The 58,846-nt window shown below is 58.6% G+C and overlaps 2 protein-coding genes and 1 long non-coding RNA gene across 4 annotated transcripts; all 3 read left to right on the top strand.

Annotated features, from left to right (window-relative positions):
• Positions 1-25,430: 25,430 nt before the first annotated feature.
• LOC104150696 (AN1-type zinc finger protein 5) lies at positions 25,431-37,528 on the top strand. The gene is made up of 7 exons (XM_068919852.1): positions 25,431-25,521; positions 25,941-26,168; positions 28,313-28,486; positions 29,959-30,052; positions 30,792-30,907; positions 32,629-32,739; positions 34,647-37,528. Exons 3-7 carry the CDS (start codon positions 28,336-28,338, stop codon positions 34,793-34,795), a joined length of 621 nt encoding a protein of 206 aa, XP_068775953.1. The 5' UTR covers positions 25,431-25,521; positions 25,941-26,168; positions 28,313-28,335; the 3' UTR covers positions 34,796-37,528.
• Positions 37,529-38,742: 1,214 nt separating this feature from the next.
• ABHD17A (abhydrolase domain containing 17A, depalmitoylase) lies at positions 38,743-49,536 on the top strand. Of its 2 annotated transcripts, none has more exons than XM_068919941.1 (5): positions 38,743-38,887; positions 41,436-41,949; positions 45,689-45,883; positions 47,270-47,449; positions 48,440-49,536. In XM_068919941.1, the coding sequence occupies exons 2-5, from the start codon at positions 41,636-41,638 to the stop codon at positions 48,663-48,665; spliced, it is 915 nt and encodes a 304-aa protein (XP_068776042.1). In that variant the 5' UTR covers positions 38,743-38,887; positions 41,436-41,635; the 3' UTR covers positions 48,666-49,536. The 2 variants fall into 2 exon arrangements, with proteins under 2 accessions (XP_068776042.1, XP_068776043.1); XM_068919942.1 differs by lacking the exon at positions 38,743-38,887 and adding an exon at positions 40,605-40,925.
• A 2,665-nt stretch (positions 49,537-52,201) lies between these two features.
• Positions 52,202-53,547, top strand: LOC138062381 (uncharacterized). Its single transcript, XR_011136434.1, has 2 exons — positions 52,202-52,332; positions 53,217-53,547. It is a non-coding gene; the product is annotated as an uncharacterized lncRNA (long non-coding RNA).
• Positions 53,548-58,846: the final 5,299 nt, after the last annotated feature.

Below are 58,846 nucleotides of genomic sequence, written 5' to 3'. Positions count from 1 at the left end.
ACTTTAAGCCCCACCTCCTCCCCTTCCTCCCCTTCCTCCCCCCCATCCTCCTCCTCCTCCTCCTCCTCCTCCTCCTCCTCCTCCTCCTCCTTTCCCTCCTTCCCTGCCGCCGCCCCGGTGCCCGGCTGGGCACGGCCCCTGCTTCGTGCGGCCGCCGGGCTCGAACCCGCGCGCGGGGTGCTCGGCGTTGCACAGGGTGCGTTAGGCACTACATGCTGGGTGCTCGGCGCTGCACAGGGGGGCCCCGGCGCTGCATGCTGGGTGCTCGGCGCTGCGCAAGGAGGGACCAGGCAATACCCGCAGGGTGCTCAGTGCTTCATGCTGGGTGCTGCGCGCTGGGTACTCAGCCCCGCCTGCAGCGCATCCGGTGCTGCGCAAGGGGTGCTCAGCGCTGCACACTCGGCGCTGCACACAGCATGCTCGCTGCTACATCCTGGGTGCTGCGTGCTAGGTGGTCAGTGCTGCACACTGGGTGTTGTGCATTGGGTGCTCAGTGCTGCGTGTGGTGGCTCGGTGCTGCACATGGGCAGCAAGGCGCTGCGCGTTCAGTGCCACACGTGCAGTGTGTGTGGCACTGCATGCTCTGCACTGCACAGTGGGTGCTCAGCACTGCACGCTCAGTGCCGCACGCGGGGCATGAGATGCTGCACATTAGGTGCTCGGTGCTGCACGCAGGGCGCCAGAAGCTGCCCGCTCAGCACTGCGTGCAGGCCGCGAGGCGCTGCTCGCTTGCCTGGTGCCACACACCCATGGGAGGGCCGTGCCACCCGCTCCCGTCCCAACACGCCTCGCCCAGGCACGGGGAGGGCTGCGTGTCCCAGCTGAATCATGGGGCCTGGTTGCTTCATGCCGTTCCCTGTACGGCTCCACCATCTCTGCTCCCCTCCCTGCAGCGCCCGCCTCGAGGTGCCCCATCTGGCACACGGGACGGGTGCCCGCAGGCAGGACGGTCCCTTGGGGCTTGAGTCCCCAAAGAAGCTGCAAACATGGCATTGCCAAAACCCCCCTTTTCTATAACACCGTGGGGGTTATCCAGGTCCAGACCCAAAGGTGACAGAAGGAGCCTGTTGCATCGCCTGGGGACCAAGCGTGTATGTCAAGTTTGGGGGCTAAAAACAGCTGAGCAGCCACTCAACCTGTTGTTTTAGCAGCCCCACCGCATCCCAGCGCCACCTGCATTCAGGTGCTGGGAAATTTCTGCCGATGCTCTAGCACTTTGCACCAGCCCCACGTTGTGCCTTTCTAAGAAATCAGTACAGCTGTGGCCCTGGGGACGGCCCTGGGGTCCCCAGGCCACATTACAGGTGCCATGGTCCAAGGGGCACCGACTCTGAAATCTGCAATTTGGAAAGTGCTCAGTGGAAGAAGCGGAAAGCGTTTGAGATGGCGGTGACCCATGATGGCCTCGGCCACCTGCATCCTTCTCGTGTCCTTCATGCTGTGATGCGCATGGAGGGCTCTGAGTCCTGGCTTGTGTCCTGGATAACGGGACGCTCCAAGGCGCTGCACCCCAGGATGCTTGGATCCCGGGAACGGTGGGACTGGCCTGGGGACCCGTCGTGTGCAGAGAGGTGGGCTCAAGGGAGTCACGGGTGGGATCTGCATCCTGCTCTGGCAGTCCCTTGCCAGGGGGTCCACAGCCTGTCTTGGTGCTCCTCTCTGCTCCCAGCTCTTCGAAGGGATAAGCAAATTATTCCCCAGGAGCCGGCAGGAGCGGGAGGAGCCGAGAGCCGAATTCGCTGGAGCCAAGCGAAACCTCATCGGTAGCTTTGGAGCTGGCGTTGCAGTGGAGCAAAATCCCAGTAGAAGAGGGGAAAAGAGTGACAGATCCCATGGGGACATGCTGGAAGGTTTGTGACTTAAATAGATCTGCCGAGCCAGTGGAGAAGGAGCAGCCCTGGGAGGGGAGAGCATCCACCACAGGCATGGATACAGGATTAGCCATGGGCACGGATACAGCACCCAGTGCGGGCACAGATGTGGCATCGCTGCATGGTCTTGGGACATCCCTTCTGCTTTGCTGGCTGAGCTCTGCAGGGGCGGTAACGTCTTCCCCAGCGCCTGCCAGCAGCAGCACCCCACGGGCGCTGAGATAAGGTTAAGCATGTGCTTCAAGATAACTGAAGAGGATTTAGCCACTGCTTCCATCCCAAAACGCGAGGCTCAGCTGGGGCTGCCCGGACACAGGGACCGTCGGCGCAGGGATGCTGCTGGTGCAGGGGAGGTGGGAGACGGGCTTCGAGCGCTGCCGAAGCCAGGAGGGCTAGAGGCACCACTGGGCTAAGCCGTCGAGGCAGGCCGTGTGTTTGTAATGAATTATCGCCCCACTTCTCTCTGGCGCGCGAGAGGCTGGAGGCTGGGGAGGGAGATGGAAGTGCCCGTGCCGCGGGTGGAGGAAACGCGGCTCGGCCGCTCGGTGCGGGGGGAGGAGAGCTGTCCGCCGCGCTCAGATGCTGCTGCCTGACATGATTTCGCTGAGGGCAAACGGGAACGGATTCGCCGCTCGCGCTGGCCCGACTCCCTCGTTCCTCCCTGCCTTCGCCCCTCCTCCTCCTGCCTCGCTCCGCATGGATAGACACATGGATGGGGATGCGGGGTGACACACCGCCTTGGTATTTATAGGCTGTGCTTCCACTGGGGCCCTGCGAAAACGTCCCCCGCCCTGGCCAGGGCTCCAGAAAGGCCTTGAACATCCCGCTCTGGGAAATGGGGTTATCTCCGAGGAGGTCCCGGATACCAGGGGCTTGGGACATGCCCCTCGGGGGGGCACCCCCTCGGATGCTGCCAGCGTGCTCACACCAAGGCTGGTGCCCGTCCGTTGAGGTCACGGGTGCTGCCCGAAGGAGGTCAGCATCATTAGCCCCATTTCGCAGACGGGGAAACTGAGACTCAGCTCAACGAAGTGACTGTTCAGGGCCCGCGGGAGGCTCGTCCTGGCCAACTCGCCCCCTCCTGAAAGCCAGTCGCTGGCTGGCTCACCGAGGCCGTGATTACCGCTGTTGTGACAGTCGTGGCTGGATCTCGCCCGAGTGAGAGCGAAAAAATCCCTCCCAGGTGCCAAGGCACCAGCCAAAAGTATGGGGGTTACATAACTGTGCTCACCACACCTTCCCGGATGAGCAATGCCTTTACCCACGCACCCCGCGTCCTCGGCAGCCTTGGATCCTCCGCCTGCACCTCTCCCAACACGTTTCGTTAACCCTTCGCCGCTCGGCGCCGGGACGCGCACTCCTGACCTCTCTCGTGCTGATCCGTATCGATGCGGGTGAATAGGATGCCCTGAACTGCCGCCTGCGAAACAAGTCCGGCTTTTGCCAACTGGCTGAACGCTGGGCTTGTTTCCTCGGTGTGGAAATGCGGAGGTTTCTGGGGTGGAGCGTGGCCGCTTGCAGGTGTCGAGGGGAAAAGTCTCGGCGTCGATGGAGATCTCCCTCCAGCCCGGGTGGCGAGATGCTGCGATATGGGCACCCGGCTTGCACGACCGAGCTGGGGCAGCTCGACTGAGTGGGATCAAGTTTGGGATCCCATTTTTAGCCTCCCCGGGGGCGTTGGTAGCCAGGAGATCATACAGGCTCCCTGCCGGCTAGGCCAGGCTTTAAATCATCGCCTGAGCCCTGCTCCTGGCGAGGCTGGAGCCGCTGCACCGGGAGCCACAGCCAAGCCCCGGACCCTGGCCAGAGTCGTTCCCGAAAGAGGCGCAGCCTCCTCCTCCTCTTATTCCCTCCCAGACCCTGGAGGTCGCCGAATCTCCCCTACGAAAGCTTTGCCCCTCCATCCACTCAGGACTGGTTTAACAGTGCAGCGCCCTGCTCCCCGGATGGCTCAGCCATGGCTGCAGTCCCTGCCCGTGGCCGGCCGGCATTTCCGAGGGCTCAAATGCTCGGCTGGCCGGCCGGGTCGTTCAGCCAATGCATCCCGTGGTGGTAATCACGGCATCGATCTGAGCCGTCCCAAGCAATGGGGAAATAACGGCAGGAGGAGGGGACGGAGCCGCCGCGTGCAGGGAGTGTTTCTGCTGTCCCCAGGAGAGGCGAGCGCTCTGGTTGGCGGAGCGGTTCCCCGGGAGCCGATAAGAAAGTCAAAACATTACGATAGTTGCAGAAGGACCAAGCTGCCCTTTCCGTGCTCTCCTGGCTGACAGCCAGCTCGGCTGATTACATCCCACTGACCTAAATTCCCCCCGCGCTCCCAGAGGGCCTCGCACCTTCCTCTTTGCCCTCGGCGGGGGGTTTGGTCAGCTGCCGCCTTCCTCCCCAGCCGCGTTTCAAATAACCACATCCGCCGTGGGTTTCATTTGTGACACCCTGGCTGCGATGCACCGGGTGAATCCCTTGGGCTACGGCTCCTCAGGGGAGATAAGGGAGCTCCTTCCTTAAATGAGCCTCTGGTGTGAGCTGGCTGCAAGTTTGTCGGGGGCGAAGGGGAAGAAGCCAGCGTGCAAGGTGGGTTCGCAAAGTGGGGTGTGCACCATGCTGCCCTGTCTCTTCCATCTCCCAACGTGTCCTCCCCTCCGTCTCCCCCTGGACCCGGCCGTGCCACGGGGCATCACTGGCCAAGGACCATCCGGAGGCGGTGGGCAGCCCTGAGAGATGCCGTGGTGGAGCAGCGAGTGACCGTGCAGCCCCGCCGCCGGCATCTGCTCAAGGAAAGCTTTGGCCGATGCAAAGACGAGCAGGAATTTGGGATTGCACCATCTTTCGACCTGTTGCCTCCTTAATCACTGTTTGCTCTTGCTTGCGCCGCACCCCAGCCTCTCCGCCTGCTGGCACCCACCTGCAGGAGCATCACCCCCACCTGGCCGGCACCCTCTGTCCCTTCTCGCCGGCCTCGGGGGACCTGGAGCCCATCAGGGCTGCCTGCAGCTCACCGAGTTGCCGGCAGTGCTGGCTGGTGGCCACGCGACCCCCGGCTCCTTCGCAGCCCTCCTGCCCTGGGCCCTGGCGAGTCGCTACGTCTGGCCATGACTCAGTTTCCTGTTGGCGCGGCGGGTGACGGCGCTGACCTGTCTCGCCGGGGAGTGGGTCACGGGGTGAGCCCACTGCCAGCGCCAAAACGCTCCTGCTGCTCCATGCGGGCCGGCTCGGTGCCTCCCGAGGTTTGGGTTTTCCAAGGTTTTTTGATGCCTAAAGACAAGGAGGGACTTGCAGAAGCTCCGGAGTCTGACTTGCCTGGAGGGGATCGGCCCAGACCCTGCTACCGCGGGAGCCCAGGGGGGTCTGCATGGAGGCAGCTCAGTGCCAGCCTCAGCGTGGGCACCCTGGACCCCAAGGGGAGCCCAGAGGCCGGCAGGGAAAGGCCCTTCGCAGGGCAGAAACCCTCTGCGAGGATGGCTCAGCCTTGGCCGCCGGAGCAGGGACGCAGCCTGGGGCTGACGGAGGCGCCCTGCAGCCCCCAAGGGGACCCCAGGGTCGGGGACGGGTGCTGGCGCCCACCCTGGGCAAGGCCACCCTTCCTGCAAAAACACTCTCGCGGGGTTGGACGAGGGGATTAAAAAAACCAACTCGCCCGTGCCTTCCCAGGAAGCGGCAGCAAAGCCGCGGGCTGCACCGGCCACAGCTGAGGCAAGGCCTGGGGGAAACCGAGGCAGAAAGGGGGCCGGCGAGAGTGTTGTGGCTGACGTGAGCCGGCTCCAGGGCTGCTCCGGAGGCTGCAGCACTGCGCGGACCCTTTCTTGTGGAGATGTGAGAGCCGGGGCCGGGATGCCCGCAGAGCGGGGTACCACAGCCGGAGGGGGGCTCTGCATCCCACAGCCACCTGCGGAGAGGGCAAGGGGGTCAGCTCGAAACTGGAGCATCCTCTGCTTGCCTGACCTGCTCATGTAACGCCTGTCGCTTATGTAATAGCCACGCCAGAGCCACTAGAAGGGACATCTAACGCTGGAGCAATTACCCGGCCCTTAATCAGCAGTGACACAGGATAGCGAGGCTGGGCTAATTGGAGCCACCTAACGCCGAGCCGGCGGCAGGCAGGGGACGGTGCGTGCCACCCCTCCGCCGTGCGCCCCTGCCCCGGTGCCGAGGAGGGGGGGCCTCGAGCGATTAGTGGCCACTGAGCCTTCGTTAGGGACTCAGGGGAGAGGAAAGAGGCCCGAGGCAAGCACAGCGTTGCAGATCCCGCTCTCCATCCTGGGTTTTGCTAGCAGGCGGTTCAGCGGAGCGCCTCTCTCCGTTGCCCCCTCGGTTACCTGTGTCAGGCAGTTGTCACCGATGCTCTCTGGGAACCTCCTGGGTTGCTTGTGCCTTGCGGTGTGGTTCCTCCAGCAGAGAGCAGGGGGGGTCGAGCCCCCCAGGAGACCCAGGGCCCATGATCGTGAGGCTGCTTCCTGCATCAGAGCGGGGAAGGTTGTGCTGGTTTCTCTCTGCTCCCCTCCCTGCAAGCTGCAAACCACTTTTGCAGTTTGTGGGTCTGGGTGCTATTTGGGCTGCCCATCCTTGGTGTGGGAACAGTGCGGCTGGGACAACCGCAGACCCCACTCTTCTCCAGTAGCATCAGGCTGTTCTTTCTGATTTGAATCGTCCAGTTTATCCCCGTCTTGTCCCATCGTGGGACGTTCAGACGAAGCCCACTGGCCGTGCTGAGCCTGCACGCAACTCACTGCATGAATGAGGCCCAGCTTAACGCTCCTGCTTTGGCAGGATGAGGCCCATAGGCACCCACAGGGCTGAAGATCGCACCGAGCGCTCCTCATTTAGAGCATCTTTGACCTGGGGGAGCCAGCAGCAGGTCCAAACCCGACTGCGTTTCTGTCCTCGCATGGGTATGGGGCAGCCCCGCTCCTCCCTGCACCGCTCAGCTGGAGCTTTCTGGACGTCACCGGCCGCCTCTGGAAATGGCTTTGTTAGCGGAGCGCCGGCACTTACCGGCTGTGCCTGTCCCCGCTACAAACGTTGCTCCGTTTCTCCCGATTGATCGCCCAGGGGCTGGAGACTTCACAGCCCCGCGCTGCCCCGTGCCGCCACGGCCCGTTCCCTGAGCCTGGCGGGTTTTGCCCCCTCCCTCCCCTCCTCACTTGGGACAGCTCTGCCCTGGGGGGCTTTACTTGCAAAGATGCCCCTAGGCGAATAACGGGGGGCTTTTGCCCCCCCGTCTCAGGACAGCGCTACCTCTGCTAGGCAGCGCCGGGGCGGCTGGGCCCGTGCGCCGCACAGCTCCGCCGAATCTCCAGCGTAATAATTAAGAGATAAACAGGAAAGAGAAAAGGGGGCAGATTTCATATTCAGCCCCGATCCTCCTGAGAGAGATAAAAGAAGAGAAGGGGGGGGGATGCGAGGGGGCTTTTTTTCCCCACTTGTTTCTGCTGAATCAAACGTTTTTCCTCTTGCTTAGAAGATTTCCCTGCCTCCCCCAGCCCCCTCCTGCTCTCTGAGTTAATGAGGTTTTGCTGTAAAAGTCTCTGTGCCTCCGTCTTGGCCTTGAGTTAATCTCCAGATACCTTCAAAGGAGTCTTGTTCTTGGGTTGCTTCCTTCTCCCCCCCGCCTCCTTCTTTTTGAACTTCCAAGCAACAGTCACAAAATTTCCAAGTTTTCACGTGATGCTGCTTCTCGGCGGCGCTGCATCACCCTGGTGCCCGCTGCAGCATCCCGGCCCCAGCGCGGGAACCTGCCCTCCTCCAGCTGTCGAGGGTCGCGAGAACCCCGAAACCCCCACGGCTGGCCCCGACAGGAGGACAGACTCAGGTACCATCGCCAGCCCTCGTGCGGAAAGGCAGTTGTGGGGCTGGCCAGGGAGCCAGGGGACACGGGTGTCCCCCCCGCCACAGCCCATGACAGAACCCTACCTGGAGAAGCCATCTGCATCTGGGAAGAACTCACAAAATAGTCCCAAAGGATGAAAACTAGAATCTGTGATTTTTTTTTCTTACTTTTGCAAAAACAGAGTATTGCACAAATATTGCGTTTGCTGGAAAAGGCTCCCGGGGGCCTGGCGATGCTGCGGTCGGCTGTGCAGTGGGCGCAGCGTGGCCCGGGGCCGAGCGCACCCGGGCACCTCGGATGAGCCAGCAGCTCGTCCCCTGCAGCACCGACCCCAAGCGTGGCCACGCGCCTAACCCACCGGTTGCCTCGTGTGCCTGCGTCTGGTCGAGAGGAAGCTCTTAATTAATTTCCATCAGAGCCATAAAAGCATAATCAGGCCAGGCGGATGGCACAATAGCGGGGAAGAGATGTGGCCTGTTAAGAGCAGAAACAGCTCAGATGTTAGTGAACGGTTTTTGCTGCCTGGGTGTTAGCCCGTGAGTCAGCCCGTTGCTGCAGGCAGCGATGTGCTACCCCAGGACAGCCTCTCCGCGGTCCTGCTTTGCCACGAGAGCCCGGGCTAGGAAACGGTGCAGCTCGCGGCCACTGTTTCTCCCCTCTTTTCCCTTGCAGAGGCCCGCGGTCACGGCCGCACCTGGGGTCCCGAGACAGCCCCAGCGCAGGGAGGAGGAGGCTGGAGGCTGGGTCCGTTCCCAGTGCCTGAGTGTAGGCTGAGCACTGGCCAGGTCGTGACACCTCAGTCACTGCAGGGCTCAGGCTCGCTGAGGCTGGTGGGGATCGGAGGTCTCCTGGCAAACGCTGCCCGGGTCTCCGAATTGCTGCTCGCAAGGTGCATGCCAGGCGCAAGCCGCATAGGGCCGGGAGCATGACCATCGCCCCGGGGTGGATCTTCTCATGCAGGCAGTGGTCCTCGCCGCCTTCGTCTCCTGGTGGGGATGGCGAAAATAAAATATATTTTTTATCCAGAAAGGGGCTGTTGGGTTTCTTGGGATGCATAAGGGGAGGTGGAGGGCTCCCCGTCTCCCAGGGACAAACCAGGGATTCGGCATCAGAGCTCGCCTGCATCCCCGTGGGCTCATGGCTGAGCAGCAGGCCCAGCACGCTTGCAACCTGCCACGTCTTTAACCTGGCTGGGCTGTGCAGCCTGGCGCGCGGTTCGGCTGCTGGATGCTTTTTGCAGCCGTGGCTGATGGCAGGAGGAGAGAGCCACGCGGGGGGCTTGTGGCAGCTCCTGGCCGCTGGCTCCCTGTCTGCTGATTTTTTTGGGTGAGGGCCTCTCTCCCCACATCCCGGCTGTCTGACTCAGGATTTTCTGGTGACAGCCAGCGGGTTTCGGAGGAAGAGAATTCAGAGTCACCGCAGGTCGGTTTGCAGCCGAAACAGGACCTCTGGGCCACATTTAACCTCCACAGGGCTCAGGCCAAAGGAAGCTAGTCCTTGCGCCCTCTCCTTGCTCCCATGCAAGATCCTGTCTTCCTCTCCTTCCTCTCCCTCCTCTCTTTCTCTCGCTTTCTCTCCCCATGCAAACCTTTGCTAAAGCAGTTTGGAAGATGCTCTCAGCAGCTATTTGGCTCCTGGAGATGATTGCGGGAGCCCAATTGCTTGTGGATGCCCTCCTCCTTTTGCCGCATCTTTTACCTTCTAGTTACAACTAATTAAATGCTGCATTGGGAAGCAGTAGGAAGTATGCGCCGGCATCTAGCTGGCACCAACCCAAGCAAAACCCCCCCGAAATGAGCCAATCTGGGCAGGCAGTGTGTGTCCAGCACCCTGCATGGGTTGGCTCAGCACTGGGGCCAGGGGGACGGGGGCAGCGGGGTGACCCTGGGGGCAGCCACCTAGTGTGCTCCTGGCTGGCTCTGGGCTCTTGCATGGCTGCACCCATCCCTGCTCCCGGGAGAAGAGAAAGGGAGGAATGTGCTGAGAGCGTCTGAGCCCTTCAAGAACAGGGTGCTGCTGGCAGCAGCGATGCTACTTTGACGAGCTGAGCAGAGCCAGCACCTAGTCCCGTAGATGCCTCGAGCCGTCACTCGGCTTTCGGCTTTCTCCGCTCCGGAGAGAGCTCCCGGCCCTCCCCGGTCCCCTGGGGTCACGTTGCTGTAATGTGCTCAGAGCTCCCTGCTATGTTCGTACCTGCATGTCCTGCTCGAGAGCTGATCTGCAGGCTTTAATGCAAGTTAATCCCAGCAATCTCTTAATTCCAGGGACCAAAATAGTAAAGATCACTAGGTCAGTAGGAAAAGCTCCTGGCCAAAGTTAACACGTTAATGCAGAGAGAGGGAGAGAGCAAGAGATGGGCAGGGAGGAGGGAAAAGCTCCCTGGGGATCTAGTCTGGCTTATCCTATTTTGAGGCTCCCCCTCACCAGAGTCAGCTCCCTGGGGGCTGGCAGGGGGCTGGGGAGCCGAGGACACCGGGGTCCCGAGGGCCGAGTCATGGGCTTTGGCCCCCTGCTTTGCTTCCCGCAACAGATGCCCCCCTCGGGGATGAGATGCTCCCTGGGGTCCGAGCTACACGCACAGTGAGGGGCACCGCCTTGCCCAAGGGTTTGCCTTGGGTTGGATCCCAAAATCTCGGTCCTGCAGCAGTGACACTGAATCCTGCAGGGATGGCAGCCCCGCTCCCGGGATGAGGGCCTCTGCATCCATGGGAGACCCTGGACCAAGCCCATCTCTGCACAGGGGGAGTCAAGGAGCTCCCCATTACCCACCCCACAGCTCCTGGGTCTGCCCCTCTGCAACGGACATCCCAGGACATCCATCCTGGCCACTCTGCTCCCAGCACCCTACACTCCTGTTGGAGCAATTCCTGGAGCAATTTCTTGGGGATTCACCCTGGGGCACTAGGTATGGATGAGCCGGGGAGTCTCGGCAGCTCCTAGGTTGCAGCGGGTCTCCCTACGGCCGCAGCCGGCAGCTCTGGGAGGGGAGAGATGTTTTTACCCTCTTGCACGAACAACATGAGCACTTGCTTCCCTGAGATGATTTTGCTGAAGTTTAAATCCAGGCCTCCAGAGGCGAGGGGTTGCGTATTAGCACACTGCACTGCTGAGCGTCTCTAATTAGGGCTTGGCAGCCTCCAGCCTCATCCCCGTAAGCACCTTTTTGGCTACTGCTCTGGAAAAAGCCTTGCTTGAGGACTTAGCTTTTTATACAGCCAAACCCCAGGTTAGCCACCCACTGCTCCAAGCATCAGCCACTGGAGAGGCAAACAAGTTTCTCTCACAGCCCCAATGTTGGCTGTGCAGCCCCGGTTGCCTGGGTCCTATTTCCAGACCTTGGATGAGACCCTCTGCCCCTGCTCCTGAAGCTGCAGGATGAAAGTGGTGATGCCCGGTGACTATCCCTCCCTATCAGAGACTGATCCGGGGCCTTTCCTGCTCTCTGCCAGGCTGTCCCAGATGCTTTCCACCCAGCTGGGTGCGTTTCAGGCAATAATATTGCTATGGGAGCAGTTTCCTTAAATCCATCTCTGTTACTGCAAGCAGCTTATCATGAGAAATTCTTTTCCTTTCTGTTCTTTTAATACGATCCTGGCTTAGCCAAGCCCAGGGCTTAGCTGGTGCCCCTAAAGTGCAAGTGAGGAGAGGGGCATTAAATAATATGAAAGCACAAAACAAAGAGCTGGGCTTTATTTAAACAGCTCATCTCCCAGGAAGAGATGGTGGGAATCAGGATGGCCTGGGCCTGCCAGGGTGCCCTGTCCCAGCTGGGGGTTACCTGTAAGGGGGGGGAGTGCTTGTTGGGACGATGTCAGGTGCTGTGCCTGGATCAGCCCCTCCGGGATAGCTCAGCTATATGGGTCAGTGGGTCAGAGAAGCTCCGATGTTTTCAGCCACTTCTTCTTTCCTTTGGGAGTGGAGGGAGCTCAGCCCGGAGATGCACTCACCCTGAAGATGCCCCCAACAAGCAACCATGGGTGCAACCATGCCAGGGATTCACAGAGGTTGGGGTGAGCAGGGAAATGAGCAAAATATCCCCCTGCAAGGAGAGCCGGGAAAGGAACAGCTTGGCCCCCCCACTGCCAGCACTTTTGGAGCTGGCTGGAGATGCTGTTTTGGGTACCTGCTCCGTGGCTATGCTGGCCCGGGGCCAGAGGGACAGGCAGGCTGTGCCACGCGGCCCCGTGATGCTGGGAGCCCAAGCTGGGGGAAGGGCTGGCACAGATCGCCTGGGTCCTCCTCCAGATTAGAGCCGCCTTAGCCTGCTCAGGGGGGCTCGGAAGGCCTTTCATCTTGCATTGATTAAAACCTCCCATTCCACCCCAAATGAGGCAGCTCATTGAGGGCTTACCAATTGTCAAGAGTCACGTTTCCTCTTTTTTGGAGTGGGCAAAAATATCCCCACTTTTCAGCATTTTCCCATCTCACTGCCTTTTCCTTCTGCCTGAATTGGTGCGTGGCTTCGGGAAGCCTCATTGCCCTTTGCAGAGGCAGTGTTGCCCCAGAAATGTGCCTTTCCCACGTTTCATACCCCCATGGCCGAGGTGGCGTTTCCCGGTGGCTGGTGCCTGGCGCAGAGGGAAGCAAATGCCGGAGCCACTGCTGAGGGGTCCTCACTGCTGAGCAGGTCCTGCTACCCGTGTTTCATGGGATGATGCTCGGGGCAGGATATTTGTCATGCGATTTTCTGAGATCCTCGGTTTGGGCCCGGCTTTCCAGGCTCACTCCCATCCCCAATGGTGCGGCTCACCTTGGACTCCGCTCTCAGCGCAGCATCGCGGCCGCCTGCGTTGCTGGGGAGACCGGCCGTTTTATTTACCATCAGGGTTGCGATAAGGAGTGCGAAAGGGGAGGCGAAGCACATGGTGTCCAATGTGCCTGACCCACTTTCCGCCGCCTGAGTGCCGCTCACCATCGGCTATTGGATTGCAACGGCGAGCAGCGCGCCGAGCAGGAAATACACTCGCAGAAATCGCACCCGTAACAACCCTGCTGCCTACAGGGAGCCGCACAGCTGGGGCTGCCTTTTTGCTAGTTTTTTTGGGCTGCCTTTCTCCTGAACCCTGTTTTCTCTAGGCTGGAAGGGAAGAGAGGAGAAGATATTCCCAGGCTGCATGTGTGCAAGCAGCATCGTGGCTCGGTGCTGCCCGTGAGCGCTCCGTGCCTGCAGTGGCTGCCATGGAAGCCGGCTCTGCTGCCTGGGAAAGGGCTGCAGGAGAGACCCATTGCTCATCTCCAACATCCTTCCAGCTGGACCGCTCGGAGAGGACTCCCTATAGCTGGGCTACAACCAGAAAAAGGAAAAAGGCCTGTTTCTGGGAGGAAACAGCAGGAACTGTTCCCGGCAGAGCTGGCCTGGAGCCACCTGGGTGCCACAGGGAAGGTGGCTGTGGGGAAGCAATGTCACCTGGACCGTTCCCCCACATGAAATAGCTTCTTCTCCAGCAGGGAAACTCCCATGGGAAAAGGTCCAACTTTTGGGAAGGTTTCCAAATTTTTCATCCAAAAATAAAAAGCCCAGCTTTGGCAAGTGGGAATCTGGCTAAAGCCAAACAAGCTGGAGCTAGCGGAGACGTTTGATGCCAAGACCTAGAGAATGTGACAAAAACTCACACAAAATCCATTGCCAGTGCAGGGTTTCCTGAGAACAGGGTTTATTCCTCCCACCCTGACAAAGAAATACAGTAAAACCAAAGCCATGTGAATACATTTGGGTGGATTTTGAGGTCTGGCTGTGTTACACCCCCTCTGATGCGGGTTTTCCCTGGATGCTGTCCCTCGACAGCTGGCCAGGAAGGGATGAGGATGCAAAGAGCGGGCGCTCCTGCAGCCAGCCCTGCCTCTTGCACGCGGCCACGGTCCCCGCTGCAGCGCGTCCCCCCGCTGATGCTGGCACAGTGGCCCAGATCTGCCATTTCGCATGGCTTCCCCAGCCTCTCCCCGGGGCTGGGGTGCCGGCAGGCAGGGCACTCGCGCGTCGCCTCTCACGGCAGCCCCACTAATCCGACATGACTCTTCCATTAGAGATGAGCTGCTGGCAAAGAGCTTTTCAGTGTAGGAATTAACTCCTTCTTCCACCCTATCCCTCCTCAAGCTGGCAGCGCAGGGTGGGAAGGCATCAGCTCTCATTGGTTTACTGCGAACCCAGCGTCTGCATGACCCGGGGTTTGCAGGGTGGCGGGGGTGAGTGTGTTTCACCCTCAGTGTCACCCAGGCCACCAGTGGTCTTCTTCCCCGTGGGACCCAGCTTAGCCCCTGCACGCAAATCCCCCGTCCTCCATCCCCTCCTCCAGCACGGTGGAGGATGAAGGGGGGATGCAGGAAGAAAGGAGAGACTGGGCATTGACTGGCACCATCCAAAGCATCAACCCTGGGTGCGGGGATGCTGGCACGGCTGGCAGAGCAGGCACAGGGCACAGCAGCGTCTGAAGGACTGGGCCTGGGGAGCAGCGACACGACCAGGCAGTGGGGCGAGGAGAAGTCTCAGCCCAGCAGTCCCCCTGCAGAAAGCTAGCAAGGCCACCGGGTGCCGGGCTGGGCGAAGAGCTCCAGAGCCACAGCACTGCCGCACCTCCCTGGCTGGCCGCTCTCCTTATCGATGTTCCCTCCTGCTGTTAATTATCAGTTCCAATTTAGCCTGATTAGAGCCAATCTCCTTGCACAGGGCTTGTCTCGTTTTTTACCACCCTCCCCACGGGGTGTTGGCACTGGCAAGTAGCTAACCCCACCCCGGGGCGAGCATGGGGAGCAAGCGGGCCAGCAGCACGTCGAGGGTCCAGGGAAGGATTTGGCACAAGCATCCCAAGAGCAGGGTGCCCTGAGCAAAGGCTGGGAGCTGTTCCCAGGTGGGGAGGCCCTGGACACTGCTCCGATCGATTGGCCGCGGCATGCTCGGCCTCAGGGGCTCAGCGGGAAGTGCAGGGACGAGCCCCGGCAGGGACCTGACACGCAGCCCCCGCCAAGGCGAGAGAGTCACAGCCTGGAGGTGTCAGTCTCTCACATCCAATGTCACACCGCCGAGGGGGGCACAGCATCGGCTCCGCGGTGGCGGCTGGCTCCAGCAGCCCACGCCGCAGACCAGTCTGGGCTGGAAATGCGGTGCAGGATTCGCTCTCCAAAACACCCTTTTCATCCTCCTGCCCCATGGCAGGTGGGGGTAGCCACCCTCCTGGCACTGGGTAAGAGCTATCCCTCGTCCCTGCTCCTCTGAGAGCTTCTCAGAGGAGGTGACAGCAGTCCCTGGTCCCAGAAGAGGCTCCAGCACCCTTTCAAAAGGGGGAAGCAAAGCAGGCACAGGGCCACCAGCTCCTGCTTGCCCTCCAGCGCTCGGGGACAGGAGGCAAAGGCAGAAGCAGGGCTGGGGTGTGCAGGGATGTCCCTGCAGAAGGGCTCCAGTCATGTCCCCTCTGCTCCACAGCCCCAGCCTTGCTCTGGCTTTGGGAGTGAGGCCAGGGAGACAGGCCTGGAGCAGAGACGTGGGGAACATGGAGGAGCCCGGCAGGAGGTGACGATTGGTTTCAAACATGCGGAAGACGCTGCAGAAAGAAAAGGCCAACCCATTTTTGGGAGCTTGGTGAGCAGACAAGGTTCATGGGCTTGGGCTGCAGTGAGAGGATGTGGGTTAGAGCTGGGCTCATGTCTCTGCAAGGTCCTGCAGTGCATGAGGGCTACACTTGGGGAGCACCATTGCAGGGGCCTCAGGGAAGAGTCTGGGTGTGACAGGGCTGAGCCTGCCCTGATGGACACTGCTGGTCTTTCGGATGTTAAACCCTGGGGGATGCTGGCAAGGAGAGGATGCTGCAGGCAATGCCTATTGCAGCTCTCTTGCCTGCCTCTGTCGGTCTGATGGACATAGAAGATGATGGGTAAATTCATCCCTTTGCTGCTCTTTCCAGAGCCGATGAGGTTGCTCCCAGCAGCTTGGAGCACAGGGCCTGTCTCTTGATGGGGACCAAGACCCCATCTGTGCTCCAGCTCCTCGTGCCAGCCGTGGTGGAGAGCAGCTGGCGGCCAGCCAAATGGGCCCTGCACTCATCCTGCAGTGCCAGGGACAGATCCTGCTGCCTGCTGGGGTCTGGCCAGCTGGGTTCCCTCCGGCACTCAGCCCTGCAGCTGGGGAGCAAACAGAGGACAGCAGAGGGCAAGCGCAGGTGCAGCCGCAGCTGGTGCCACCATCTGTGCCTTGCATGAAAGCTGAGCCAAGCAGCTGCAGGAGGATGGACCTGGCCTCCCGGAGCAGGGTTTGAATTGGGAGTAGAGTGTGGTCACAGCAAGACCTCCTTAGGAAATGTCTTAGCACAGTGGACGGTCCCACCTGGACAGCTATCACGTCCCCAGGCTAGAATGGGGAAACTGAGGCACAGAGCGAGGCAGGGACTTGCATGGTGCAAAGCAGAGCCAACATCTCAGGGATTTTCTCGTTAACAGGGGGCTGTGCAGCAGGCAGAAGTGCGGTCTCTATGGAGCACCCATCCTAGATACTTGCGACCTTCAGGCTGTGCTGCCCTCCATCCCTGGATCTCAGGACGGCTTTAGAGCTCAGAAGGCAATTTAACCTTTATGACTGTTCTTGTAGCCAGGCTGAAAGCCCAGTTGGGGTTCACTGGCCCTACAGCCAGGAAAGGGGTGATGCCCAGCACTGGAGACACTCGTGTTCCACGTTGGTCCTTGCAGCCTCTCCCATGGTCCCAGTGAATGTTCCCCAAAGACCATGTTCCTCTGTGCTGCTGGCACAGCATCGTGGAGATGTGGTGAGCTGAGTGGGGCTGGAGCGGAGGGTGGAGAGACAGCGCAGGGGCTAAACACAGCTTGCTGTTCAGGCAGCAGTGCTGAGAGCTGCGGAGTGATCCAGGCATGATCTTGCATCTAATGATTCATGAGGGGAAATCGAGCTCGCAGCTGCAGCAGTGTCACCAGTGAGAGCTCGGACAGGGGGGAACAGGGGGTGCAGCCAGCTGGGCTGAGCGTGGGGCTGTGGCTGGATATAGGCAGAGAGCTGGGCTCTCCCAGGGGCCAGGTGGAAACTGGGGCTGGAATCCTCCCGGGAGCGGACACAGAGTGGCAGGACATTGGGCCAGTGGGTGCCACCAGCCTCGTTAACAGGGCCTGGCAGGTGGGGACAGACACTATGCCAGGCCTAGCAGAGGGAAGATGTCTGTGCCCATGACGTGGTTTCACTTGTCCTCCACTGCCAGACATCATCTCAGGATGACATTTCTCCACCAGCTGGGGTTGGCTGCGCTCAGGGGGATCCTCCAGTGAAGGGGTGGTTGGATGAACACAGCCAAAAAGCCACGGTTTCCTCCAACCACCCCTCGCCAGCCTTGCTGAGATGAAGGGAGTGAGTTACCCTGAGGGAAGGTTTCCAGCCAGGGGTATTGGAGGAGTAACGTCAGGGGAGCTGAGCTGGAGGAAGGACAGAGCCCCCACTGGCTTCTCATGCTGGGGGGCCCTGCCTGTCTTCTCCTTGCTGTCCAGCAGACTGCATCCCCTCCCTATGGCCACGGGGCTGCGAAGGACATTTGTTCGCAATAGGGAGCAGTAGGCTCGCAGCCCTGGTGTCCCCCAGCTCCTCCACTGGGGAACAGCCGACTCTGGGCACGGTGTGTCCTTGCCATGATCGTCCACATCATGGGCTGGTGGCAGGAGCTCTGGACCTCATGCCAACCTGAGCTGATTCTGGATTCAGATCAGCATATCGCATAACCCAGGCACAGGCTGTGAGCATCTAGTCTTGCAGAGGTGATGCTCCGGTGGAGATGTGACCTGGATCCAAGCCACTCTGTCACCGCAGTCATCTCCCGGGTCACCGTGTTATGGCCCTGTCACCAGGAGAGGAGCTGGGCCAGCTGCGCGCTCGAGCGTTGGGACATGGGGTTGTGTGAAAACTTTCTAGCGGAGGATAACGCAGGGCTGGGCTGGGCAAAAGAACTCTCACGCTCGTGACATGTCTGCTGCTTGTTTCAGCGGGGAAAAGAGGAAGCTCTGCCAAAAGAGGTGGCCAAGCCGCAGCTCAGCGTTTCACCCGTTCGCTTTGAGACAGGCCATTTGGAAATTCCCCCCTTATTTTTCAAGCTCCCTGACCTCTTCCAGAGTGACAGAGAATATCGCACTCGGGCTCTACCTCTTTGCTTCCTTTAATAGATATCCATTTTGCAGCTCCTCCAGCCTGGGGGCCAGGGGACGGCCGGCGAGGCCATCCCCGCGCCGCACTCGGCGGGGAGGCCAGCGTCCGGCCAGGTTTAGCAGGGCCGGCTGCCGCCTGGCAGGAGCCGCCCGAGCGGACGGTGTCGGCCTGGCTGGTGGCGCCACTCGAGCTCGCGCGGGAAACCCCGTGGCCAAATCCCTCGCCGAACGCATCCATGAAATATTCAGGCCATTTAGTGCGATTTTCGTGTCGGCGTCGAAAGCGCCATGAATATTTCACGGGCGGGCATTAAAATTTCATGGCCGTGACACGCGGGAGCAGCCTATTAACACCATTTCCTCAGGAAGCCCCTTGGCCGCCGCCGCCTCGGGGCCGCCAGGTCCCCTTGCCCCCTCGGCCGGGCTCCTCCGGCCCCTCGGAGGGCGCCGAGGCCGGAGCCGGGCTCCTCACTGAGCCGCCCCAGAGCGTGAGGTGGAAAATGCCGGAAAAGCGGTTGGCGAGGAGGGGCAGCGATGGCAGTGGTGGCGCCTCCCCCTGCCGCCCGCACGAGCCCCTGTCGGGACGCGTTAGGCCGGCGGCGCGGCGGCACGGCGGCGTGGCGGCGAGGCGGGGGCGGCGACGCGGCGAGGCGGCGCTCGTCACAAGCCATCAGCTCAGCCGGGCGAGCGGCCGCTGCAGCCCGGCGGCGTGACGGATCCGCCGCGACAGCCGCCCGCCCCAGCCCTCCCCGCTGCCCGTGCGGGGCTGGAGGGGGCCGGTGAACAGGCCCTGGGTGCCGCGGGGGTGGAGGGCGCCGGGAAGAGGCTGCCGCGGGCCGGTGGCTCTGAGGAGGGCGGGGTGCCCCGGCGGCCATTTTGGGCAGCAGCCATTTTCCACAGGGAAGGCACCCGCGCGGGCGCTGGGGACGCCTGGGTGCCTTGCCAGGCGCCGGGGTGGTGGCGTCCTCCCCGCCGCTGCCGTCCTGCAGGGCCATGCAGGTTGAGGCCAGCGCCAGCGCAGAGGCCCGACCCCACGCTCCAGCCCCCTGCTCCCATGGATGGCTGGTGCGACCCAGAGACCCTCGGCTGCAGCTGTAGATCCACAGACCTCATTAGGTGTCTCCTGCCGGCTGTTCGAGCAGCTCGCGTCCATGTTTGAAGGTGCCAAGGGCTAATGGTTGCTGAGGCTTCCTTCTGAAAGGCTATTGGTGTCCTAAAAGGCTCCAGGCGGCTGGCTGCCACCCCCCGGCCCCATGGTGGTGGCTGGCAGCCAGGATGCTGCTGGGAAGGACATCAGACTGGTCGACCTTCATGCAATGCAATTGTGTGGGATTTTGTTCCTCCCAGTGAGCAAAACCACTCGAATGGCCCCAATGTGTCCCCCGTGGAAGAGAGAGGTGACTCAGAGCGGCTGAAGCCCCCAGGAGGGTGGAAGATCCTGCAGGGACAGGGCTGACACCGGTCTTGGACATCCCGAAGCTCGGTTTTGTTGCCTTCACCCTGACCATGGTGTGGATATGGAGCAAAGCTCACCCCTTGCTATTCCTCCTGGTGCGCAAAGATGCTTGCCTGCTCCCTGACCACCTTGGGATGAAACCTTCCTCCATGCTCACAAGTTTTCGAGGTCAGTCCCTACCAGAAGAGATCGTTCCCTTCTCCTCCACCCACTCTCATAACTCCGCTCTTCCCGTGTTTATATAACAGCGACATCTCCTGCAGACCGGGAAGTGAATTGGCTGGGGAGAAATAATGAGGATAATTCGAGTCATTTGGGAAGATGAGGTTTGCGAGGTGCCCAGCATCTTCCACCTTTTACATGTTGTCTCTAATCATCCGCAATCTTGGATGGCCATTGATGGAGCTCGTTGCTGTGGCGACAGATGAATAGCCCTGGGATTGTAACATGCCAAAAAAGTGCCGTCCTTCCATCAAAACAACAACAACAACAAAAATATCATTTTGTTCAGGAAATTAAGCAGTTTGCAACCAAATAGCAGTGTCTGAAAGGGCTCCCGCGTCTGCTCTTTCCTCCCAGCTCCCGCGGCTGTGTTGGGTTTGTCAAGAACATGCCCAGCGCCCCGGAGAGCCCTTTGTGTGCGCCGGGCGAGGAGAATGCAGTAATTGCGAGGGGGTTTCTAACCCACTGAGCCTATTAAAGGGATTTTTACACCCCCCACACCTTTATTTTTCCCCAGATGTGTGTCATGCAGGCAGGGAGCGCTGAGCATTGTGGCGGGGGGCTAGCACAGCACTAGGTTAATATGTTAACAGCGCGAGATTGGAGATCGAACACCTGGAGCCAGTGGCGGGGGAGCAGGAGGTGGTGAGGGCAGGGGGACAGGGCAGGGCGGCAGGTCCTGCTTCTCGCTTCAGAAAGGAGCAACGTTCAGTGGTTGGAGTAGGACGCGGGAATGAGGCTGGTTCTCACCTCCAGGAGGAGGGGGTCCAGTTGGGAGAGTGAGAGGACTCATGGCTTTGTCTGTGCCCATGATCACTTTTGTCGTGGTACGAAAGCACTTTCTCTGGTTTCATTTAATCTCCCTCCCAGCCAATATAAACTAAGCTAAAAAGCTCTCTTTTTTTTTCCCCCTGCTGCTCTGGGAGCATCCCCTGCTGTGGTGCTGGAGACACCGCTCTTGAACTGCACCTCCAGAGCAGATAACATGGCCCATGTGGCCAAGGCTCCTAGGCTGGGACACAGGGCAACCTGGGGGACTGCTTAACCTCCCCCCTGTCCCTGGCCAGCCACTGGCTCCCCCCTGTCTGATACTGGCTTGGTCACACACAGCTCTCCACCTGCAGCTATAAAACAGGGATGCATCCTGGCTTTGGGTGTGCCTTTGGGGTGGAGGTGTCTGACCCTCCTGATGCACCACCTGCAAAATCTCTGCCAGGTATCAAGGCACACACTACATGTGCTCTACACGTGTAATATGTGTTACTGCACCGGCACACACTCCGAGCCGGGGGTCTGCTCCTCCTTGCATCTTCTGTGCTTCCAAACACTACCTGCCCCAGAAGGGGATGCAATAGTGTAATTTGGAGCTGTGCTACCTCCAACGATCATCCTGCAAGAGCATAAGAAACCAAATACCAATAGGGCAAGGATGCTGATAGCCTAGGGGAGCCCTTGGACGTGAGCAGGATGGGACCCAGTCCTTGTGTCCTGGGGCAGCTGCAGAGGAGGAGGGAAAAGTGGGCATGGGAGCATGGAGAGAAAACTCTTTACAGGGTGCTCTGAGGATGAGAAATGGGCCAGGTTCCTATGGCCCTGGCTCCTCTTTGGGTGATAGTCGCCAGCAGTGTTTTAGCAGCCGGTCCCCAGATCTCCTCACTCTCTCTCTGGCTCTGAAAGAGCCAGATGGAGACACATCTTGGATGCACAGCAAAAAGGAGGCAGTGAAGGGGGCTGGGGAGATTGACTCCATAGGGAAAACAACCTCAATAGACCCTGCTGAGCTGAAGGATGCATACGTGTGTGTGTGTGTGTGTGTGTGTTTGCATGCACATGCATGTGTCATAAGCATGCACGGACAGGCATATGCAAATGTAAGCATACGCTTTCATACATCTGTGTGCGCGCACTCAAGCCAACGAACCTGCTTCTGGCCTAGAAGAGGCAGGCAGGGTACTGGAAAATTTGTACTCATCCTTTAATTGTGCTGCTTTGATAACAGTGATAATTGGCTAGAAATCGATACTGTTTTGCTCCTGCTTCTCCCACCCCGTCTCCCTCAGCCCTCCCCTCCCTGGACGCCTTACTCCCTTAAGTGGAGTGACATTTAAATGCTCTGTGATAGTCATTAGATAACCCAGGCAGAGAATTGCTTAGGAGGGGGTTGATGCAGACAAACAACGGCCAGAAATGGAAGCGGCTTCCCTCTCCCCTCCTGTCTAGCTGCCGCAGCTCGAGGGCAGAGTGAAGATGATGCTCCAGCAGCTCTCCTTGTGCTGTGGGAGTGACAGCAGTGAACATAGGGGAGAGCAGAGCAGGGACGAGAAATACCGACTGGGTTGGCCAGGAGCTCCCTCCGGCTTTGGCTCCAAAAATTGTGCCAAAGCATCACGGGAAAATATATTAATAGCTCTGCTGCTCAGCCTGACCTGCTCTCCATGCCCAACCCCAGCCCCTGCTCGGTGCCCTCTCCTCCCAGCGAGATGTCCCCCTCTCCCTCCATGCTATCCCCCTGGTCCCAGCCCCAGGAATGACCCACCTTTAGTGCTCGGCCTCCCCAGCCTGGAGCTTGTGCTCACTGTGGGGCTGCGGTGGCAGCCAAGCAGTGATAAGGATGGTGGAGAGGAGGAGGTGGAGGGGAGATGGCAAGTGCTTCTTTTTTGGGAGGATGATGATATCTAGACATGCTGGGCTTTTCTGGGGGACTGGTTCATCAGGGGCATGGGGGTTGCTTGCTGCTTGCAAGGCTGAGGAGGGTGGCCCGTTCGCCCAATGACAGGCAGGATGGAGACGCAGGGATCTCACAGCCTGCTAAGTCACAGAGCTGCTGGTCTCCTTGTAACCATCCGTAGACTGGCCACGTTTGCAGAGCAGCCTGTGTGCTTCAGCTGCCCAGCCACTGCTCTCAGCTCCTGCACCTTTGAAAGCTGGACTGACTCCCCTCCTGCCCCGCTGGAGTTTATAAAGCAAAAGAGACTCAGGGCAGAAATGCAGTGGTGGCAGAGGCACAGAGATTCCCCAGGACCTGGGGGTCAGAGGCACTCTCATCTGGGTCTGCACAGCAAATGCTGGTGGCCGACAGGCCCCAGGACCTGTTTGGTCCTGGCCCAAGGGATCCTCACAAGCCAGATGATCCTCATTAGCCAAGCGAGGCAGAGCAGTGCAGGAGCTCATGGGGATCCCGTGCCAGAGAGGGACCTACTCTGCTCTACAGGGTTGACAGCAAGCGATGGATGCCCGGGTGGATGCACAGACGCTTGGGTGCCCATCTTTCTGTGGGGGCCTGGTGCCACCTGGTGGCGATCAGGCCGTGGCCATGGCCTCTGTCAGAGCCACCTTCCCTGTGGTGGCCCAGGAGCTGCTGAAGGATGGGTGCGGAGCAGTTGGGTGGGCTCGGGCCGCTCCATTGGGTGCTTTCTTGCCAGCCAGCCTCACGGCACAGCGTGCCTGGAGGAGGGTGCTGACAGAGCTGGGTGCTGCCCAAACTGGGCTTAAGAGCTGCAAGAAGCGCTGCGGGGACCTGGCCTGTGGCCATCCATGCTCATGCTGTTGGCAGAAGTGCTTTTGTTGCTGTTGCAGGCTCACCTCAACCCCCAAGGCTCTGTGGTGGCTCGCTGGGACACAGCAGGGCGCTAGCGGGGACCTTGTGCATGCTGTGCTCTATGCAGAAACAGGGAAACGTGCACCCAAGAGACACTGGTGAGAATGTGTGGACAGGCAGGTGAAAAGGTGGGGAAAACGATTTGCTCACACTCTCTGCTTGAGTTATTTCCCACGCCAACAGCTGCAAATAAATCCAACTGTGCCCACGGATGCCTCTGCAGGCCTGGAAAGAGCCCTGCAAAATATCGCCCCCCACCAAGAGTTCAGAGCCCCATGCACATCTCAGTAGAAAAGCTTTGGTTTGGTGAACCAAAAAACAGCAGAAATCCAATCCATGCTTTCTACAGCTATGCCTCCCTGAGGGTTAGGGCTAACTCATAAACTTTTTATTAGCCCCTGGGCCCATGGAGAAGGTGGAGAGACAACCAGCCTGTGGGGCAGCAACAGTAGAGCTTAACGGTGACTTCTCACGGTTTTTGCTCCCAGTTACTTGCCCCAAAACCATCAGTGCTGACTGCACGGCTCATCCGAGCTCTGCCCCTGGCAACCTTTTCCTCTCTTGCTCCCTAGCAATGCTGCCCCGTTACAGAGGTGTTTTTGCTTGCAGCTGCCTCAGGACGCAGCAAGATCTGCCCCGGGGAACCTGCAAAAGCAACCCTTGAAGTTGCCGATACAAAAGTAACCCCACGGAGGAGGCTTGGGCCTAGGAAGCAGGTACACACAGGCTCACAGATAAATCAGGCTCGTAATGAATTGTGTCATCCCCTGACAACATCTGAGGAAGGTTTTGAAAAAAAAAATATTGGCGAGGGTTCAGAGAAGAGCCACAGGAATGATTTGCAGTCTGGAAAACCTGCCTTCCAGCCTGAGACTTAAAGAGCTCGGATCTATTTAGCTCATCAAAGGGAAACTTAAGGAGTGGCTGGGCTGCAGTCTCCAAGCGACTCCAGCGGGAGAAGCTCTCCCACACGGCGGCCCTTTAATCATGCCAGCAAAGGCAGAACAAGACCTGGCGGCTGGAAGTCGAAGCCTGGCAAACTCGGGGGGGGGGGGGGGGGGGGACGTGAGACGCGGCCAATAGCAGCCTGCTGCCGGGGAGAGCGCGGGGGGCCTCGGCCCCGCTCCTTGGCTCCGGGGCTGCTTTTGGTCCAGGTGCGCAGACCTCGTTCGAGGGGGTTTCTGCTCCTTATACTTCCACGTGCAATGGAAATTTGTGTCTGTGCAGCGGCGTGCTGGTAGACCCGCACACGTCTTGCTCCATCTCCTCCCGGCACCCCTGTGTGACCTGCAGGCCTCACACAGCGCTGCCCTTGGATGTCCCCAGTCAACCCAGACAGCGATGGCCACGGGGCTCTGCGGTCCTGGCCCCCTCCCTTATAGCTATTTGGGCATTGGGGAGGTCTCAGCCCCTAGAGCCAAAGGAGAGCCAGTTCCCAATGCCCTCCCCTATAGCTGGGAGAAGGTGCAGGTTTCCAGTCCCTCCCTTATAGCTGGGGTGAGGGTGTGTTGCCACCCCTATAGCCATTGGAGATATGCATTCCTGACTCCCTCCCTACAACTGGGGCACAGCCATGCTTCAGCTCCTATACGGAAGGGGGTTCCCAGTGCACTCTGCTGTAGCCACGGTCCAACTGTGTCCCAACCCCTATAAATGCAGGGGGCACCCCGCTATAGCTGGGGTCTAGCTGCGTCCCAGCCCCCTCCCCTATAGCCGGAGCCCAGTCGTGCCTCAGCTCCTATAACCGGGGGGGGGGGGGTAGACCCTTCCCCTATAGCCATGGTATAACTATGTCTCAGGCCCCTATGGAGGGGTTCTCCAGCCCCCTCCCCTATAGCCAGAGCCCAGTCGTGCCCCAGCTCCTATAACCCGGGGGAGGTCCCAGTCCCCTCCCCTACAGCCATGGTACAACTATGTCTCAGGCCCCTATTGCAGCGGTGGGGGGGGATCTCCAGCCCCCTCCCCTATAACTGGAGTGCAGCTGTGCCCCAGCCCCTACAGCCAGGGGGTCCCAGCCCCCTCCCTTATAGCCAGGGAATCTCTCTGCCACAGCCCCTATAGCTGAGGCTGGATCCCAGCCTCTCCCCTATAGCTGTGTGTGTGTGTGGGGGGGGGTCTCAGTCCCTACAGCCAGGGGGTCCCGGTCCCTCCCCTAAAGCCGGGGGGAGGGGGCTCCCAGCCCCCTCGCCTCTAGCTGGAGCCCGGCCGTGCCCCAGCCCCTGTAGCCCCTGTGCCCAGTCCCTCCCCCGCGGCCGGCCCCGGGCGCTGGGCGCGGGCCCCCCCGGCCGGGCCGGCCGCCTCCCCGGGGGAGGGCGCTCGGCGGGCCGCGCTCCCGCCGCCAGCCAGCGCCATGTTGCGCGGCCGCGCGCCCTGCCCGCCGCCCGCCTGAGCTGCCCGGCCCGGCGCGGCCCGCCGCCCCCGGCCGGTGAGTGCAGGCGGCGGCCCCGGGCCCGGCCCGCCGCCCTCCCGACCCCCCCCGCGTAGGCCGCGAAGCCGCGGCCTCGATTTTCCCCGCGGGCGGCGAGCGGGGGCGCCGGGGGGGGCGGGGCGACGGCGGGGGGGCGCCGCGGCGGTGGGGGAAACTGAGGCACCGGCAGGTTCCCCCCCTTCCCCCCCGCCGCAGCAGCCCTGCCCCGCTACCTCCCGGGGCTCCGGGAGCGCCAGGCATCCCCGGGCGCCATCCTCCGCCCGCACAGCCGCCCTGGGCCTCGGAGCCCAGCGCAGCCTGCGGGGAGCAGCTCTGCGCCCCTCGGAGCGGGTCCCCTCCGCGCCCCGGGAAGGGCCTGGCGGAGCCATGTCTGTGCGCCCTGTGGGTGACTTTGGCTTTGCTTCTTTCTCTTTCAGATCGGCTTTTGGCCACCGCTCCGGCAGGAGGCCGCTCGGTGTTGGCGTTGGTGTTGGTGTTGGCGTTGGGCAGGAAGCAGCTGGAGCTGCTCAGCTGCAAGGTGACTTCCTCAGGCGCCGGGATCCGGGCAGGCTCCGCTCCTCCGGCTGGGAGGTGTGGCTGGATAGGCCGGGAAGCGGCGGCGGAGAGGAGCACGGAGCAGCGGACGCAAGGGTGGGCTCCTGCTGGTGAGTGCGCTGTGCCTTTCTGAGAAGTCATGTCACCCAGCGTGCCCCCTCAGTGCCAGCCGCGCCTCGGCGTCTCCTCCAGGCTGTCGCTCTCTGCGCAGAAGTGCTGACTGAGGGATGGGGGCAGCGAGAAGAGGAACAGGTTACGTCTCCCTCGAGGTTCTTTATTTCAGCTGCTTTTGCAGCAAGGCTGTGCGCTGCTTGGCTCCTGCAGCCAAGTGTGCTCGTTTCCCGCAGGCTGCTTGCTAAGGGAGCTTTATAAGTGAAAGCTAAAATCTTCAAAAGTAGTGGCAATCATCTCTTTCTGTCTCTCAGGGCACTCAAAACTAAAAACAACTTTGGAGAAGGTAGCTGCGAACCACAGCGGTTACCAACCCTGTTGTAGTCACAGGGGTTCAGCCTTCCAGATGGGCTCAGTGTTACCACAGCCGTTGTGTAAGCTCTTGCAGAGAGTCTAGTGCACTCTCTTGGCTGGTTGGGCTGAAGGAGGAGTTGTTTGCTTTGGACGGAAGGACGGTCGTACTGGGAACAGGAACGCTGGTCTGGGTTCTGCGAGGAAACCCCATGTTCCGGGTGTTAGTACTGAGAGCATGTACTGTGAGTACTGGTTATCACCCAGCTGAGCGCAAGGAGGAATAAGCCAGAGCCGATTCCCTTCCTTCCCGCAGGAGAACTCAGGGGAGGGCAATTATTCCACTTTCCCGTCGTCTTACTCCCTTTGTGGAGCACGTTTTATAGGAGCGTGAAAGAAAGCAGTAGAGTTAGCTCTCACGTTGTGGATGCTTCGTGCATCTGCCGTGCTCAGAGGAGGAACGCTACCGGGGACTTCCTGTAGCAAAGCCCTGTGTGTGCTAGGACCACTTCTGAGCTGGAGCCACCTGCTCTGCTGTCCTGCAGACACCCACTTCCCTTATCCTCTTCCAGAGCTAAACAGGCTGCAGCACAAGTTGTTCACACAAAGGGGACCAGGATGGGGGGGGGGGGTCTGGCTCTGCTTCTCTTCCTGAGGAAACATCAGTGAAAGCAGGGTGGAAATCCGTGTCGCAAAGCTTCGATTGCACAGCTGAAAAGGCTTTTTCCATAGTGTCTGTCACTCAGGGCTGGGTACTGCTCTCCTTTTTGTCTGGCATAAAGCTGTAGTAATGGTGCTGTGGTCAGTGCTACCCTTGAAGTTGGATTTCTCCCTCAGAATAGTGTGTAATTCCTGCTATGAGTTATATTACATGCTTTTTTATCTCTTTGCCCCATCTGAATTGGTGTTTTTTATTGCTGGGAGCTATTGCTTATGGTTTTCATTTAAAGGGGTTCAATGCAGTTTGGCTGGGTAAATACCACAGCAACACGTATGGCTGGAAGGGACAACTTCCTGGTTTTGTAGGCAACTTCATATAATCCAGGGAGAAATTACTGAGATTCATTTTAAAACTAGGTTCACCATACCCACCGTTCCCCTTGGGAAGCTGTTCCAGAATCGCACCTTACTGCTGGGAAGAAACCTTATTCTTGTTTCTAGCCTAAATATATTAGTGTCTAATTCCCCTCATCTGCCAGCGTATTTCAGGAAATATTTGCATTTGGTAGTCAGTAAATTCTTTTTGCCTCACTTACAGAATTTTCCTGAGAACCAAATAAGCAGAACTGGCTTGAAATGGAAACAAATGCTGTTAAGCGTGAAATGTAACTAATTAACCTGGACGCTGGACGTTTGACCTGCATTCTTTGTTTTAGTGTTTGCAGGAGTCATTAGTCACTCATACGATGGCACTTCTTATAAACATTTGAGAGCTGATCATTCAGGTCTTACATGCATACCTTTTACAGTGAATTTAGTAAGCGTTGTTGTGTAAGGAGGGAGTACCCAAGAGCCAGTTACTGTTGACTTTTTAGATTGTCTCTGGGCAACTTAGAGGCAGCTGAACTCTGGATTGTTAAGGGTGTTAGGACCCAGGTCCTGTTGCTGCGTAAGAGCCCTGTATCTTTTGCTCAAGGGAGTCGATCACATTGTTGTGTGTGTACAGGAACTGGACTCTCTTGGGATCTTTTGTGCTTCTTCCTGATCAGCTGCAGTATACAATGCACTATTTCTCTTACTCTGACTGTAACAGCTGTCTTTTTTTTTTTTTTTTTTTCATTCCTGTTTGTAGCTTGGCTTCTTGGAGGAGAAAGGATGGCTCAGGAGACAAATCAAACCCAGGTGCCTCTGTTGTGTACCACAGGCTGTGGATTTTATGGCAGCCCTCGGACCAATGGGATGTGCTCTGTTTGCTATAAGGAATTTCTACAGAGGCAACAAAGCAGTGACCGGATAAGCCCCCCAGGTAGAGGATTTTGGCCAACAAATCTCTTTTAAATGGATGCCTGGATACAAACTATGTTAAGAAGCTAGGACAGAGCTTATGGAACCTGGTACTGTCTGCCAATAGGTTTACTCCCTTCTGGAAAACTCAGGTCTTTGCCTTTTCATGTAGGCCCAAGCCTCTATATCAAATACCCAAGCCTTGGAGCTCTTCTGTTCCCTGTAAGGGGGTCAGTTGTATTCTTCGCAATCCCAGCTGTTTGTGAAGCACCGTCTCAGGCAGCACCTTCCAGTGAACTGTAAAACTTCATTTGCTCTCACAGCAGCCCAGATCTTTAGCTATTACCTGCTCCCTGAGCTGTGTGTTGCTGGAGACCGTGAGAAAGCTTTCCAAATTAGTGAAATTTTGCTTGAGAAGAATTTGGCCCTTAGGGTTGGGATAATTTTCTCATCTTAACAGAGTTGACAAGCAAAAGCAATGAAATAAAAGGTTTGGGTTTTGCAGCTAAACATAGTCGACACATCACTGAACTGAGAATCAGCTGTGTACACAGAAAGGATGCTCTTTCCATCATTAGCAGGATTTTCTCTTGTTGAGAGTCTGTGCAGCTGCCCGGTGTACAGACATTGAGAAATGCCTTCTAGAGATCTTCCATGGTTTTGCTCCTGAGCATAGTAATGGCTTTGCTTGAATTACTCACTCAAAATGTACGTTAGGAACACAGCTCTTCCTGACAAAGGATTAATCACAAAGGGTTTTTCTAAAGATCCTGACTTAGATCCCCAGCTGCCATAAAACAACATATTTCTATTGAAGCCAGTGCTTTTCAGCAGCTGTGGATCTGGTCTTTATACCTTGGAGGAGTTGCAAAGTAACATTGGATTCAAGGTATATTGGTACCTGCAGTGCCTTTATTTATACAGATAGGAGAACATTTATGCTGATGTGCAGTTTGCTTTGTGATGCTGAGAAACAGAAGAGGAGTCAAAGAACAGAGGTGTCAGGGGTGACGGAAGTCAGATTTTTACCAAATGTTCAAGAACACACAGTAATGGAACACACAGTGCTCAGCATGTAACTCCTGTGCGTAAACGCTCATCCATCAAAACCTGAGGAACTGGACAGACCTTTTGTAAACGAGGCCTTCAGTTCTCAGGAAGATGAGCAGCTAGTTTCAGAAGGATGTTCTGGTCCTGATACAAGGAGTCATTCCTGATCTAGCGTAAGAAGAGCTGCACCTGGGCATGTTAAGGTCCATGCAGCCTGATGTCTTGTCCCTGTAGTGGCCTCTGCGCAAGTTCAAATGGGACAGTATAAGAATAGGGGAGTTGGGAGTGATCCCAACCTGGGTGCACCCTCCCAGCTTCTGGCAGGCAGCAGGAGGTTAAAGGCTGCTGAAAGTGGACGGTTCTGCTTTTGTCATGGCTGTCAAGCAGCTGAGGAACCTGCTAACATTTCTAAGAGTTCACTAAGATTGCGATCTTGTTTCCTAGCAGCCACTGGTCCCAACAGCAGCCCTGTGGCTTCGGAGTCAATTGCAGGGCGGTGTGCAGAGGGAGACTCCACGCCTGAGGATGTGAAAGCCAGGTAGGGGCATAGTCTATGGGTGGATTTAATGCCCTGGGACACAACGGGTAGGCTCTCGTCCTTTGTTTGGCGAAGGGGTCCTGCAAAACAGGATGGGTCAGAGTTCACGGTGACCCTGGTTTAACTGGAGGCTTGAGATGTCGCTGCTTATGATGACTGCTGCATGGAGTTAGGTACCAAAGGGTCAGCAGTAAATTAAAATCTGTAGTAAAATAAGTAGCTTCCTGGTTCTCCTATGGCCATTGCACCTTGTCGGTGTGCTGTTTTGTTAGCTGTGTTAAACTGTTCAGCTTCAACCTGGTCCTAACATCACCTAGCACCTGGTGATGATCTAGTCTGGAAGCTACAAGAGCAGAATTGGAGACCTGTCATGTTTGATAGGAAGGAGGATATTCTCATTGAGCTCTACCGTTGCATTAAAGTCCTAATTCACAGCTGTTCCTCTGGTCCTGGATTTGCTTGCATGGGCTTTGAACTTTTGCTTTGGCTTTGAGATGTAACTGGTAGAAAACCAGTGGGTAGAAAAGGAAGCTGAGATCACTACAAGTTCATTCCATTTATGTCTGTAGAGAACGGTGACCTCAAGTCTCAGGGGAGTTGGCCTGTGGTACTGCTGAGCTCCCTCTGAGTGTAATGAAATTAACCTTATGGGCTGAAGATCTCTCCCACATAACTAATTACCAAAAGAAAATACTTGTGTTTGCTCTATGGTTTGTTTGTTTGTTGCAAATGCTCCCAGTGCTCAGACTCCTGTGACCCATCAGATGACGGCCATGAGCATATCTAGAGAAGAAAACAGCGATGAGACGGGATTCGTTAAGACAGAAGAAGCCTCATCAGCATCTTCCTCATCAGGTAGACTGATTGGTTTAGCCTTTGTAGGAGTCGAAATGACACCAATGTAGCAAGTCTGGTTTGAGCAGTAAGTAGAATGCTGGCCAGTAACTCCAGGGGAGAGCCGTTACCTACCAGCAATAAAGGTGCATCTAGCAAGACAGCTGAAGAGAAAACAGTTTGCCTGTTTCTGAAATAGGGAGGAGAGAAAATGCTCTGCCTGAGGGCAGGCCAACGGAGTTTGCTTTGTGGGCTGAGAACTGAGTGGCTGCCAGCCCTTGACTATCTGGCAGGAGGATAATCTTCCATGACGCCTATCTTTGTTCATGGCAGAAAGCCCAGAGCATCCCACAGCCTGCTGCATGGCTGTTGTTGGCTACGTGCTGCAGTTCTGTGCCATCTCTCTCGAGGGATGAGTCGAGCTGGATCCAGCGTAGTCTCGGGAGAGGAGTCGGGATTCCCGAGCTCTGTTTGTGACAGTGCCAAGTGGCTTGTGTGGCGGCTGCTGGCCTGCCTGTTGTCCTGTGTGGTCTGAGGCATACCTGCCCCTTGGAGGGGTAGCGTTAACATTGTCATTTTGTTTGCAAAGTGGATCCCATGGAGTGACAGAGGAGTGCAGGTGTTGTTGTCCAGCAGGGCACGTCCTCCGTTTGATCAGTTGCAGCGTGAGACTTGGTGTTGCAGTGGAGCTGTAACCAAGTGACACTTCATTGGAGACTCCCTCCCCTAGTTGTAACTCATAGTTTGCTTGTGTACAAACCTATAAAAACAGGGTTGTTAGTTGCTAAAAAGCAGGCTTTGGTCACTGACTGGACTGTGAGATTTGGGTTTAGTAACCACTTGCCTGCAAGCCCAGGAGACAACTTACGACAGGCAGGTGGGAGTTACTGTCTGGTGAAAGAGAGACTTGGAAGAGCCTGCCGCTCTTTTCTGATCGCCTGTGGGTTTTCTAGAAAGTTGTTCAGGGTCAGATCCACAAAGCTGTTTCTGCATCTGACTGTTAGTCTGCTTAACCTGATTTTCAGAGCGGTGTGCATTGCAGGTGTGTATCTTCTGGCAGTTGGGGCCCCTCTTTCCTGATGACTTCTCTAACCTGCTTAGGTGCTGTTGGAAATCCTGCTAAGCATCAGTGACCTTTAACAATCTGGCTTTCGAAGCTCGGTTTTCCTTCTGGTAGATTAGAGACAGTGATGAGTATCTGTGTAAAGCATTCTGAGACCTACATATGAGGAACACTTACATAAGAGTCAACAAAAATAATTACTAGTACCTTCTTACAAGGGGTTAACTTTACAAAGATTAACTCCAGGCTCAGATGTGCAATTGAGTTGCTGTACAGCAGAGCCAAGCTGTAGTGACTATCCTGATGCGTGCTTAACCTACGAGAAGCACCAGGTAGTTCTACTTAGCGTCACGTTACCTTACATATGCCTTAGCTAAACCTTACTAACTCCTTGGTGCTTCTGAGCCTTGCACTTAGGGAGTTGAAACAGGGAGAGAATATGAGGCTCTACAAGGTGTAGATCTTTACCTGTGGAACAAGGCAAATCTCATACCTTTGTGTACTGTCTTCAGGTTGTTAACTTTGGAGGCTAGGACGGTGTGCTGCTATGCGCACACGCAGGTGTCTGTCTGGCATGGACTCAGTCAGAATCAGCAGGGCCTCAGGCAGCTATTGGAATAAAACTAATGTGTTGCTTAACTTATCAAGAAGGATAACAGAGCTCTTGTGTCTGTTTCAGGTACCCTCTTTGAAATATCCCAGAACACAGTCGAGGACAAGATGGCTTCAGAAGAAATGAAACAGAAAAAGAACCGCTGCTTCACCTGCCGGAAGAAGATAGGGTTAACTGGTAAGATCCTAACTGTGGTGAAAATTGCTTGCAGTCTAAGTAGTTTGGTTTCCTAGCTCTGCAAGTAGATCGCCTTGTGTTGTGGTACTGCTTGGATTCACAGGGTTGGCATGGGTCAGTGTTTGGAGGTACTCCTCCAAAGAACACCTAGCTTCTGCAAGAGGTGCTGCTCCAAGGGAGGTGGGGGGGTGAGACTCTGATCTTTGAACAGTCCTATCTGAGGCAGTAGCATGGGGAATCTGATGCTCATCATCAGTTTCCCTACCAGCCCTTGTATTCAAAATTGCAGCATGGGATGGAGCAGTGCCTCTAGGGTTAGTTCTGCTGCCTGGCAAAAGGTGTTTGTAGACGCAAAGGCAGCAGTGAACACACTGTTGATCTAATTCTGCTCCTGTGGAAGTCAGTGGTAAAACTTTCATAATGGGGTCCTGAACTAAGTTAGACTAAAACTGAAATTCCCACTCCAAGGCTTATTCCATTTGTTAAAGTTCCTTGACTTCTGCCATTAACTTTATGATAGCAGGACCAGACTCTCGGTGTTAAGCTTGTAGAGCTGAAAAGTGAGAGGTGATGAGATAGTGTGTCAGGTGACTGGTATCAATGGGAAAAGCGGCCCTGGAAAGGAAATTCATGAAGCAGTTAACTTGGCTGTGTTTTGTTGATAAAAACATCATCCCCCTATTATTGACTCTAGCGTTTAGTTTTTCCCTGGAAAAAGTTAACCCTAGAGCTGTGCAGGTCACACTGTTCTAGCAAAGCGCTCTCCTCTTTAGCCTACTTAGCACATTCAGCAGCCAGCAATAGCGCATGCACTTCTGTTTTCATCGATGTAAGCTGCTTTGGCAGAGTCTGGCCCAGAAGGTTTGTCCAGCATGGCACTGTGCAGACCAAGCTTGCCTGGAGATTTTAGGGCACTGTCATAGAGTAAACACGGGTTGATAAGCCTGGAATGGTAGGGAAGGCAGGATTCTCTGCACCTAGCCTTTGGCTCTGTAGGGAGGAGGTTTTTCTTTGATGGTTGGCTCTTAAGAGCTTAAAGTGAAAAATCTCCCCTCGTTTAGGAATCAACTTGCAAACAACTCCCATGAGGTCGGACAATTTAGGATAAGATAGGTTTTCCCAGACAGGTAAATTGGCACCTCGCAGCAATGTGTTTGCAGCCTTTACAGCCTGTAGATGTTATAGGAAGGAGCATGATCCACTGGGGGTGACACGGGGAGCCAGCTTGCTGTCCTGCAGCAAATCCCTTTCCTTCTCTGTATCTCAGTTTCCCCATGTCTTGTGGAATGGTAGCACTTCTCAACAGCATTGTCTTCAAGTGAAGTGATTAAATTATGCGTTTCTGAGGCCCTAGAAGCTTGAAAGCGATACTAATGAGGTGAAGATTTTGCTGCCTGCCACCTTATTGCTGGTCGGTCAGCTTTTTAAGCGCTGTTGTTGTGATGCCTTGGGAGTCAGGCTGGCTTGGAGGGCTCAGCTCCAGCTCAGGCTACCTGCTTGCTGCTGCCAGGGCCTGGGGAGCCTGGTCCGGATTAGAAATCTCTTGCTCTGCTGTCTCTGGCAATCGCATTCCCTTATCTCTAGGGAATGTGGAGAACAACTGCTCTCGAGAGCTTTGCCCGTTGCTATGACAGCTGGGCCTGCCCCAGAGAACACGTGCACTCATGACAGTTTTCCTGAGAGCAGCTAAGCCAGAGGAAACCTAAGAGCTACCTAAAATCTTCCCCCGCACTCAAAGACTCACTTTCACCCATCCCAGCCAGCAGCCCCTCTTATTAGTCTGACCTTCTCTTTCTGCTTTAGTGGGGTTTCATGGCCTAGCAGGGAACAGTCCGGGCTCTGCTGCCTTTTCATCTGGCTGGACAGTGATTAACATGGCTTTCTCTCTTTGCCGTTCCTCCCTTCAGGGTTTGACTGCCGCTGTGGGAACCTGTTCTGTGCCATTCACCGGTACTCAGACATGCACGCCTGCCCGTACGACTATAAGGCAGAAGCAGCTGAGAAAATCCGTAAGGAGAACCCCATCATCATAGCTGAGAAGATCCAAAAGTTGTGAAGGAAGCTGAGCAGCTAGAACTACAGCCACCTGGCCTGGTGCTCCTCCCCTTCCTCCCAGCCCTCCTCTTCCTCCCAACCCCATCAGTGGCATGATGGGGCCTCCAGCAGCAGACGTGAATCTACACCGAGATGTGGAGAGTTCTCGCACCTTTTTGGCAGAGATCTGGGATTCCTTCTCTCCCTTCCTGTCTGTCCTAAAGCCGCTGCTCAATTGATCCATTTTTGACCAACTTCCAAAAGGAAAAGGGATCGTCCCTGCTCCACCCACCGCCAGTGCTAAGACCTTTGGACTTGTCTTCCGCCAGGGTGGTTTGCACGGCGCGGGCAGCAGGGTTCCCCCAGGCAGCCTTTCCGTTCGACCTGCAGCTCTGAGTTCTGCAAACCTCCCAGGACTAGCCGCTAGTGTCCGTGAGCTGTCTCCATACTTTGTTCCCTCTGCTCCATTGTCTGTTCGTGGCAGATGTAGAAGCGGGAGCTGAGGAATCCCAGCGGCAAGTCTACCCTCTGCTCTGCCTGATCTCAGATGCGGGAAAGAGGATTCGGTAGTTTTAACACCCCAAATACCCCTCCCTTCCCTTCGAGAAGCTGTTGAAGCAGTTGGATCATTAAGCAGCAGAGTACTGACAGAGTAAAGTTACTTTGTGGCTTGCGGCGACACAGACACCTCCAGCCACAAGTCAGGACTGTTAAGAAAGTACCACTCTGTGCCTCTTGCCTCTCACCGCTGGGAGGGAGCCAGCCTGTGGGGCTTGCTCCTTCCAAGGACTTGGCTGGCCTGAGGGACACCCTTGCACCAGCCTTCTGTGGGCTTCAAACGCTCCTCTCTCACCCCGTACATAACTGCTGGCCCCTTCCCAAGCGAGCCTGGATGTAGCACGGCTGCAGCCCGCGCTCTGACAGCCTGTTCTTTCCACTTAACTCTACCTTCTGCCTTATATGATTCTTTCTGATCAGGGTTGTGCACAAAGCTTAGACCATCAAACCTCTAACCTTTCCTGCACGCATGCAAGTCTCGGAGACCCGTTTCCTCCCCTGTAGGCTTTGCTGATATTCAGTGGGAGTCCTCCTTTCCTATGAGTGTATTTGCTCTGAAAGCTCGCTCAACCTTCTTGCCTTCTCATCTCGCTGCTTGTCCTTGTGGGGAGAGAGGCAGGGCCGGGTCCCCAGGGGACGTGGAAGTCACCATTGCTGCAATGAACTCCAGGGCGCTCCTAAAGCCAAGCAAAGGGATCTGGGGTGCATGGAAAGGCACATGGAGGGTCCTGGGAAACACCGAAAGCCACATGAAGGGCTCGGGGGCATGCAGAGAGCCACACGGAGGTCTCTGGAGCACCCCAAAAGGCACATGGATTACTCTGGGGCACTCCAGAAGCCAAATGGAGATCCCTAGTGCATCCTGAAAGACATTTGGAGGGCTCTGGGGTGCAAGGAAAGGCACATGGAAGGCTCCAGGGCTGTCCAAAAGGAAAACAGAGGACCCTGGTACTCCCTGAAAGGCACACAGAGGCTCCTGGGGCGCACTGAAAGCCAAACAGGGGTCTCTGAGGTCCTCAGAAAGGCACCTGGAGGGTCTGGGGTTCTTTTGTCTCGTTCCCAACCCTAACTTTAGCTTCTGGTCATGGGCCGAGCCTTGGAGAAGACCCTGATCACCAGCCCAGTTGGAAGAACAGCATGGGAGAAACCGTTTTGCAGCCTCGCTCTTCTTTTAGGGGCCCTTTTGCAGCCTCACCCCAGGGGGAGCTCTGGGCTTCATGTTTCACCTAACCCTTGACATCGGCCTCGGCTGAGCCTCAGCCGCGGCCCCAGGGGAAAAAGGTCTCTGGGAGAAATCTTTTGGCAGGGTTTGGGTCTCCCCCTCCGCTGCCCCCAGAGGCTGCATCAGCCGCGGCTTTTCCTGAAGGACTTTTTTCCAGGCTCTTCTTCCCGGGCCGCTGCAAAGCTGAGAGCCAGGCCGGCGAGGCTGCGATGGCTCCGTCTCACAAGCAAAGAAATCCAGATGGGTCCCAGGAGAAAACATCAGCCTCTGCCCCGCTTTTAACCATCCCATGTGTTTTGAGCGTTTCCTTCAATATCAACTCGTATCCCAGCTGCAGAGAGCTGTTAAGCGCACCAGGCCAAACCATCAGCTGGTGGAGATCAGTGCAAAAATGCACCGTGGAGCTGGCAGGGCTGCAGCCAGGGGCTGTCTGCCTTTTCGGTGGGGGATGAAAGCCTGGGGGCTGCCCAGCACCCATGGCTTAGCAGCTCCAGAATTTGGGATCTCCTCTGCGGTGCGGTGGGGCGAACAAGCGACGTTGGCTTGGCCTGCTTGCCGTGCTGTCGGCGCATTAGCCCAGGCAAGTGGGGGCTCAGTTGGGTTTTGAGCTGGAGCAGTGGAAAACGAGCTTTGAACGCTCTCCCAGTTCACTCTTGCCTTAGGCTCTGCAGAAACCCCCCTTGATTTACATCGATGGATTTGGCTTTTTGGGAGAGTGCCCCTGAGCCCTTTCAGCACCACGGGGACAGGCTGCCCAGGCGGGGCCAGGAGAAATTGTAAGAACCCCTGTGTTACTGTTCGCACAAAGTTTGCAGACTCGGGAGGGACGGGGAAGCAGCCTGCTGCCGCACATGGAGCAGGAGAGCCCGGATGCGAAAAGGCAGCCGGCTGCTCCTCCACCACCTCCCTTTCTCTTTTATTTTTCTGAGTATGAAACCAGATCTGTAAATATTAATATATTCTAGTTTGCTTGGATGCTGTGGATGGTTCTTTATGCGCACAGCCGATTCCTGAGCTGGCGTTGGCGCTCAGAGCACAGATGAATGGGTATTTCTGCCCTCGAAATGCCCCTCTCGTCCCTCGCTGCAATCGCTCCCGGTTCCCTCTGCAAACTGCAAAGCCCCGCTCCCACCCTGTGCTGCCGGGCAAACCCAGGTGTCCCAGCTGCACCTTGCTTTGGCCAAGGCATGCTCTGTGCCTCAGTTTCCCCATGGCTAATAGGGGAGGCTTGGTGGTGAGCTGGTCTGGAGAAGGGCTTGTCCCCTGCGTCCCGCAGGGTACCCGTGCTGCAGCCCCCGGCACACAGCCTCCTCAAGCAAGGGTGACTGCTGCAGGGAAGCAACCGTGCAGCCTTGGGCACATGCCAGCCCTGCAGGGAGGAACACCGCAGCCCTGCAGCATGCAAGGGGGGAGGGGTGCAGCATGCCCTCCCTGTGAGCTGGGCGGGGGGGGGTGCATCACAGCCCCCTGACACCATGCACAGCCTGTAAGGGAGGGGGAAAGGATCCCTGGGAGCATGCAGGGCCTGCAAGGGTGGGGGGGGGGTGCATTGCAGCTCCGGAGCATGCAGGGCCTGCAAGGCAGGGACACTGCTGCCCTGGGAGCACGCAGGGCCGGCGTGCAGGGGAACAGCAGCACTGCAGCCTCGGAGCATGCAGGATCGGGAGGGAGGGTGCATTGCAGCCCCAGGAGCATGCAAGAAGGGGGCGAGGGTGCATTGCAGCCCCTGGAGCATGCAGGACAGGGCAGGGAGGGTGCTTTGCAGCCTCGGAGCGTGCAGGACGGGGTCGGGGGGAAGGTGCATTGCAGCCCTGGGAGCATGCAGGATGGGGCGGGGAGGGTGCATTGCAGCCCCGGGGAGCATGCAGGATGGGGGGGGGGAGGGTGCATTGCAGCCCCAGGAGCACGCAGGACGGGGCAGGGAGGGCGCTTTGCAGCCTCGGAGCGTGCAGGACGCGGGGAAGGTGCATTGCAGCCCCGGGAGCGTGCAGGACGGGGGCGAGGGTGCACCGCAGCCCCGCGGCGTGCCCAGCGCCGAGCGGCTGCACAGCCGCCCCCGGCCGCGCGCAGGGCCGGGAGCCGGGGCGGGGCGGGGCGCGCGGGGCGGGGCGGGGCCTGGGCGGGGGCGTCACTTCCCGCGCCGCGCGGGGCGGGGCCGGGGCGGGGCGCGCAGTAGCAGCGCCGCCGCCGCCGCCATGCAGGGCCGCCCCCGGCTCGGCGGCCCGCAGCGGCCGCCCGCCCCGCAGCGATCCCCGAGCGGGGGCCGAGCCCGGCCCGGCCGGCGCCGAGCGCAGCCCCCAGCTCGCACCGCCGCCACAGCAGCAGCATGTCCAGGTAATGGAGGGGGCCTGGGCACGCAGGTGCCGGGGGGCTGGGGGGAGCGGTGCGTGTTTGTATGGGGGGCCTGCAGCCAGGCTCTGCGTGTGGGGCTGGGTCGGTGGGGGGGGGGGCTGGGCACCCCCACCGGTGGGGTGTGTGGGGCTGGGGACGGTGTGGGGAGGGGGGCTGGACAACCCCCACCGGTGGGGCTTGTGGGGCTGGGGACAGTGTGGGGAGGGGGGCTGGACAACCCCACCGGTGGGGCTTGTGGGGCTGGGGACGGTGTGGGGAGGGGGGCTGGACAACCCCCACCGGTGGGGCTTGTGGGGCTGGGGACAGTGTGGGGAGGGGGGCTGGACAACCCCACCGGTGGGACTTGTGGGGCTGAGGACGGTGTGGGGAGGGGGGCTGGACAACCCCACCGGTGGGACTTGTGGGGCTGGGGACGGTGTGGGGAGGGGGGCTGGACAGCCCTCGTCTGTGGGGCTTATGGGGCTGGGGACTGTGGGGAGGGGGGCTGGACACCCCCATCGTCGGGGCTTATGGGGCTGGGGACAGTGTGGGGAGGGGGTCTGGACAGCCCTCGTCTGTGGGGCTTGTGGGGCTTATGGGGCTGGGGACTGTGGGGAGGGGGGCTGGACAACCCCACCGGTGGGGCTTATGGGCCTGGGGACAGTGAAGGGGGGCTGGACAACCCCACCGGTGGGGCTTATGGGCCTGGGGACAGTGGGGGGGGGGGGCTGGACACCCCCATCGGTGGGGTGCTCGTGGGCTGGGAGGTCAGTGTGGTGCTCGGGTTAGTCTGTGGAGGTTGGGGAGGCGCCTGGACCCGGACCCAGACCTGGACTCACGTTCTGGGCCTGGGGTTAGTGCGTGAGGGGGCCTGGATGCCCCCATCACTGGGATGCGTGGGGCTGGGGAGGGGGTCTTTATGGGGTGGGTTTGTGTGTGTGTGGGTCTGGCTCAGTGTGTGAGGGGGTCTGGACACCCCCATCAGTGAGGTATGTGGGGCTGGGGTCTGTATGTGTGTGTATGGACACACGCAATGGGGTGAGTGTGTATGTGGGTCTGGACGTGCAACCTGGTGTGCTGGTGGGTCTGGGGTGTGGGGTCAGTGTGGGCCTGAAGGCAGAGGACTCGGCCCCGCGGGTGGCCCGAGCGCCCGGAGGTGCGTGCCAGCCCCAGTGGTGGGGGCTTCCTGTGTGGTGTGTGTCCCCAAAATGACACCGGGGCTCGGGATTTGCCAGGTGCATGTGTGACACACGGTGTGTGTGCTCTGCAGTGCTGCCTACAGCCATGTGTTTCTGCATGCCTGTACTGACACACCATACGTGTCCCTGCAGGCAGGTGTGTGACCTGCCTCGCAGCCGTTGCCTGTTGTGGGTACTGTAGTGCCCGCGGGTGTGTGGATGCGTGCATCCCCCTGCTCCACTGGCACTTTGGGGTGAGCAGCCGGTTATGCTAGGAGGATCCCAGAGCTGGCATGTCCAGGATGCCACCCTCGTGGCTCTGGGTCACATCGGCCACCGCGGATTCTCACTGGCCTGAAGGAGACCCGAATTCACCTCCAAAGAGGGGGGACTACGGCCATGCCGGGGCACGTGTGCGTGTCCAGGGGCGGGAGGGGAATCCATTTATTCTGGAGAGAAATATTTCCATGCATGCCTTCCCCTTCTGGCTGGATGGGCAGGCCTCTCTCCCTCCACCCTTTCCTCTTCTTTCCCAGCCCTTCAGAAGCAGATGGAGTGAATTCCTGGGGGTGTGGGCTGGTTTGACATTCCTCAACAGCGAGTCTGTGCCCGAACTTGCAGAAAATAGTTGCTTTTTTTTTCCCCCCTTCCCCCTCTCTTGCTTTTTTTGGGGGTTTGCATTCTAGCTGCGAGCATGTGGGCCAGCCTCTGCCGGCGTTTGTGGGGGGACGTCGGGGTGCCGTTTCCTTTGTAGCACCGACCACCTGGGAGTGTGCGTGCCTGCGAGAAGTCCTGCGCCCGCTGTCCTCGCTTCCCTGGCGTGGGCCTGCGTGAAGATGCTGCAAATCTCTGCGGGGGTTGCGGTGTGTGATTTGGGGGGGTGTGGGCGTGCGTGCCTGTGAAGTGTTGTACAGTGCTGGGGCTTGGTTTTCTGGATGGGGAGCATGTGGGTGTGCGTGTGTGGGCTCAGCGTGAGCGTGGGCTGTGTGGTTTTCGGTGGCGGGCGCACGCTGCGGGGAGGGAGCAGTGTGTCTGTTGGGGGAAGACGTTGTGCCCCTCTGCCTGGGAGGGAGATGTGCTATGCGTGTTGTGTGTGGCATAGGGTGAGGGTTGTGTGTGTGTTTGCCAGTGGAAGAAGCAACGAACCATCCAAGTTTGAGGAGAGGAGATGTAACCTGCGTTGGGGACGGCCTGTGTTTGGGCAGGGGGTGTTTGTCCCTGCTCTCTGAGTGGGGCTGGGCTGTGCATCCCGCTTGTGGCATATGCTCTGATGTCACGCTTATCACATATGCTGTAATTGTGGTGCGTGCATGTGGTGAACTTTGGGGGGAGCCTCCCCCTCCCTCATTGTTTGTCTGACCTTCTGGTTGCAGGCCACCGCCGCTGTTGATGGACAGACGGACGGCAGCCGCCACAGTCCACAGGAGACTGCCGGCTGCCCTGTTCTGTTGGCAGCTGTGACGAGGGCAGGTGGAGGACAGAGGCTTTCCCAGGCCATCACTGGTCCCTGACTGTCTGATTTGGATCCTTGCTTGCTCCAGGCGCAGCTTGGTTTAGCGCTGAAGCCGCCGTCATGAACGGGCTGTCAGTCAGCCAGCTCTGCTGCCTCTTTTGCTGCCCGCCCTGCCCCAGTCGTATTGCGGCCAAACTGGCCTTCCTACCCCCGGAGCCCACGTACGCCATGGTCCCTGAGCCCGAGTCCGCGGGCAGCACCAGCACTGGCTCCCTGCGAGGAGGTGCTGTGGGACGCTGGAAGCTGCATTTGACGGACCGGGCGGATTTCCAGTACACCCAGCGGGAGCTGGACAACATCGAGGTGTTTGTCACCAAGAGCAGCCGAGGGAATCGCGTCGGTTGCATGTACGTCCGTTGTGTGCCAGGCGCCAGGTAAGTCATGGGTGGATGTGGCAGCCTGGCACTGCCAGGGGTTTGATGCCAGCTGCCTGGGGTTTAGCACAGCATCCCCGCCCCTGGGCATGGTGCCATCCTGCCCCCTCCTTCACTTCAGCTGATTGCTACCTCCCTGCCCTGGCCTGACCCTACACTAAATCCGGTGCCTTGCTGAAGGAGCTGGCCCCATCATGGGAATTTAGAGGCATCCTGTGGCGCGGGTGAGCACTGACTGCCGGGCCCAGCTGTCAGAAGCTGTTTGGTTTGTGGCTGGCGTTGGGAATGGGATTAAACAGGGAGAGGGAGGAAGTCAAGGCGAAGCTGAAGGCTAGGGACTTTGGCCTTCCCTCTCTGGACACCAGGGTTCCCTCCACCGTCCTGGAATGTCCCTCTGATGTCATGCTTGTGACGTAACGCTCCGATTGTTGTGCGAGCTCGTGTGTGAGGCTTTCAGGGGAGAGTCTGTGCAGCCCCCTTGCTGTCCCCTTGTCCCCCCAGCCCTGCTGGGTGCCGCGTTGCTGTCGGGCCTGCTGCTGATGTGCCAAGCTTGGATTGTCTGGTCCCTCCCATGCTGACCCCTTCAGGTGCTGGGGCTCTGCAGCAGTAACAGCATGGACAGGCTAGAGTCCGTACAGCCAAGGAGAAAAGCCCATGAACCTTGGAGTGAACCATGTTTGCCTGTTTTGGCTGACTTGCCTTGATTTCTTGAGGAGCAGAGTGATAGGAGTGAAAACTGGGAGGACTTTAGGTTCAGCCTGCTGTAGGTCACCCCCCAGGCATGATGGTTCCTGTGACCATAAAACAAGAAGAACTTGATTTGCATTTGATCTATTGTGGAAGGAGTCACGGGTATTTAACCAATGTCATGAACCCTCTGCACCTGGCAAGCAGCCATTTGTGATGGCTGAACAGCAGCCCCTGTGTCTGTTCTGCCCTGGAGCTACTGCCCAGCTGGTGCTACGCAGTGGCCCTTTGTTCTGTGCCATTGCAGCAGCCTCCAAGACTTGTGCTGAGCTTGGTGTCCTGTGGCACCGGGCTTTGTGCCTGAGGGTCTTGGGCTGGCCCTTTTCTAGGGAAACACGTCTCCTTTTAGGAAGGAGAGCGAGATGCATTGCCCAGAGCCTCCAGGAATTTGTGGCAGCTTCCTGGGATCTGCTGGGACAGCTGGAGAGGGGTAGCTGGGGTGTGGGATGGAGACCCTCTCACGGCTGTCTGCACCCCACCTGCTGGTGGCTGGGCTGGGCACGAGGAGCTGGCGTGGGGACGTGAGGGAACTCAGCAGCTGCTCCCTAAGCCGACGGCACAGCTGGGAGGCCCCACGCGGCTGCCCTTGGCACCACGGCCTGTGTACGTTTGTTCCTTTCTGCTTGGGGCCTGGGGCGGGCGTCTTGGGAGCAAAGTGAGCCGGGGCTGGGCCAGCGATTAGGTGGGTGTCCTTGTGGCGTCAGCAGAGTTACAGCTGCCCTTGGGAGGCTGAGGTGTGGCAAGAGGTCAGATTGGAGCTACCTTTGCTGGCTTCAGTTTTCCAAAGGTCACAGCACCCTGGCTGACTCCAAGCATGGGTATCTTCCCATCTCCTGGAGCAAATGGGTCCCCCAAGGATGAACGTAGAGACCTCCAGGTGAGGTGATACAGCCGCTGTCTTGCAGCCCAGAAATGGCGCTTGTTTGGGTATCTCCCCTCTGCTTGCCAAGGGCTCCGAGGCCACTGGGCAGAGGTGGGACAGGCAGGCAAGGCGGGACCGTTACCTCGCAGGGGTCTGGAGACATCCATTTGTTATAGGAGGCATCCAGAGGCCACCCGATAGGGGTGTCTGCTCCAGCCCCCGCTCCCTGACGCGTTTGTCGCGGGTCCCTGGAGAGAGGAAACCGGCGACGAGATTGCTCTATGTGCACATCCGCCTGCCTGCAGCCCCGCAGCTGCGAGGCTCAGTGCTGGCCCCCATCCCAGTCTGCCCACGGAAATGGTGGCTTACACACAAGCTGCAGGGTTGGAAAGAAGGGCCTGGGCTGGGGGAGATCCGGCTCTCCCAAGCCCTGGGGCATCTAGTTTCACTTGCCTGGTGGCTGCGATCTGTCCTCCCTGCCACTGCCTTCCTGCTCCAGGAAGCGTCTCCTCCGTGGCTGTGCTGTCTGTCCAGCGGGGCCCTTTAACAGCCAGTGGCTTCCCTAGCACCTGGCTGTCCAGGACCCCTCTGGGATCCATCCAGGTGCCTCCGTGACCTGCATTTTGTGGGGTTTCCTCAACATGTCCTTGCCCCTAGCTTCCTTCCCTGCCCCTTTCCCCCTCCCCACTCGGCTGGATCTGTTTCCATGGGGGAGGTTTTGTGGGAGCTGGTGACCCATAGTAACCACTGCTCTGGGGTTGGGGTGGAAGCCTCCACACATGGGCCTGAATGACGAAAATGCCTGGTTATTGGGGGTCTCCAAGCCCTCTGTCAACATGATTTAGCTCAGTTTAAAGTATTTTTGACTCTCAGCTCCTAGATGAAGGGCTTGGATTCCCCCAAGTGCCCTGGCCATTGGCATGGCGGAAGATGCAAAGCAAAACTGGAGTTCATTATTTTTGCTTTATCAAAAGGCAGGAGAGAAGCCTTTGATACAGCTTTTGGGATGCCCTGCCCTCATCCCGCTTTCCTCCCTGCTGTTGTGTAAATTCACCCCCCCCTGCTCTCTTCCCTGAGCCTGCCAGCATCATCCAGGTACCTTGTTCCCGCGCAGTGCCTTCTTGGGCTACCTCTGACCGGCAATCATGACGGGGTTACTGTAAGAAACCGAAGCACATAGCCACCTGGCAATGCTGTGGCCACTGGCAACGGCAGGGCGTCCCAGCTGGGACATCTGACCTCTCTGCAGACATCTCATGGCAACTGCAGGGGCTCAGCAGGGAGCGGGTCCTGTTCCCTTCCTCTGGCAAAAGGGAGCTAAGCTTTAAGAGTGTTATTCATGTTAATTTTCATGATTAAATTGTTTTTTTTCCCCTTATGGTGGAAATTTCTTGTCTTGTTGTTCCCACAATTCACTTCTCCCAGTGTCTGGCGTCTTGCCAGACACAGGAGAGCAAAAAATTCACTGTCAGAATTTTTACTGAAAATCCCCATTGGGCAAATGGCCCCAAATCCTGAGCTTTCTACCAAAAATAGCCTCAAAAACTTAAACAGAATAAGCCTGCCTTTCAGCTGCCTCTGTTTCTACTGGTAGTGAGCTCCTGACTTTGATAACCCTGCTGTGGCCTGGCTTCCCGAAGGAGGACCCTGCTTAGCCCCCCTTGCGCAGGGTTTCCTGTTAGCCGTCCTCTGCTATAAGAATGGTGAGGGTTGGTCCCCAGGAAAGGAAAAAGTCAGGGCCTGTTAGAGGAGGCAAGCAGGGGAGAGCAGGGAGTGTCTTCTAGCCAGTGGATGACATTTGGGGGAGGGGGGGCTCCATGTGGTAAGGATTGTCTTGGCATCCCTGGGGCTAGCCCCGGGTGTTGCAAGGACCCTCTTTGGTGGATAGAGGTGTGTTGGCCCTTTGTGTGCTGGGGTTTGGTTTTCGGTCTCCGAAGAGGACATCCCAGGCTGCTGCTGCCCTGCTGTCCTGTCCAGGCACTCATCCTGGCCTGGCCTAGCCCTGCCCGGGCACGTTGGGTCCCTGAGCTGCGCGCTGCTCGCCCCAGCTTGCTCCCCAGGGCTGGGCAGCGACGTGATGCCTTGGCAGAGTCCTTGATTAACCCCACCGTGTGCATCTCTTCCCTGCAGGTTCACAGTGCTCTTCTCCCACGGCAACGCCGTGGACCTGGGGCAGATGAGCAGTTTCTACATAGGGCTGGGCACACGCATCAACTGCAACATCTTCTCCTACGACTACTCAGGCTATGGCGTGAGCACGGGCAAGCCCTCGGAGAAGAACCTCTACTCCGACATCGACGCTGCTTGGCAGGCGCTGCGGACGCGGTGAGTCAAGCGCTGGGCTGAGGAGGGCAGGACAGAGCGGGAACTGTTGCTCTGCCCGGGCAGGTGGAGGCTAGGGGCGGCAGCAGCCCTGTGGGGCTGGCTTGAGAGGCAGCACAAGTCAGCAGTTGTATCTCCGGCCCCAGGAGATGTGGGTGTAGTACACAGCGTGTGTTTGTGTGGTGTGTCTCCAGCACGTACGTTCTCTGTCCTCAGAGTGTGCGTGGGTGGTGCGTGATGGCTGTCTGTCACTAAGGTGTCCCTGGCGCACGTGTGGAGGTGTGTGGTATGTTTGTGTGGTGTGCGATTGCTTTCAGTCTTTGTGGCTCTGCCCAGGCCCCTCTGGGAGCCGTGTGCCCCCGCGGGAGCCTTAGGAGTAGAGAGACGTGGGGGAAGGGAGGCTGTGTACGCCTGTCGCCAGGAAAACCCTGGAGGCCGGCACTCTGGAAAACAGGAAATCTCCCAGAGAGGGGCCCGGGCCGCTTGTTAACAGGAAGGGGTGGCCGGAAAGCCCTGCAGGACTCGGGGGGACCGGGACATGTGGGGATGCTGGGTGGGGGAGAGCTAGCCGCTCCAGGAAGAGCTGCTGGGGGGCAGAGCCCCGCTCTGGGTCGTGGCTCAAGCCTTGGGAGGACGTGTGCCCCCAGGCAGCTCACGGCACCAGTGAGGCTTTCCGCAGGCCTGGGGTAAAGGGGGTCTGCTCACATCAGGGATCCGGATAGGGATGGGGCTGTGTCTGGGCTGGGGAGTTCAGACTGCCAGGTCAAGGGCATGTGGTGGTCCCCAGCACTGGTGCAAGTGTGTGTGGCCCCCCTCTTGCCCAGGCTCTTCCCTTCTGTGCTCAGCTCCGTGCCTCCTGCAGGTGATGTGCTCTCCCTCCTCTGCCCTGGCCTGAGCCAAGTCCAGCTTGCAGTAGGCCCCAGTAACCAGCATCAACCCTGCGAGGCTCCCGTCTGGAGGCACGTGGGGTGCGTGGCTGGCACTGGGCAGCACCCAGGGGTCTGCAAGCCTACCTATCAGTCTACTCCTTGTGAGGGTGAGGCCTGACTCCCTACTCATCTCGCAATTTGGCCCGCTTTCCCCATTCCCGCTCCCCAGGGCAGCACTGTGTTTGAGGGAGCCATGTGCAGCAGGTGTGTGGGCAAGGCTCAATTAGCCCTAATTGCTCCAGCATTAGCAGACAGGCCAGGATCCAGGGCAACTGGTTTGGACTCGTCTTTGAGCGATGCTGTAGCCCTGTCCCAGTACAGCTCAGTGCCAGAGTTTGGACCTGTCTGACTGGACCACCCTCCTGTGCGGCTCATTCTCTGTGGTACGTTTTGGCCAGAGCAGGGTGACACTGCTACTCAGTGCTCGCGCATTGACCTGCCCTCTTGTCTCTTCTTCCAGGTATGGGATCAGCCCGGAGAATATAATTTTGTATGGACAAAGCATAGGCACAGTGCCCACAGTGGATTTAGCCTCCCGCTACGAGTGTGCAGCTATTGTGCTCCACTCCCCGCTCACCTCTGGCATGAGAGTTGCCTTCCCTGAGACCAAGAAGACCTACTGCTTTGATGCCTTCCCCAAGTGAGTGGCCTGGGAAAAGAGGATTGGGACAAGGTCAACTTTGGAGGGGCAGTGCCCAGACCAGCTCCATCTGGGACCCAGCCCTGGTGGCAACAGGGGGCTGCAACAAGGGGTTATGGCAAAAAATGGGACCTTGTGGACCTATCTCCCATGGCAGGCCTGAAGGTGCCCATCGGGATCTTCCTGCTTTGCACTTGGTCCCCTCTGGGGGATCAGCAACCTTCCCCAGGGTCACTGTGCCCTGTTCCAAGGGTCACATCATGTCTGCACCCCACACCCCCTGGTGGCATCCTCCTGGCCGTCCTGTCCCAACATCTTTGCTTGTCGACCTCAGGGCTGTCCAAGTGGCCCCTTGTTGGGTATCACAAGTCCAGATGGTTCCTGGGACCCCTCTCTCTCTCCCAAGGGCAATTTCTAAGGCTTTTGCCCCCTCTACAGAGGCAGTGCCTCCAGGTGATGGCATGGAAGGGGGATGTGGAGTGGGACAAGTGTGGTGGGATGAGCTCTTGCTTTTGCCTTTCCCCTTTGGCCGGGCTTGAGGGCTGATCCCTGAGCCGGAAGCCGTGGCTGGGAGTCACCAGCCCACGCTCTGCACCCAGATGGCCTCACTTGGCATTTATATCCTGGGCCCTTTGGGGCTGGCTTGCAAACAGACGTGTTTTCACTCCTTAAAGCCAAGCATGCTTGATCCCGCTACGGGAAGGGCCCGGGCTTGCACTGTCCTGGAGTGGTTTCCATTGGCCCCTGCCGAGGTCCCACAGGGCTTTTGTCACTGCTGTCTAGTCCTTGTCTGTCACGCGGCGGGGGGATGTCCTGGAGCTCAGCCTTGGCAGAAGCTCCCTGTTTCCCTGTGCTGTGCTGTGATCAAAGGGCATTTCGTGATCCCTTTTCCTGAGGGGATGTGTTTTGGGGTGGGGGAGGATTAATAGGGGTGCCTTGATCTCTGTATTCACCCCTTGTCTCATCTCTCCCCATCCACCTCCTTGGCAGCATTGAGAAGATCTCCAAAATCACCTCTCCCGTCCTCATCATCCATGGCACGGAGGACGAAGTCATCGACTTCTCCCATGGCCTGGCACTCTTTGAACGCTGCCCCAAGGCTGTGGAGCCGCTGTGGGTGGATGGGGCCGGGCACAATGACATTGAACTCTACAGCCAGTACCTCGAGCGCCTTCGGAAATTCATCTCCCAGGAGCTGGCCAGCCAACGCAACTGAGCCCCGGGGAGGGGACAGGGGATGGGATGAGGGAGGGAAGGGGGTTTCCTGTGCGTTTCTGTCCCCTCCCCCCTCACGCACACGCTCCCTGCTGCTAGAGGCAGAATGAGTTTGTATGGCCTCTGCTCCAGCCCAGGCTGACAGCATTGGCAGAGGTGAGGATGCCTTTCAGTGGACGGTGTGTTTCCTCTTTGATACAAGCACAGCTCTCCTGGTTTGTGTCAGCCCTCCTTTCCACTGGACCCAGACGCTGCTTGGACCACTGGCTGGGCTGGCAAGAAACAGCAGCTTCCTCCTTTCCCCTGCAGCAGGGAAGAGAAAGACATGAGCCCTCTCTCTTGATGGTCAGTCCTGGGTTTTGGACACATCCTTGTCCCCTCTCCAAAAAATAACGAGTCCCTGAATTCATCCTGGCTGCTCTGCTGGTCTGACTATAGCAATAAGGCGATTGGAAAGGGGCTGGGCTGGGGGGCAGTGGCTGCCTGGGGATCCTGTCTCCCTCCCTAGGCATCACTGCATGATGCCTGCCATCCCCATGGGACAGAGGAGGAGGCATTTCCTGCTCGGGATGGAGCTTTCCTGGGATCAGGGCCGATGATGATGGAGTGCCTGGTGTTTGCCCCGTGCCTGGGGCAGGATGGCGCAGAGCTGCGTCCCAAGGGGGAGCTTGGGGGCAGGTGGAGGAGGTGCCAGCACCTGCCTCCCTGCCCCACGTCCCCTCTGGTCTGGCCCTGCTCTGCCTTCTTGGAGGACTCCTCGTATTCGGGTCACCCTCTTAACAACTCCCTTGTACTGCTAGCTCTTGTGATTCGCTTGGGAAAGGGGACGAGGAAACCAGGCAGCGAATAAAGAGCTGAGATTTAACGTTTTACCTGTGTGCGCCCTTTCACCGGCGTGCTCAGCTTGTTTCCCTTTGGCCTAGTCTGTGGGACTGATTCCAGCCCTGGATGGGATCCGGCCCTTCTTGTTTCCCCTGGGGCTGATTCCTCAGCTGAAGAGCGCTTGGCCAGACCCCGGGCAGCGGTTGATGGGCTGGTGTGCGTGCTGGCTGCAAGGGCAGGCGGGGGGGATGTCCCACCGTGCCCTTCCACGAACACCCAGGGTATTTTGCGCACCATGAGGGTAAAGCGTTTGGGGTTTGTGCTTTTTCAGGTCAGTGCCTGCTTTGAAAGGGCTCCAAATGAGCTGTTTAAAATATCTCTATCTATCCCTGCGCCTTGGGGATCCCTCACACTCTGAACCAGTGTGTTTTGCTCAGCCCGGCATCCTGGAAAGCGCCTTTTCCCCAGCACCATCTGGATAAGCCCCAAGAGAGCCCCGGGCTGGACCTGTGGGGACTGTCGCAGGGTGCTGGCTGGGCCCGTCGGCCTCCCAGACGCGGGCCGGGAGCTCGGTTTCCTTCTCTGCGCTTGTGTCATCTGTGCGTCCCCTCCTCCCTGCTGGTTTGCAAGGCCCTGGGGCCCAAGCGAGGTCATGTGAGGAGCGATAATCTCCTTAGGCTGCGCTTGGAGGGGCTTTGGGGCCTCGTGTGCTGGGGTCGCGCCATAGCCCCACGCTCGCGGCGCTCAAAGGTGCCTATTGTTCTGGACTGGGAGCCGCAAGGAGCCGTGGCAGGGGCTGGCTGCTCCCCTGGCGTCCCTCACTCCCGTGGAGCACCTGGACCGCCCCGGATCTGCAGCTCTGTCCCCTCGACTGCCACCATCAGTTAGAGATGGGGACCCTCACTCCCTTCTCCTGCCTCACAGCCACCTGATGATTTGAAAGCACTTGGGTTATGCACGTGCCTGGAAACCAAACCCTTGCTGGATGCCTGGCCCCGCTCCCCTCCGTCTGCCTGGCAGCACTGCCGGCTCCGATTAGCTGGGCCGGAACAGTCTGCAGCTCCCTAATCCCGACATAGAGACATTTTGTTTGCACCGAATGTATTTTTATCCTCTTACTGCTGCCTGTTTCCTGTTTAACCGCAGAGCCTTTAGAGAGGCTGGGCTTGGGGGCACGTCGGGGCTACTCGAGTATCTCTTTACTGCAGCTCTGGAAAACCTAAAGGCAGAAAAGTTCAGCCCAAAATATAGACCCGCGAGGCACCCATATAAGGTACTAGGACGCAGCACAGCTGACGTGGGTTGCCTTGCCCGAACCCTGCTGCGTTCGGCCGCCCGCGTTGGCAGTGCCGTGGCCCAGCGGCCGTGTGGGCTGTCAGGGACAGGGCCTGCACGTGTGTCCTGCCCTTGGGAGTGCAAAGCGGGAAGTAAATTGGGTCGAATGAAAGGGAAAAAAAAGAGAGGAGCAGTGATAGGTGTAGGAGCCGCCGGATGCCCAAAACGCACCAGCCAGACCGTCCCAGGGTCCCAGGCACAGTATGACCCTGGGGCCACCAGCAGGGACAGGAGCTGCCTTGGGGTGACTTTTGTCCTCGCTGCTGGTACTGCAGTTTGGGAGAGCCAAGAGGAGCCAGGGAAGGATGAGATTTGATGACCGGGGGACACAGCTGTACTTCAGCGGGGGGACTCTGCAGAGATCTCGGCAGGGTGTGAAGGAAGGAGAAAGCTAAAACATCCCCGAGTTTGGGGACAGGGCAAATGCACAGCAGCAGCCACAGCATAAAAGAGGGGTGATGGGGCAAACGTCCCTTTGGGCTGTTTTGAAGCCCCCAGCCCCAGCGAGCAGGGGTGTGCGGGGTCTGTGAACGGCTCCTGCTCCTGTTGCTGCCGAGGCGCAGGCACAAGGCTCGGGAAATGCCAGGCTGGGAGCGTGTGCATACGTGTGCGTGCGTGTGTGTGTGTGCGCGCGCGTTTGTCTAGCGGCTGTAAAAGAGGATGCGCCGGACATCCCGGGGCACGAGCTGTAGGATCCTGCAGAGGGAAGGAAAAGATGCTCCCTGGGACGAGCTTCCCAGGCTGTGGCTGCCCTTTGGCAGAGGCGCACTCCCACTTCCCGGGGCTGTCCAAGTCCCTGGGGGTGTCCCTGGGGTGTGGGCTCTGCGCCAGCCGCACGCGAGATGAGCGGAGCAGCGGGCTCCCACATGTCCTGCCAGCCTGGGGCGGGCGCCGCTGCGGGCAGGCACTGGGGCGGCTTGTACCCACGCGGCCCCGTGGCGCTGGGGCGATGCAGCCGGGCTCTGCTCACGTATCGCCGCGTGGGAGCTCCCCGAGGCTTCGCGGGTGCCCCTGGCTGCCCGGCATCCGTGTGGTCGGAAAGGGACCTGGCTCGCGCCTGCGTCCGGCTCCCCTGGGTGCTGTCTGCAGGCTGGCCGGGAGCATCGACACGGGGCCAGGGCTGACTGAAGGCCCAGCCAAGAGGGGTTTAACTCGTTTTTGGGCTAGCGAGGGGCATAAATGAGCCTTTTGATGGCTGGGGCCTGCGTGCCGTGGTCATGGGACCCCGTTCACAGGCCGAGCTCAGTCATGGGACGCAGGAAACCGAATTAAAGCGCCTTAAGGAGCTTTTTTTCTGAGCTCTGCTCTGCTTTTCACGTGCTTGTCATATGAACAAAGAAGGTATAAAAGGGTGAGGGGAAGGAACCCAGCGCAGGGCAGAGAGGAGGGAGCCGGAGGCGCGATGTCAGGGTGATGGGCTCTGCGCTGTGCTTGCCCAGGATGAAGGGAAGGAGGAAGGAAGGGAAGAGGAGAGGATCCCCTGCCAGCATCGCACACCTCTGCCCCGCCAGGTGAGTAAGGCAGTGGCCGGGGGCTGGCGGGGGCCGGGGTGGGTCTGGGCGGTGGCGCTGGTGGAGCAGTTGAGCGTTTCGTGGTCCCCAGCTGCCCCCGGGTCTCCCAGCAGCCAGGATGCGCTGGGCATCCTGGCATGCCCACGGCTGCCCCATCCCGCAGCGGCACAGCTCTGCAACGCACACAGATACACACACGCGTGCATCCACACACAGCTGAGCACTCATGCACGCATGCACTTGCTGGCGTGCCTGCACGATGCCGAGACGCGCACCCGTGGATGCACACAGGAGGAAAGTGCCCCACGCAGACACCCCCCAAGCGGATGTGCAGGCACGCACATGGACACGTATGCAGCGACTTGCGTGCACGCGGCCATGCCTGCAAACACGCAAACGCACACGCATGTGCGCGCGGAGGCATGCCCACGCAGCAACATGCAAACCCACCCACCTGCACGTGCGCACACATTTGCACGCATGCATTCACATGAGCATGTGCAAACACACACGGGTGTGCACACGCATGGATGTGCACACACATGGATGTGCACACACCACACTGCCTTTTTAATATCATGCTCCTCATCCCCTCCTGTTTGCACACGCACAAACACACATTTATATATGACCCCCCCCGCACCAAAAGCCAGTGCAGGCCATGCGTGCACCCCCCACTTGCACCCCTGGGCCCCCTCCACGGCCCCAACTGCCCCCCCAGCACCGGGGACCCATGGGCCATGCTGGGGACGTCCCCTAGGGCTGTGTTTCCTCCCGGGCTGCCGTGATGCTGCTGGGGGGATCCCTCAGCTCCCACTGCCCCCCAGATCTGCTCCTACCTGCCTTTTCTCCCCTCCTGACTCGTTTCTCCCCTCCGCCTCCAGGATTTGCTCCAGGATTCGCTCCATCTCCAGGACCTGAGGAGCCCTGTCCCCTGTGAGCTTCCCTTTGTCATCCTATGCCTGAGCGATGCCTGGAGGCTGGGACGGCGAAGGGAAGCCCACGGCCGGGCCAGCCCTGCAGCAAGGACGCCGGGACCCCACCACGACGTGCTGGGATGAGGCTGGGGACGAGTTCCGGGGGGCCGGAGCCCCCCAGAGCACGGGGACAGGCCAGGCTGGGGCAGAGGATGGCAAGTGATTTGGGGGAGCTGGGCTGGGGATACAATTAGTACTTTGTGCTCATTTGCAACGCGAGAAGCTTTCAGCGTAAGAATGAGTAGTAGCCTGATTTTTTTTTTGATGTTTTCCCCCTGAAAAACTTCTGAACTTTGACAACGCTGCTGCAAAGAGGGTTATGGTGGGGTGGGGAACGGGTGTGATTAAAAAATTTAAGAGGGTTTAATGGGGAAAATGACCTTGCGGGGTGAACGCAGAGAAATCGGGCTGTTCCCAGCCCCGCCCTCCCTCCCCGGGGTGTGTGTGTGTGTGTGTGTGTGTGAGTGTGAGTGTGTGTGTGTGTGAGTGTGTGTGTGTGTGTGTGAGTGAGTGAGTGAGTGTGTGTGTGTGTGTGTGTGTGTGAGTGAGTGAGTGTGTGTGTGTCACTTCGGCCCTCCCGTGCCTCTCTTTCCCCCGCTGCGCCACGGGCGGACCGGGGCTGCGGGGCCTCCACGGGAGCCCGGGGCCGCCGGGCCGGGACCGGCAGAGCCCCGGGGCCGCGGCGAGGACGGGGCCGGTGCCGGGGGCGGGTAGGGAGGGAAGGCGCGCCGAGGGGGCGGGGCCGAGCCAGGGGGCGGGGACAGGGGCGGGGAGATCTGGACCCGGGTGTGGCCTGAGGGGCCGGGGGCGTGTCCGATGCGGGAGGGGCGTGGCCGTTTCGGGGGCGTGGTCGGGCGGCCCCGCTCCCTGCGGCGGGGCGGGGCGGGGCGGAGCAGCGGGCGGCGGCGGCCGCGGAGTCCTCGCACCTGCGGGCGCACCCAGGTGAGGCTACCGGGACACCGGGGCTCCTGGCCGCCCTTTCCCGCGGGCCTCTCCCGCTCCCTGCGCCCGCTGCCGCCGCGAGGGGCTGGTCCGAGCCCGTGGGCGGCCCCACGGGGGACGGTGAGCGGGGAGCAGGGTCTGGTTCTGAGGGAGGGGAATGCTGGGCTGCGCCGCTGAGTGTCCCAGAGCGAGCAACCCCCCCCCCCCCCCGCCACCCCGAGCCTCCATCCCCCTCGATTCCCGGGATTTTGGTGGCAGCGGAGCGGCGCTGCGGCGTCCTGCGGTGGCTGTGGCATCGGTGCGATTTGTTCCCTGCCTGGGTCCGGCTGGGAGAGGGGCTGGGAAGCTGGAGATACCCTGGTATGGAGGGAATTTAACCGCGGCCGCGGAGATGCTGGCACGGCCGTGCTCGCCTCCCTTCCTTCGGATGAGCTGACAGGTTGACGTTGCTGGAGGAAGGCTGGGTGCGGGATCGAGTTCGGATATCCCGAATCCGAGCTCGGTGCTCCAGCCGTGGGGCGGTATTGCCTTGCCGAAACACCTGGGCTGCAGTGCACGGCATCTTGGTGCCCGGAGAGGGCTGCTGAAATTAAGCTGCGGATGAGGATGCTGCGTTGTCTTCATCCCACCTAATTTTTTGCTGCTGTTGCTCAGATGGGTTTTTCTCCACGCTGACGTTAGGCAGATGTGGTGGGGGGGGGGTGGATAAGAGCAAACAAGCAGCAGCCCGCGGAGGAGTTTGGGGCCTGGCCCAGGTGCTGGTGTGCTGGTGGCGGGGGGTCATCGCGGGGCGCTCACCTCCCCTCTCCGCCTTCCCTTGCAGGAAAGTGGCCCTTTCCCCGCACCCAGCTCGGCTGCAGCAAGACGTTTGCACCGCGGCGCCCAGCGACTCCGTGCCCAGCCCCGCCGAGCTCCTCTAGGGTCCCCTCGGAAAGAGGGGACGTGCCGTGACCGCTCACCGGGGTGAAATGTGGCACCGTAGCGGCTCGGCTCCGAGCCTCCCAGCTTGCAGAGGGGCCCTGAGCCCTGTCCCTTACTCGCTGCAGGGTCTCCCCAGGTGTCACCTTCCCCGCACCCTGGCGATGGGGTGTGATCCTGCCCAGCGCTTTGGGACCTCCCCAGGATGAAGCAGCTCGAACCACTTGCGAGGAGGAAAGAAACGACCTGCGAGATGCCCTGCCTCCCCTCGGGAAAAGCCTGGGCACGTGTGGCCGAGGATGGCTCTGCGACGCCTGCCCCATTTCAGCAAAAATGTCTGGCTCGAGCTTCAGCATAAGTATTTATTTGTGTGGATGGCACTTTACCTTTCTCCCTCCCTTCTTTTATTTCTCCCCTCTCTGCTTCAAGCTTGGGGGGTCTTTGCCCATGGATACAGCACCTGCTCGAAAGGAGGTCTCTGGCCAACTCCTGCTGAACTTGGCAGGGGTTCATGGGCTCCAGCTTAAAACTGAGCCCTCTGACTCTCCCTTTGGTTTCTCACCAGCTCAAATTGAGCCCAGGCTGCTGGACGCTGCTGCAGCCTCGGTGTAAGGAGCTGGGCAGTGCTCAGAGCTCTTCTGCCCTGGGTTTAGGACAGATGAATTGCTGTCACTCCTGCAGGAACCATGCCTGGTGCCTGCTTGAGCTGCCCCGTGCTAGGGTGCGCTGCCTTCAAAACCTCCCTGTCCCCCAGCATTAAAAACCTTACAGCTGCTGTGGAGGAAGGGATTGGTTTCCCTTCCCTGTCTGGGCTCTGCTGCTGGAGGCCGAGGTTAAACCGCAGCCTGGGTCTGACCTGTGGGGCTACTCTGGAGGCTTTGGGGGGGGTCTCTGGGCACTGCTCCAGGGTTGCTTTTAGCTCCGTCCTCCAGGTCTGCAGGGACCTGAGTTGCTGCCTGCTGGGACCAGTCTCGGGTGACGTTGGGCTATCTCAGATCAGGTTCTGGAGGATGTGATTTAGCTCTGTCCCCAGGAGCTGGCAGCCGCCTTGGGGAATGTGCAACCTAAGGGTGTCTCGAGGATGCTTGTAGTGGGACCAGGCAGGTTTTCCACTGTCTGCACTGAATCCCGTTGCTGTAGCCAGCCTTTCTCACCTGGATTTTGTCCGTTTGACCTCAGTGGGGCTGCCTGGCTTGCAGTGCTGCCGGGAGGCACTCAGGGCACCTACGGCGGGGGGGAAAAGTTGCCGTAAGCTACCTCTGGTTGGGCAACTACTCTGCGCAGGGGGTCTGCACCCCTTTGCCGGCGAGCCGTAGGGTTGCCCTGGGAGCTGTCCTTGGCATCCGTGGGTGTTTGTGCGATGAGGGCCATGTTGGTGTGATGCGAAACTGGAAATTTAGCGGGCTTCCCAGTTAACTGCACTGCTGCTTCCCAGGCGGGCAAGCAAAAAGCATAACTGAGATCAGCCTTAAATTGATTTCAGGCAATTTTTCTATGTTGAGTTCCTCTGGGTCTGGATAGAAATGACTAGTTTATTTTGTTACATTTTATTTTTGCCAGCTCGTGAGTTGAATAAGCTTGAGGGGAGAATTATAAGGGAAGGAATAACGTTATTCGGGGTGTGTGTGTGCACGTGCGTGTGATATTTTTGTAGAGTCCTCTCTATCAGAGCTGAAGTTATATAAAATAGATATATCTATGCAGTAAAAATAAAAATGCCATCCTCTTACGGAAAGAATTAGCTGACTTTTCTAGCACTCTTGGGAGGCAGGGAGCGGGCTGGCAGGATCGTGCATGGGGATGCTCAGTGTGAGTGGTCTTAGGGTACCTTGTAAAGCACCTTGTGTCTGTGGGATATTTCTGCTGGAGGGAGAGCTGTTGATCAGCCCTTTTAAAACCATGCAGATGAAAACTGCAGGAGATAAAATCTATTAAAAAAACAAATGCAGTGGCATTTGTCTTTGAAACCTCCCCTGCTGGCCCCCTCTGCAGGCAGGTGGAGGCTCGGGGTGATTCAGCCTCGACTTGGTGCTGAGAAAAGCCTTCTGCCATGCAATGAGTTTGGGTGGCCTTTCCCTAACGGGTTTGCACCCCAGAAACAGCTGTGTCGTGGGGAAGGCAAGTGCTGCGAGCCGCAGAGCCGGGAGCTTCGCTTCAGGCTCTGAGCTGGCGGGTAGGATGGGGGAGGAGGATGATCTTTATTGGAAGGGTTTGCTCACTGCCAATGATAACCAGGTTTGGGTATCACAAAATAATTTCTAAATGAAACACCTGTGTTGAATCTCGTAAAGATCCTAATTTGCTGTGGTTTTGACCGTATTTAAAGAGTCTGAAAGGCAGCAAGGTGTGTGGCGGTGCGCGTATGTGCTCTCGGCAGACATGGTGTTTTCCTAATTTGCTTCCTTCTGCAGGACAGAGCTTTAATAATGTTTTCTGGCAACTATTCTGGTGTCCTGGGGCTGGCGACTGCTCGCCCCCAAACCTCAGGGAGCACCGGAGCATTGGTCTCTGGCTTGTCCCTCTCAATGTTTTGGCCAGGCATGAGAAATCGTGGTTTGTGGCATTCCCAGGTCACGCCGGCTGGGCTCGGGAGCTTGTGCGCTTGGATGTGGCCGGGCAGAGAGGCAGCGAGGGTGAAGGCCGACAAACGTCACTGTTATTGTATATACCTTGCCTGCGTCAGCCGGGATGGGATTTTTCTTGTTGGGCTTTTTAATGTTGTTACTTTTCTGGCAGAGGCTGGACGTGTCGTTAAGCTGGTGTTTTGCATCTGGGTGCCCTGTCCATGGGTCCGTGTCCAGAGTGGGTGCACTCTGGGTGCTGAGTCTGTCCGTGCTTTGCATGGAGGAGGGTGCAATGGGGGAGGTTTGTCCTGAGCTCGGGCAGGGAAGATGGGGGACATCGAGGGAGGGAAGGTCACGGCCGGGTCCCTTTGGCTCCCACCGTGAGGGAAACAAGGAAGGGCTCAGGGGCAGCGGGGGAACCCAGGAGTCCTGCCCTGCCCCATGAGGGACTGTGCAAATCAGTCTCTTTTGGCTTTCTCTGTCTCCCCTTAGTGGCACCTTCTCCTTATTAAAGCACCTTCAGGAGTCCTTTACCGCAGCGGTGGGGTTGAGGGCTGGCGGCGGGGCTCTGCGCCACACATCCTGCGATGGTTAGGGCTCGCGGGGCCAGGCCACCCAGGGGACGCGACTCCCCAGCCCTGGGCGGCAGGACCAGTCTGGGGGCGGTTTCCCTTGCCCCTGGGTGGGGGGTTCCTCTCCTGAAGTCCTGCCTTCACTGTACTGGGCCACTGTGGGGCCAATGACAGAGAGGGAGGAGCCGGGATTGTTGTCAGTGCTCCGTTGGAAAATAAAGGCGTTGAGAGTCTCTTTAAAAACAAAACAAACGTGATGTTGTGATCTTTCTTGTAGCCTTCCCCACGGCCAAGGATTCATCCTCCTTCCCGTCCTGCTCCTTTCTCTCTGCCAGCCAGCTGGCTCCCCTCACCACCCCGGTGCTTCCTGCCCTCCTCTCCAAGCTTTGCTTTCGCATGGGATGAGACTTTCCTGGATCGTCCCTTGTCTCTGGGCCGGGGCTTCTGGCAGCACTTGATGGGATTTCTCCTTGAGGGCCTTGGTCTCTAGCTGTCATCCCAAAATGGCCTCATCTCCTGCAGCTGGATGAGCAAGGCCCAA

Source organism: Struthio camelus, chromosome 26 (assembly GCF_040807025.1).
Source record: "Struthio camelus isolate bStrCam1 chromosome 26, bStrCam1.hap1, whole genome shotgun sequence".
In the NCBI taxonomy this organism is placed as follows: Eukaryota; Metazoa; Chordata; class Aves; order Struthioniformes; family Struthionidae; genus Struthio; species Struthio camelus.
The sequence above is the reverse complement of the archived record's forward strand: the minus strand, read 5'-3'. Positions and strand labels throughout refer to the sequence as shown.

Bases quoted from the DNA above. Each gene is read 5' to 3' on its own strand.
- LOC104150696 (XM_068919852.1), top strand. From the start codon at position 28,336: ATGGCTCAGGAGACAAATCAAACCCAGGTGCCTCTGTTGTGTACCACA. The intron at 30,053-30,791 runs GTAGGGGCATAG...AAATGCTCCCAG, and splicing joins CCTGAGGATGTGAAAGCCAG to TGCTCAGACTCCTGTGACCC. The intron at 30,908-32,628 runs GTAGACTGATTG...TGTCTGTTTCAG, and splicing joins ATCAGCATCTTCCTCATCAG to GTACCCTCTTTGAAATATCC.
- ABHD17A (XM_068919941.1), top strand. From the start codon at position 41,636: ATGAACGGGCTGTCAGTCAGCCAGCTCTGCTGCCTCTTTTGCTGCCCG. The intron at 41,950-45,688 runs GTAAGTCATGGG...TCTTCCCTGCAG, and splicing joins CGTTGTGTGCCAGGCGCCAG to GTTCACAGTGCTCTTCTCCC. The intron at 47,450-48,439 runs GTGAGTGGCCTG...CCTCCTTGGCAG, and splicing joins TGCTTTGATGCCTTCCCCAA to CATTGAGAAGATCTCCAAAA.